Below are 72,089 nucleotides of genomic sequence, written 5' to 3'. Positions count from 1 at the left end.
GGACAGTTGTACTCAATATTCATTGCCATCTCCTCTTCATTACTTAGAATTAAGTCTAAAATATTCGACTCGTTTCCTGCTCTCAATCGCGTGTTTTCAGTTACATGTTGATATAAGTAATCATCTCTGAGAAGTTCAATGAAACAATCACATTGGGTGTCGCCTTTGGATATACAGGTATTTCAGTTTATTTTTGGGAAGTTAAAGTCTCCAATTATAAGCAAATGATAATATTTTTTGTTCGGCGTGATACTGTTAATGAATTTGAACATTTCTTCGTTATTCTCCTTATCGGAATTTGGACTCCTGTATACAAAGTTTTATCGCTTCCATCTGAGTTAATTGTAGCCCATATACTCTCCTTAAAATTAGATTCTATACTTACTTCAACAGGACAGAGATCCTCCTTTATATAAATACCTACACCTCGATGACGATTAGGATCATTTTCGTTTACAAAATAATGATATCCCGGTATTTGAAATTCAGCTTTGTTCGGTAAATAACGGAATTTCTTAAAGTAGAATTCAGTGATTCCTATTATATCGGTATCTAAGCTTTTCGTTCCATCACGGATCCTCGTTTTCAATTCATCAAGTTTGTTAAAGAGACTATCAGCGTTTGTATAAAAGCAGTTTAAATTTTCGCTTGCTTGTTTTCTGGAGTTTTCATTTTGATTCTCACAATTTTCCTGTTCCACGGTGGACCTTTTATTCGATGCAAGAAACCCCCCGATTCTTTATTATTATTGGCTTCTTCTTGTAAAGAGGCTTCTTCAAGTCTCTCGGATTTTGTGAGATCATTGTTAATTCTGACATTCTCAAACCTTTTGTTGCTCTGGATATTCGAGATATTTTTTAATAAATGCTTCTTGTCTTCCCGACATCCAACAGAAACTGGTATTGGCCTATTTTTGTCGTTCTGTGGTTAACTAAGTCTGACAATTTTCGCTATTCAAGTTAGTGCTTCGTTGGTTGCCTTACATGTTTTAAGCATTTCAGTTATAGCCTCGTTCCATTATTTTCCTCCACGCCAAAAACTATGATGTTATTTTCTCTCCTCTTTTTGTCCTGAATTTCCTGTAATACAGCAGCGGTTGTTTCTTGGTTGCTATGAGCATGAGTCTGTATGGCAGGGTTAAAACTTGTTAGTTCCTCCTATACAATATGCCTCACATCGTCCGCGCTATATTTTGCTTTCAGTTCCGCTAAACTGGTTTCTAAATTCCTGATCCTCTCTTCATAGCCTGTCATCATCTCCGCGCATTTCTTCTCCACTATTTTTTCCGTTTGGAAGTTCTTCTCAACGGAAACTTTACACGGGGCGCAGAACCACATAGAGTCGCATCGTTTCAGGAACTCGTATTCCTTCTCTCCCTTTCCGAGACAAGCGATGCAGAAGTGTTTCTGACACCGGTCGCACTCCATTATCTTGGTGTTGGGGTTCCCATCGTTCTTGTTACACATCTCACAGGTCTGTAGTTTAATCAAGAAAGGGTTTGACTGCTCGGTTGAACTCCCTGTATGTCCCCAAAAACGAGTGGCCATTGGTTCGATATCCATCGTTTTGTTGGCTTTGTTAATGTTGCTACCTTGGCCATTTCCGGTAGGCATGACGAGAAAAAACGGTCGTAACTGTAATCCCAGCGGAAAAGTAGGTACAAGTAGCGCCAACTCTTATGGCACTCACCCTAAACTTACTCACTGACACTTGTCTGCTATCGTAAACTATGTTTTGTATTCGTCTGTAATGTGCTGATGTAAATATGTGTTTTACGGGGGAGTGAAAATGGCTGTCATGCTAGTTAGACCACACTGACATAGCTCTGTGATCTTTGGCTAATTTTCCTGGGTAAATGTACATGGATCATGGAACGTTTTACATCCTCATGTGCATAAGACTTCATGAGATCATTATTTTAATAATGGCTGCCAAAATTAGTTTTTTGGATCGTTAACAATTTTGTCTTTGGAAGAGTTGTATTCACTCACCTGTAGTATAGTCAGTGTATACCTTGGATTTACCTGTATTTTCACCTGGACACCTGGTTTGGATTACCTGTGTACATGTATTATAGTGAGTTTCAGTGTGTCATTGTTACTGTATTGGACTTGGCAGTATTGGAGATATACCGGTGAACATAAATCACAATGAGTTACCAGAAACAAAGACTTACCACTAACAGCAATAAGGAGAAAGATTAGAGGACCTCAGATGCTGATAAGGATGTTGCTCTTACATTAAGAGCAGTTAAAAAGCAGATGAATCAGGTGGAAGAAAATCTGGGTCATTTGGCAAGGAAAGCTGATATTGAAAAGATAGTGGAAAATGTGGAAAATGTCATGGTGAAGTTTAAGAAAGAACTTTTAGAAGAAACAAGGAAGATGGTGAAGAAGAGAACAACTGAGCTTGAGGAGAAAATGGAAGGTTGTGAAATGGAAATAGAAACCATGAAGACACAGCTACGCGAAAAAGATGAGGAGATTGACAGATTAAGGTATGGTGCAGAGGCAGCCCAGTGTGCTGCACATTACAATGACCAATATAGCAGAAAGTGTAATATAAGAGTGACAGGATTTAAAGAGACAGATGGAGAGAATTTGAGAGAAGAATTCAGAGTGCAGGGATACAATAGGAGTAGAAGTAGACAAAAGAGATATTGTGGCGATCCACCGCCTTCCTTCCAAATCTACGCCAAGGCCAATATTAGTGATTTTTTTCAATAGTGAGGCAGATCAACGGATCAAGGTACATGATGATATTACAGAACTGAACATACATCTTATCAACAGACTGAATGACCATAAGTACATAGACTATGGTTGGTATTATAATTGTGGAATCTTTGGTAAATGTAGGAGCTCTGGAGAACGAATTCGATTTGATCTGTTTGATGACATTAATTATGCGGTACGGGAACATCTCAAGGAAGTAAATCAAAAGAAGGGAAAGGTAAACTGGAATCACAAGTAAGTGAGGTCTTTTGAACATTTGTTTTGGACATTAACTGCAATTATGCTGACTTGTTTGGGTTTACATTTTTTTCTTACATATCTGTGGGCACAGATCAATACTTTGATGTGAAAATATAAAACTCAGTTTGATTTCTAAAGACATCATTTACTGTCACCTCTAACTTAATATGAAAACTGGCTTAATAAGATTGAGTCCCAAAGCAGTCTCTAACAAGGAACAGAACTTTCTCTATATAAGAGTACCATTGGAATGTGGTTAAAACCATTGTGTGCTTTAATAATTACATCATTTATATACAGGTGTAACTATAAATACTTACCGTAGTTGGGGTTAATCTAGAATCAACCGTATGGGAGGGATGGGAGGCATTGTTTCAGAGGTCCCATCGTCCAAGTAATGTAACACTAATTTTTTATTTATAGGGAAAACAACCCGATCTTAATCCAAAATATGGGTGCCTCCCCATTTCCCCTCCCCATATTACTGGCTATGGGACTCAGCTCGTAATATAATCTTTTTTCAGTTATACAAACAATAGCTGCTGCATATCTTTTATAATGTGTTTTATATAGTATTACTACATAGATTATACACAAATGTAGTCCATGTACAACATTTATACTTTAAATATAACATATATATAGAGCCAAAATCGGCAATGGATATCATTCGTGACACAAAGAGCAGATATCATTTGCTTTATTGTTTCACCACTCTATGAATTGTATGTGTTTTGTGTGTTGTTAATAACTTTCAGTGTGAACTTTTTACTATGGGTAAGCATTGTAATGATCAAGCTTAAAGGAAGTGGACATTTCTGTGGAAGGGCTGTCAGAGGTAAATGTTATTCCTGGGTAATTTACTTTTTTTTCTCAGTAAAGGATTATGGATAATTTACAGATGGTGTCCCTTAATGTCAGGGGTTATATTCTTGTGATAGAAAAAGATTTATTTAATTGGATAAGAGAAGAAGGGAAATCAGTGATTTTTTTACAGGAAACTCACAGCTGTCCAGAAATAGAATCATACTGAGAGTCTCAATGGGGCGGTAAATCATTATAGCTGGGGTTGCTATACTTTTTGGCAAAAATGTTGATTTAAAAATTCATAGTAAATTTTTGGATCAGAATGGCATATTTATTATCCTAGATATTTCAATAAATGACACAAGACTAAATTTTATGGTCCAAATGGCAGAAATTTATACACTTATTTGACAAAGTGAAAACTATAGGTAATACTAAAATAGTTATTGGAGGTGACTGGAATGTAGTTCAAGATACAATAAAAGATACATGTAACATTCTACATGATAAACACAAACAGGCACGGGAAAACATAATGGAAATTATGGATGACCTTGATCTTGTTGATATTTGGAGAGTTTTCAACCCAGATTTAAACGTTTTTACTTGGCGCAGAAAAAAATCCAATAAAACAGAGTAGGTTATTTTTTAGTTTCACAGGAATTTTCAAATTTTGTTTCAGAAGCACAGATTACACCCGGTTATAAAACTGATCATTCTTGCATAATGTTATCCTGTATTGCAGAAAATAAAAGGGGTAGTGGGTACTGGAAATTTAACGTATCCTTGCTAAAAGACATAAATTGGGTTAATATGGTAAATCGGTGTATTGATGATACTTTACGTGACTTTATTTTATATGGAGATTTAAATGATCCTGAAAATATACAACTGAGAATAAATGATCAATTATTGTCTGAAATAATTAAAATGAAAATCAGAAGTCTTACAATAGAATACTCGGTAAGTTGTGCCAAAGAGAAGAAAAAAAGGACAAAACATTAACGGAAAATATCATTAAATTAGAGCAACAAATCAACAGGGAACCATCAAATGAACTTTTTTTTTAAATCAGAGGAAGAAAATAAAGCCCTAGAAGATATCAGAAAAAGTAAGGTTGAATGTTTAATAATCAGATCTATGGCTGTGTGGTATGAAAAGGGTGAAAAAAAGGTACAAACTACATCTGCAACCTAGAGAAACAAAATTATACTAATAAAACAATTTTGGAACTTATTAATAAATATAGTGATCTAGTAACTGATCCTAGGTCAATATTTGAAGAGGAAATGAAGTTCTTTGAAAATTTATACAAAACTAGAAATTCTGAAAATCAATTTGATAACTCACCAATGTTACAGCATGATGTTAAACTATCAAACATTGAAAAAAATAACTGTGAAGGCCAAATTACTCTTGAAGAATGCAGTAAATCTCTATCAACAATGAGAAATGGGAAAAGTCCGGGGTCAGATGGCTACACATGCGAGTTTTATAAATTTTTTCTGGAATAAACTTAAATATATTGTTAGAAACTCCATAAATTTTGCTTATAATCATGAATTGTTCTCAGATTTCCAACGCCAAGGAATTATCACATGTATACCAATATAAAAATATAAAAAAAAAATTGGCGTCCTATAACACTACTTAACACTGATTATAAAATAGCATATTCTTCTATAGCAAACAGAATTAAACAAGTACTGCCATCAATCATTAGTGACACTCAATAAGGTTTTATGAAAGGAAGGTTTATTGGTGAACATACACGCCTTGTCTATGATGAACTAGAGGAACGAAATATGTATGGATTGCTGTTTCTTGCTGATTTTGAAAAAGCTTTCGATTCTATAGAATGGAACTTCCTACACAAATCTTTACAATCCTTTAACTTTGTAGAATCAATAATAAACTGGATAAAAATTCTATACAACAACACTAGAAGTAGAATAATAAATAATGGTAACTTTTCAGATTTCTTTAAGATTGAAGGGGCTGTCGACAAGGTGACCCAGTCTCACCATACCTTTTCCTGATAGGTGTGGAAATCTTATCAATTAGTCTTAAGAAAAATAAAGATATTAAGGGTATAAAAATGGATGGAAAAGAACACATGTTAGGGCAATACGCGGACGATGCATTTTTATTCTTAGATGGCTCTGTCAGTTCATTGCCCAATTCAATGAAAGTATTTGAATCATTTGCAAGGCTCTCAGGACTTAAACTCAATATAAGAACATGCAAATTGCTATGGATTGGAATAAAAAAAATACTCTGATGAAATAATCTGTCCAGAGTACAATTTCCAATGGTCAGTCGATCAATATAAATTACTTGTTATAAACTTCTCACTTGATCTTTCAAACATGACGTTAACAAACTTCAAAGAAAAACTTGTGAAATTAAAAAAAATTGCTAGGAATGTGGTCTAGAAGAAGACTAACTTTGATAGAAAAATCACAGTAGTGAAAACTTTAGCACTTCCTTTACTCACTCATTTATTTTACTCATTACCTAGTCCTTCTGCAGACTTGATACAAAATATAAATTCAATCTTGCATAGATTTATTTGGGATTACAAACCTAAAATAAAGCGAAATACACTTATTATGGGATATGAGGAAGGGGGGCTTAAAATTATTTATATAGAAAGTTTCCTGAAATATCTAAAGATTAAATGGGTTAAATGATTACATGAGGGCAATGGAGACAGGCAAACATTAGCAAAATCAAAATTTAAATCACTTGTAGGAGATAGGCTTTGGAATTTAAATAAACAGAAAACAAAGGAAATAGCAACTGTAATTACAAATACATTTTGGAAAGATGTTCTTCTATCCTGGAGTGAATTGAAAAGTGATGATAATCAGTCTGATATTTTAAATTATGTCACCATCAAATCCTTTAAAAAATATTAAGATTATGACGAAAAGGGATTTAAAACAATTAGAGATTTTCTAGATGAAAATTTACTATTTTTACCATTTAATCAAATAAAAGAAGTCTGTCATAATCTAAACTTTCTGCAATATTTTGCTTTCACAAATAAAATACCAAAAGAAACAATTGAATCCATACGAAGCACAGATAACAGACCAGGCAATGATGGAGATCTAGAGACACATCTACACAAGCTACTAACTAGAACAAATCATAAATACATTTACCACTCCCTGTTACAAAAGCAAAAATATTACCCTGCATCTAAACAAGAGAAATGGAATAGAGATCTGGGCATAAAAAATGAAAATACCTTAAACTTGGACAAAATATATAGTGCTTGTTTTAAAACATGTCCAGATACAAAACTGCAAAATTTTCAATTTAAACTCTTACATAGAATTTTAACCACAAATAAATTTCTATACAGAATTAAAATTGTAAGAGGTGAAAATTGTACTTTCTGTGAAAAAGAACAAGAATCTTTAACACACCTCTTTTATCAATGTGAAAACGTGTATACATTATGGGAAGATTTAAAACAGTGGTTAAACAACATGCAAAACAATATCGTAATTAACGAATGGGATATAAAGGAAATTTTAATTAATTATAATGATTCTATTTCAATTAATCACTTGATATTAATAACAAAATATTATATCTACACTTGTCTTTTAGGAATGTAAAACCATCCTTCCCACCAGGGCTTACATCTGTAATCTCAGAAGGAAGTTGAACGGAAAATTGCCTTTGAAAACAAATCTTTTATCAATTTTGAGGTTAAGTGGTCTCCCCTTGACATTTAAGTCCATACAGAAGAATCCCCCCTGACAACGTTTTCATAGTCTCATGAGTCTTATACATATACCCTGTTTCAAACTTACTAAGATTTCTTTATGCATATAATATTAGTAAAAAAACTTATATATAACACTGAGTTTTTTTCTTTTTCTTTATTATTCTTGTCATGTATTTATCTGTGTCATGTATAAACATGTACATGTAGTGTAGAAAAAGAAGACCTATGTATGTTAGGTTGTATATGCATAATATGTATAAAGCAATAAAGTTTATATATATATGACTATATATGTTTGTAAATCACACCTACATATGAGTTATTGTCAATATTTCGTGTGACTATCAGTAGGTAATTTGCCAGTAATTATAATAATATAATATTCAACATGAATTGATACCTGATATTGAGCTTAAGATTTTTTGCAGACCGTGTAAACCAATCTGTACTTGTTACTTTGATATATTTAATGTAATATTTGTCTCTGTCTAAAACCTAGCAGGGAGGCTGGACCTGTTGGGTGTTTATGTATACAGGTATGTTTTATTTTGTGGTGTCAAAAAAAATGTGTTTTACAGGGCCATATTGTAAACTAGACGCGAGCCTAAATATGCTACCCTGTTTGAATAAAAGAATTTGTTGTTATCTTTATTATTTATAATTATTATTATATGGTGGGATGGATAGTGTCTCTTCTTAGGAAGGGATGTTTAATGTACAGGAGGTCTTTATAGAACACTATTGTTCCATAGCAAACACTATCTACAGGAGTTTACGCAGCGTAAGGAAAAATAACAGAGAATATGTATAAGAAAGATAGGTTAAACAGATATTTGTAAATGCAGTATAAAAAACAAATTTCAAAGTGTGTCACTTTTCACGAGTGTGTCACATGCAACGACGGACCTATATAACTGATATCCCGTTTACCGTGGTCTCTCATGACGAGTGTTGATAAGAGTTACTTAAAAACGCCTACCAAGAATTTTGTGTCGCTTTGTTTATTAGTTTGACAAAGAAACGCAACTTCCATCGTTGCTTTGAATCGAATATACATGTACTTGTCATTCAACCTCCAATGAATTCAATATTAAGCATGTATATTTTGTGTGACAAGACCTTGTCGGTGGTATGTAAACTTGAGAGGGACCTACATTTGACAGAAAAAAAATCACAACCAGCGAGACGAAGTTGCCCTTGCCCGTCTTCGGATGGGTCATACATACCTTACACATTCATATATGTTGAAAGGCGGAGATAATCCTTGGTGCATAGGATGTGATGAACTATTCACCGTTAAACATTTTTATTGGACTGCAATGACCTTCTGTCTACTCGAGAACATTTTTATCGTAACATTACATGTCTAAAATCCTTTTTAAATGTTGAGATTTGTAAAATTCTACATTACCTGAAAGATGTTGGTCTGTATAATAGTCTATGACGCACCATTTTAATCTTTTGTGTTAACATACCCATTTCAGATTCTTAACATTTGTCTGTTACCTTTTGGTTTGTTTAATTTAATTTCCTTTTGGATACGCTGTGTGTTTTATCGCTTGATGGCCCTAATGACCTTTTATGAGTTAATACAGACATAACTTTTTCTCAAAATGTGCTTGCAATTAGCATATGCTGTACACAGTACTTTTTAATGCCCCACTTCAGAATTTTGTTGCAAGTGAGGATATAGTGTTTCAAAAACGCTTCTTTTCTGGTTTTTTGTTTGTTTGTTTGTTTGTTTGTTTGTTTGTTTGTTTGTTTGTTTGTTCATATATATTCCCCATAGCTGGCCATGGATATATATATGCTTTCGTTATAGTCAACACTTTACCACGTGTTCGCAATATATAATATAAACCATGAATAAGACTAGCAGTACATGCTTTGTCATTAATGTAAATAACCTCGTTCTGTTTGTCACGTCAACAGTTTTTTCATGACACATGACACATTCATTTCATTACATAATATTCAATGTTTTAGGACGGACTTACACGGATATCACCTAAACCAAAACATACGGTGAGTTAAATAATGAATGGCCAAGATTATCCTAAAGAGTGTGCTAATGTTGATTATGCTGCTTAAACAAAAACGATATGTTAGCGTTTTAATAATTAGATAAAATTAATGTTGATCGCACCCACCGTGGAATGAAATGAATGAGGTGTCTGAGGACAAGCAGGCTAAAATACTTTAATTAAACACGCATATACCAGTCATCTATCGCAACTTTTACTTAACTGACATTTGTCGTTAGCCATTTAGATTAGAAACAAGTTAGGCTAACTAATGTTCCATGTACATATGTAGCCTTCTTGTGCAAAAATGCAGTGGTATGTAATTTGTAGGGCTGACAAGTACACGTAATAATGACGAGCAAAGTCTAACGACAAATCTTTTCTACACACGTTCTTCTTCAACATTTTTTAAAACTATGCATGAAAATGATAACGTTAACGTGCTGTAAACATTGCACTTATGACTACGTTGATCAAATTATTTGTTTATCGTTTTCTTCTACTTTAAAATTCACGACAATGAATTGCTGCAAAAACAACTTTAGATTCCAAAGGCCTTTTCAAATTAATGTATTGTTCTTCAGCAATCCTCTGTTACCTCTAAAAAAGCAAATGGCGAATTTTGACGAACACGATGAGGTACGAGAGGAAGCGATGTCATTGGCGAACACGACGTAGCAACACGCTGCTATTGATTTATCAGCTGGTTTATGTGCAAATCATCGGGGCCTTTTTAGATATTACTTTCACTTAAAGATACATTACGCTACATAAGCAACAGTCAAAAACTTTTTTTATTGTAATGAATGAAGGTATTCAAATACTGCAGTCACTGTTGCCTAAACTCTAACTGGCGCGAATGGCAAACCCATGTGTATTTCGTCAATACAGTGCAGGAGTCAGTTGATAGCATGAACTGACGTCTGCCAATCAGGAATGACGTCTGCCAATCAGGAATGACGTCTGCCTATCAGGAATGACGTCTGCCAATCAGAAAACCACTAATCAGAGGATAGTGGCTGATTATCATTGTATTATTACAACAGTGACTACCCCTGATTCATATCCGAAAATGTAATCAATATCATGTTCAAATTTTGATGATTAGTTTATCCACGATTCATTTATTGATTTTAATTTATCAATTTTTGGATTGATTTATTTATTGATTCACTTTGGATAAACTCGTTAAATTTACTAATGTGTGGTTTGCTTACTTAATAAAGATGAACGTCTACGTTGTCGCCATTGGTACTCTGCTATCAACCTTATGCATATGGAAACTTATAGGATTGGTACGCAGATACAAGGTCAACATCGATTTATATAATGAAAAAAACATACTGCCCATCGGAAAGTTTCATCCAATATGGGGACATCTGAACCAGGTAAGACGGGATGTTATCAATCTTTCTCCAAATGTTTATATGAATGTACTACAGGTATGATAGGTATAATATAGTGTTTAAATTTTATCGAGTGTTTGATATTCTTCATCTACTGTATTTATTAATTCTATCTATTTATTTATCTAAATCTGTTGATAATCACCAGAATATCAAACTGTCATAACGACATAGGTCACTATCATTGAAGCCGCGTATCTTCATCAAAACAAAATGAAATTCATAAAAAGTGTATCCATTGTCGTAGGCGAGGATGTCTTCTTTGTCTTATCCTTTCAAAATCCTAGTTACATGTGTTTATTTCGATTCATTTTCACCACGATACGAAAAGGCTCTTGGTATTTTTTTTGAAGTGTTATCATTACGATGGGAAAAACAGAGCAGCAGTTTATTGTGTTTCAGTTTTTTATTTTATTATTTTTTTTCTTTGTAACCAGTCAAAATCAATGTACAGTGGAGAAGACAGATGTTGCTGGGTTTCAATTAGTTTCCGGATTTAGAGTTGTTTTATTGATTCGCATGCCCCTTATGGCTAGCTCTTCTGTGGGTATAATGATTGAATTTATTTCCCTGTAAAAGCACAACTAACAGACGTATGTCGACATTTCAACAGAATGAAATTAATTTTCAAATCAAAGAGACCGTTTAAAAAGGAGAAAAAGTCCATAGGTTCCGATAGGGTAACCGTTTCTTTTTCTTATCGAAAACACTCGCCATATAAATGTTGATCAATCTATAAAAGTAATATCACGTTCTACCATGAGAACACACCGAAGTCACCAAGCATACCAACGTGAATCGAACACATCTAGCTTGATATCAATCAAGAAGAGGATTGTTGTCCCATGTGATTATGATATATCCTAATGGTAACGTTATAACGACCAACAAGTATTCTCGTAGTCATCATCAAACTACATCTTACGAAACGCAATGTAATATATTGGTCTGTCAGCTGCTTAATCTGGTAAAGCCTTTGAAAACCAAGTAAGTAAGCAAGATTTTTATATCAAGATATGACAACATTTCAGCAAGGAAATCGCTTTCGCTGTTGGTTGCAAAACAATCAGGACACTGCAAACGTGTCATCATAATTCAATAAAACTAGAGCAAAATACTAAAAAAAAAGAAATTTTTTATAGGAAGACCCTTGTAAACATACAAGGAGAAAAAGACAAAGTGTTTAGGAAGAGTGTACGTCTTCTGTATTATCGTCGACACATCGAAGTTAGCGATATATGTACAAGAGTGTGGCATATCCCTGGTTTCAACATTATGGTAGATGAAAGACATCAACAATATATCTTAAGTGAATATAAAGAATCTGGTCCGTGTACGTGAAGTTCATCCGGAACATATGCCATTTACATGCAGCAGTTGATAAGCTATTCAAGGAATGGTTCTCAGTACCGCGATTTTCGTCAGCAAGCACAGAAAAAGAATCTAACGACATATAGTTTCGAGAGATGCAGGCTGGTGAGGATTATAGGGAATTTTACCGGTAATCATTATGTTTTCATTTTCCTTGTGCGATATATAAGTTGGACGTGTCTAATGTTTGTTAATTTGCCTTGTGGTTCCATTGTTGTTTACATTGTTCTCATTTAGGAACGTACCATTACTAAGTTATATTTACAAAGATTTAAAAAGACCTGGCAAAATAACACACAACCACGAGTGTCTATAATCGCTGCTCTGTTTTTCCCGTAGTTGCGGGTAAAGTCCTTGCGACTTACCCTTTACTTTCTGTGTACGCTTGATGTTCGATGTTATCTAGTCAGACTTTCGATTTGAACGCTCTGCCTGTGTCCTTATATGCTCAAGAGACACTATATACTCTCTACCTGACCTGCAGACCGAGACTCAATCTCGGCCGATCTAACTACGCATGAGTTGCAACGTACCCTCAGTCAAAACGGTTAAGATGCCATCTTAACTTTCTAGCATCGCTCTGTACACACAGTCACCCGGATATCCGTGTGACCCACTGCGACCGTATAAAGAGGCCTGGTGATCAGTTGCCGTCCATCAGTTTTTGACCATCCTCCGAATGGACAACAATGACCCAATCGCTCCGCCTCATGCTGTTTTTTAAGGCAGAATGCCCTGAATTGCATCAAGACTCTCTGGTTATGTTTATCATGCTGAAGTTGAGGAGAAAGAGGAATACCAAAAAGAAATAGTCGGTTGCTCCTTGGCTGTGTGAACTCCAGAGGGAACATTATGGTCAGTACACATCCCTCATGAAGGAACTGAGGATTGGAGATGAAGCTACCTAATTGACAGTCGTGTCCATGAGAAAAATACGGCAGCATTTACCTTACATAGGTTGCATCTTAATCCTCTTTCCTTAATACAATCGTGCTCATGGGAAGAATTGGGAACGCAAGGATCTAAGGGACTAGGACATGTCGCGCGGAGTGTGGCTATATCTTAAAAGAGCGAATATTGATCACATTGATCGACCGAGTGTGGAGGACGGGTCGGGCGGCACGACCATGCACGCAATCAGTTCTCGCTTTAGAAGACTTAGCTCTTACTCTGAATGTCGCACGACCAATACTTCCTTTCCTCGACCTTGTTCGCTCTTTCGACATTCTCTGTTCGAGTTATTGGTCGAGACTCGTTTACTTTACATGTGAAAACATGGAGCTACGATCTCTTTTTCGGGGAGACCATCCCTCAACCATGTGCAACCACGGGAGACCAAGCCCTGACCAGCTCTCGGTCAATCGTCGAGTAGTCTTACGGGAAGATTACCCGGTAAAATTACACCTTTATCCTTTCGGAACAACTGGTCTTATTCACTGTGTACTATTCCATGAACCATCGTGTAAAACTTTCTTTTGTTTAAATTTCCCCCCATTTATTTTTATTGCTTTTGTTGATCTATGCGATAAAGCGAAACAACTGAGCTGAAATGGACGACACCGTCTACTCCGAGCGGTATGACAAACAATTGTAAGCCTAGCATAGAGTGAATTCAAGAAAGTCCAACCTACCTTAATAGTTTAATGCCATCATTATCCCTGATGATAGTGTACTTCAGTATTCATTTGAGTGTATGCCAAAATTATCCGGTGATATCCCCGGGTAGTCGGGTAGATAATTCGAAAGTGCATTAAATAGCTCTTAAGTAATCTATATATATTTATATCAATGTTGAAAAATAAAAAAATATATATCATTGTAAAACAAGTGTTTGCTTAGTTTGCAGACTTTAACGAAGTCATCGAGATTTGTCATCAAATAGTTGGAAAAACAAAAAGTCGCATACTTTCCCATTGGATAATGTTCTTTTTCCCTGTGATTTCTGTTTGTCATCCGGAGACGGCGAAAGTGATTTTGAAGACTTCCGAGCCAAAGCCCAAACAGGTTGGAGGGGGTTACTTTACCCTCAAAGACTGGATAGGTATGTACGTTTATTCCAACATCATATTTATCCTTTGTTATAAACACATGTTGAACGTAATGTTGTTTTGTGTGATTATGAAAAAAGAGGAAATATTATCCAAGATAAATCCTGTATTAGATTTTTTTAATTATTTGTTTCGTCTGTTTGCCACGAATCAATTACAACCTTATTATTAATATCATTATTATTATTATTAATATTGTTATTATTATTATATGTTATCTGATTATAAGTATTCATTTAAGCTTTGATAGGAATATTTTTAGTTTCATGCTGGCATGAAAAGATAAAAAAAAAACTTTTTTCGCAAACTGAATGAATTCGCGTGTCCATGATAAGTTTACAAAAAGTGTTTTTTTTTCTTCTCATACAGTCTCTTACCATTTCGTTAGGCTGTTTATACTAGAGTTGACTTTCCTGAAGTACAATGCAAATAGTGTGATCTGATTGGTCTGAGTGACAATATCACAACTTATGATTTTTATTCACCATGAAGCTTAACATTTCACTTCGAAAATTCAATAGATATACATACATGAATCTGTTGTATGTTTAAAAGGAAATTTTACTGGTATGATTTTATTCTCTAGTTTAGAATTGTTTAGTTAAGGATCTGCTCTTGTGAAAAGTCTTCTGTTCTAGTAATGAACATTTTACAAGCCTTACCTCATTTTAAGGGATAATATAAAGATATCAAAATTGAAAAAAAAAACGATATTTCAGTTTGCTAGTATTTTCATGGCATGCTCCTGAACTTCATCTTTTGTAAAGTGTTCATACTTTGTGGTATTTCATAGCATGTATCGTCATGTGTTCCTTTCTGATTTAATACCTGATATTGTTTTCTCAAAACAAATAAGCAAACACAACCTTCCAGCTTCAAATGATGTAGTTTTGTCACAGTCAATATCATATATGGCAAATAAAATTATTACAAAGAAACCATTATTTCATTTAACTTCAAATGTGAATTAGTTTACCATATTTCTGCTGACGAACATTTGTCTTTCTCAACACTATTGGATATTATACATAACTGCATATTAATATGAAATAGAAACAAAGGATCAGTGAACTGCTTATTACACAATATTGGTTTTTGATAATGATCATTTGTGATATCTTGAATTTTAACTGCCTAAAAATGAAACAAGCCATGATATCTACATAAACAAAAGTAAAATTAAAAGAAACAAAACATTAGAAAATATATGTATAAATAAGCAAAAAATAAATCAACTTCATTTTTTAATATGTATGAAATTCTGCAACTTTCAAAGGGCAATAACTCTTTCGATGATTAAAAATTATAAAAGCTTCAAATAGAGCAAGTGCCATGATAAAAATCAAGTGCATCAAAACGCAACACTATATATCTTTATTATAATGCTAAAATACTATCATAATGCTCCTGTTATGTGACAAATGATATCAAAATGAAATATGAACAAGGTATGGAAATTAAACAATGAAAATCCATGCCGATGACACAGAATGTAGAGACTTTAACAAACAATATTTCTTTAAACAAAAAATTTGATGTTTTGTCCAGTTATGATAAAAGCATGGTTGACTTTTAATTAGTTCTCCAATCAATTTGAAAAAAGTCCTCTTTTGCAGTGAATACATAGTAGGCCTAGAGGGGTTGCACCACTATTAGTTTGCACCAACATATTTTGCCTTATAATCTATGGTGATACTGGTAACATCTTTGATCTGGTGCACCAGTCAAAATCACTATCTTTCGAATAACCCAATTATTCTATCTTTTGTTCCTGCAAAGAGCTGCCATTTTTGTGATGTCTGAGCTGAACGTAGCAAGAGTTGGGGAAATACTGATAATAAAATGATTATTTAAATGTTGTAGCAGAAGAGAAATACAAATCACTGGATTAATTACGAGCAAATTGCAATGTTTTCAATGAGGTTTTGTTTCCCCTGTATCTTCATTCTATCTTAATTGCTTAATGACTGAGGACACATGATGGTTTTCAGCTATGTATAAACTCTTCACAATTTGTCACTTTGCATTATGGGCAAAAGTTTGAGATGTTGAAGCTGTTGTCATTTATTAAAACTCGATTATATTTTTGTATACCCAATTCTTGTGGACATGCCTTGATCTTGTCACGTTGCCCTGTTGTCTGATAGTGTTAGCGCGGTTGTGTTTACGTTCCTCGTCTGGCGGTCAAAGGGAGGCTCATGTCGTAAATATTCGTATTTGTGATTGAAACAAAACAAATCATTTTCAAGGTAAAGTGACGATTTTAAATATAAAAGAAACTATAAGTTAACATAATATGTACTGAACTTTATTATTAATTTCCCTGAGACCAAAAGACTTTACAACACCGAAAACATCACCAGAGCAGATCCTTATAGCAAAGACCCGCCTTGCATATACAGTGTTATTCATGTATTCATTTTGTTACGATAACGTTCTCAAGGTGATGGACTTTTAATGAGTGATGGTAAAAAATGGGAACGAAATCGTCGACTCTTGACACCGGCCTTCCATTTCGATGTATTGAAACCCTATGTTGGAGTTTTTAACGACGTCTGCAATATCTTTCTGGTAAAGTAACACAAAAACCTTGAGTTTATCAGTTACAGGTAATATCAAGTAAGTAAAACAAAAACAACAAAAATATGTCAGTATAATCGTTATTCAAACTCATATTCAATAAACCCTGAGCAAAATATGACCAAATGAAAATTTCACACGAAACCTCCTTAAAAAGTACAAAGAGAATAAGCTTGGGTGTTCCGGGAGATTAAGCGTCTCCTCCTTCATCGACGTCGATCGTCATGTAAATCTTGATCAATCCACGTAAGCTATGCCATGTCCTCTAAATGAGAATAAGGTACAGAACAACGGAACTAACCAGTATAATGAGATCACTATGGCGACCATAGATCTTCCTCATACTTCCATCAACCTGCATCTATCAGAACCTGTTTTATAAGTCTGTCCTTCTGTTTGTCGACTTCTTGCTCAAAAATCGTGATAGTGGGATCATGGCCTTGAATACCGAATCAACTGCGGCATGTAAATACCATAGACTGAGGATGCATGGAAGGTGCCTTCAAGAAATAGGAAATTCACAAAAGGGAAATTGAAACCAACACGTTTTCAAACAGCTTGGTGGAAAGCTGTCCGTATAAGTTTCGTTGTTGGAAAATATCGAGATAAGCAGCTTATGAAGAAAAGTCTGTCTAAATCAAATCATCTTCTAATTACACACATAAAACGAGGGTTATTGTGAAATAGTTGAAACACATTTGATGAATACTGCAGTAACTCTTTTAAGCAGGGAGAAGGTTGTCATGTTTTTTACACTATCTACCTACCTTTTAAACTACAATTTTATGAATATCAATACATTTTATATTATGTCATTCATTACTAACTCGAATTTGATATATATGCATGCATATCCTGACAAAAATCATCACTGGATTTAACCATGGTTAAATACGATGGATATGAATTTTTAACTACTTTTTACCTCGTTTTTATATTTGACGTTGGAACGGTAACCTTCACTGTTCTGCAAAATGACGTTATAATAGTGACCTTCACTTGAATTAGTTAAGAAACATAAACATTGCTGTCATGTTTTAAATAGTATGTACAATAAACTTCAAATTTTCTTTTCTCTCTCTCTTTGAAAAGGAAAAAGCAGAAAAAGCGACATCTGGTGGGAAAAGCGTGGAGATGTATGAATTAGTAGGACTAGCAACGCTAGATATTATAATGCGCTGTTCAGTTTCATACGACGGGAAGGTCCAGGATCAAGGGTATCTAATCTGTCTCTTCCATCCTGAAATAAAAATCAAATTATTTGTAATAGACTTATCGATCTATGTCTTAACGGTACTCCAGTTTCCTCCCACAATAACACCCCTCGCGCGCTTACATCCGGGCCAACGAGTTATCAGTGTAAGTTTACATAACTTGTTTCGCAATTGTTGTAAAATAAATAAAGTTTATATTTATATTTAACGGTAAATTGTTTATCTGTTTTATTACAGCTTTAAACACCCGTATGTGAATGCTATTCGAAGGCTTACTATCTTATCCCAGGAGAGGTTAATGTGAGTTGTCTTACCTATTTTAAAGCTAATCTACACGGTTTTATTTTTCAAAAGCGTATATACCTTTTAATAATTCTGGTGGTTCTTATTAATTCATTGCAACATTATTTGTTTTTTATTATTAAATGTATTTTGGTTTATCAAGAATTTATCCTCAAGAGCTGTTATTCGCTTCATGATAGTTAGAGACAAAAAGTGAATGGCATGTTTCTATACAGATTTAGAACAAGGTACGGTTTATATTAATTAGGAACTAAACTGCATCAGATAAATATTATGTCCTTCAAATTTTCATTTTTATGAAAGGAACACTGACACGCCATTTGTTTGATAAACTTGAACACACTAAGTTACTCACTACTTTAAATATTTTTATTTGTGTTATTTTATTTTTGTAAGGTCACCGCTGTTGTGGTATAGTGTACCGTTCTATCTATCACCGACTGGAAGGGAGTATGCCAAACTTACACAATACGTACATGATTTCGATGAAAAAATTATCAGCGAACGAAGGAAATCACTGGTGAGCGGAACAATTTGGGAATTAAATCTGACTTTTAAAATCTATTAAAAATAGATAAGATTATAGGATATAGCACATGGTATAGAGTGGTGAATGTGTACACTTTTATATAATATAGGTTTTAATGCTGTTCTGAGTGGGTATTATAGAAACGAACTGGCGTTGTACTGACTTTGCACTTACATATATTTTACATATACGATAAATGTATTATTATATAACTGAAACCAAATTTTCAAAGCCTGATTAACTAATTAATTTATTTCTGGAAAGTATTGTTATTACTGTACCCTCCATAGGCATCAAGACACTTTCATTTTGACTTCACGGTAATGAATTGGATTGAGTGACAGATCGCGGTTATAAATTCCTATCAGGGACCCTTAAAATAGTGTCACCGCGGCTTCCGATGTGTCAGGTGACCTTGTCACGAAAATACGCATTGACAAATTCACCACGGATCGTCAGGGGGCTTGGTGACCATGCCCCGACGTATTTGTGCTGACTCGGCGAATTACGCTGAATTAATCTATATACTTGAGTTACTTCCCTTTATCTACCTTCAATGCTTTATCATTGATGGGTATATGCTAATTGTTGTAATCAGGCTGCAGACTCGTCTGTTCTAAAGAAGCGCCATCTGGATTTATTGGATATCATGCTTACCGCCAAAGACGAGCATGGTATTGGACTGACAGACCGTGAGGTCAGGGACGAGGTCGACACCTTCCTGTTTGAGGGTGGGTATTGTAAAAAACGTATTTGCTTTAACATAATTAGAATTAACCTGAATATTCTAATTGACTCTGTAATAATGTAGATAAATAAGCATAGAGTTGACTCATGGTTCTAGGATATGGATATTCAATCCCGGAATCTGCTACGCATTTAGCCCAAGGTGTGGTGGTTACCACATGTACAGCGGCCAGTTCTTCATTAGATGTAAAGGTGGAAATTGTATTAAAGCAATAGGAATGTTTCAAGTTTTTTTTTTCTGAATGACTTATATCTGATATTACAATTTTTTTTCTTTATAGGACAAGAAACTCCCAACTCAGCCGTCAGCTGGGCAATCTACGCGCTCGCTAAATATCCTAAGGAACAAGAGAAGGTGTATGAAGAAGTAACGCGAGTTCTTGGGGACAGACAAAACGTAGAATGGTATACAACCTTACTTGACATTTTTAGATAGTGATTGCAAAATTACGTGCCATCGCTCACCTGATTTCGATAGCAGCTGAGAGTTTAAGAGGTGTTAGGTGATAAAAGCAACATCCTTTAATTCACTGCTAATCGTTTGATCCATTTTATTTATTTATTTATTTTTAATAGGGATGACACCAAGGAATTCACTCGAATGTCTCTGTTTATAAAAGAAACATTAAGGATGTTCCCGCCAGTTCCGTTCCTTGTCAGAGTGACTACGGCTGAAATGGATATCGATGGAGTGACCATCCCGGTAAACACTGAGATCAATGTTATGATCTTTGTCATGAACCATCTGGAGGAAGTTTGGGACCAGCCTTTGGTAAATAGAAGATTAAGCTTAATTCAATGAACTAATTGCCCATAGATATGTCCTGAACCTTTCAAAAGAACAGGACAAATTCATTCTTTTTACATATATTCCAAAACAAAACAACTTTAAAATTGATATTTTCTCAAATATTTTCTTATGTCAGATTTTTTATTAACAGCGTCAACCACACATGTGTAAACTCTGAACTGTGACACTATTCTAATAAAGTAAAACGTAGCATGCAGGTTACGGCAAACCTCGAGGACTTAAAGTTGACCAGCAGTGTCTACCACCTATTATCTTGAAGATTTCTGCTATCTCAATCATTAATATCCTAAATTAGCTGCATTACCTTACAAGTAATATGCCTTAATCAATGTTGTTGATACTGCTAATTATGTAAATTTGAAACCAAATAACCTTCCACATATAGCAGTGCAACAATAATGTAAATTATGTTTCATTCAGGAGAAACATTTGTTTTCTTCAAGCAGAAAATTTCAAACCTCAAGCAAAAATTGAATTGATGGACAGCTATCTTTGAAAAAGATATGAAGTAATATCCTCCTAATTATGAATACAAATAATTACGAATAAAAATACCATATATTATAGGTATAATAATTGTAATATAGCTTGAAATTTCCTGAAACGATTACACAACAACCATGAATTATTATGTTTTCTCGGGTAAATCCAAATACTTCAATAAATAATTAAAAAACGCAAAATAAAACCAAATAATATATGCTGCATATAATGAACTTTTCTATATGTATATCACGACGTTATGCACGCGTTGTTCACGCGCTTGTTTAAGAGGTTATGTAGAGAAGACCATATACGGTACACGCACGAGATTTTTCTTATTTTCATTAAATTTTAAACAATGAGTTTCCGATAGAGATGATTAAGATACAAGTTGGATTTACAGTGGATTTGTTTTATTGAAATTAAAATACATGAAATTTATTATGAAAATAAAGGTTATTGAATATATGCCTAACTTACTGGTCAACTTTATCGTTACTTAAAACCTTAAGTGTTCGCTTATTGAAGCACGCGAACCTATATTTGTATATGAAGGTAAATTTAACCGAATAAAAAGTAGCATGTTATCTTAAAACATAACTATACGATGGCGCTCATATGGTTACCATCTCTACTAGGAATTTCGACCTGACCGTTTTGCTGGGGAATCGAACCGGGATCCGTACAGCTACGTACCTTTTGCAGCAGGACCCAGGTATGAAAATTCTATTTAAACTAATATATCTGTAAATAGTGAATATTGTATGGAATCCGTATCAGCATGAGAGTAAATCACTTTTATGGCAGTTTTATTGGAATGCTGAAAATAAAAAAGTACATCAAAATAAACAGAGACGATAGTAATTTATTGTGTTCAATAACAAATGTATCCAGTTGTACAGTAAAATTGTATGGCGGTACATTTACAGTGTGGTATATTTAGGACAATGTTATTTTTGTATATCAATTATATTGAGTGCTCGACGTATTATTTCGTTTACCATGTTGGTCTGTATTATAGACTATGACGTACCATTTTAATCTTTTGTGATAATATACCCATTTAAGATTTTTAAACATTTGTCTTTTACCTTTTGGTTCGCTTGATGTTATTTCCTTTGGGGGTCGCTGTGGTTTATTGGTTGATGGCCTTAATGACATTTTATGTGTTGACGGGTGGTTGAGAATGTCAATAATAATAAATACCAACGTATATATAAGTACATTATATTACTCACTTACCGTCCTAACAAGGCGAGAGTAAGAGTTATAATGAAATAAACCAGAGATAATTTGTCGAGCGCTCGAGATCATACGTCAAAATGATATTGTATGAATTATCGGTCATCTTCTCTACAGATAAGTGTTTGTTTTCGTGATTTTTTGTCCCTGTCTGTTAATTTAGTTGATACATTACTAATTAGTATAACTCCAAGATATGCTCGAAGGAAGCAAAGAAGTACATGAAGTGTGATCGATGCCAGGACTTTTTCTGCATCAGATATCTGGATTTTGATTCAAAGAAATATGACATCCTATCAAAATCAGATACAATGTGGTTTTGTCCACCATGCAGATTGACAGTCGAAAAGAATATTCTCATGGACAGAAAAATAGAAGAGAGGTGTAGGCAAATCACGCAAAAAATTGAAGATAGAATTGCGGAATTTGAAAGAGAGGTAAAAGGGTTAATTGCTAAACTGGAAATGAACTTGAAATCTGAGAAATCTGCACCAAACAAAGACGAAATAGCTGTTGAAATTAAAGAGCGAGCAGAGAGGGAAAACAACATAATTCTATTTGGAGTTCCGGAACAGCCCCATCGCGACGGAAAGAAACGTATGGAAGAAGATGCTAAAGTTGTAGGAGATGTATTAGAAGTCTGTGGAGTATTAAACAAAGATAGGCCCAGAAAAATTATACGATTGGGAAAGAGACAAGAGTATAGTTACATAACCAATAACAGCCGGCCTATTCTAGTTTGTTTTGAGTCACAACAACCAAAGAATGAAATCTTCAAAAATATCAGAAAAATAAGAAATCATTGTCAACTTTCCTCAATACCACTAAGAAACGACTAAACACAATGTGAAAGAGAAGCAGAGAAGGCATTATACGAGGAAGCGAAGCAGAAAGAAAACAAAAAAACGGAGGATTATATATACCGTGTCCGTGGCCGCCTTGGAGTAGAAAAAATTGTGCGCCTTCCCAGAAACAATATATAAAGAGGAAACTTTTAATGTCATTTCAACTTGAAAATAGTGAAATGTTTTTGCTATTTAGCATTTAATTGGCTATACATATGTAATAACTGAGCATATTAGAATCTTTAAAGGAAACATCTGATCATCATATAATTTAGATATGGATATAGAGGCATTTGTTTTGCCTGCGTCCATTATTTGCTCCTAGTGTACTAGTACACGCGTATTCAACGTCAGATTAATTTTTCCACAGAAACTGTATCGGCCAGGTCTTTGCTTTAACCGAAATGAAAGTAATGCTAGCAAGAATAGTTCAACGGTAAGTCGTATGTTGTGGGAAAATGTGTTATTTATAAAATAAAGGTATTTAAGTCATTGATACTAAGAGGAAATAACATTTTCAAACTTAATTAGGGAAACATGATCAATTACGTTGTGACCAGAAGTTCTATTTTTTAAGTTTTTCACTTTATAAACATGAAAAATGACCCCTAATGACGTTTTGCACAGTACATACATCAATAAGAAATCTCGGGCAATTTTTCTTCAAATGTTCTGCATTGCAATTGTCTCTAGTTTGTTCTTTTCTGGAACCATAGTCAATTATAAAATGATTTGCGTAAACAAAGAAAATTTTGAGAGTAATGGCATTCTTAAGCATCCTTGTTATTTGCAATAACTCATGTTGTCTGTCACAACATAAAATCAAATATTGATACAAATTGTATCGTTTTCAATAAAAATGCCAAGCATACTACAGTAGGATTTACTGTTTGTATAATCTGACCACAGTGGGCTTTTTATATTGTAAATGCTATGACATTTTAATGTGACTGTATTTTTAAAACAACATTTTTTTTATATTATTAGAAGATAAATATGTAATAAAAATGCTCTTAAAGACTACTTGCGTGAAACTACAACCAAAGAAATGTCCAATAGCTGTACTTTTGGTGTAAACGAAGTCGAAGTACTGTAGAAGTCTTTTTCGATGGTTCAAATTTTGGCCTTTTTGAAAGAATCTCTGAATCAAAGAGAATGCATTTATACACAAGTTATTTTATGAACTACAATTTTCTCATCTGATCTTATTTTAAATATACATTCCCAATTTGAAAAATATCTTTTTTTTCTAGGTTTCGGATACTGCCAGAGCCAAATCATGTTCCACGCACACAAAAGGAATTTGTAACACGTGCTCAAAATGGCATCTACATTAAACTAGAAAAACGATGATGTCGTTGGAAGGAAAAGTATCAAATGGGTCTTGTCCGTTCAGCTACGTTACAGGATCATACTAACCAGAAACAGCACTACTTTATTAATGAATGATAAATGTCAATCTCAAGGAGGGAGACAAAATAGTCATTAATGAATTAATCAAATAATGATTATAATTATTTTTACAAACTTACCAGTGATAAGTATTTATATATTACTCTAAATATCATCGTGTCCCAATTCCAGAGTCCTGTGACACATGATAGAGTAGTCGTGGTGAAACAAAAACTCAAACTTGTGCCAGAAAATGCTTTTGGTAAATGATTTGGTATTCACCAGTTTCATAGTAAAAGCGTTAGACTCGCTAAAATAAATAAATAGTGTCTCGGTTGAGCTGCGAACCCACCAGCAATAATCGAGAGGTTGCCGTGGTTCCGTGTTTAAAACCTATACAGCTAAGGCACCGTTAATCTATCGAATATTTGCTCCACACTACAGGAAGCCAGTACCCTATAAATAATCCGCTAGGTGTCTGCTGCTTAGAGGAAAAGTAACCGATAACTTTCTGGTGTTATTAAAGCAGTGAACTTCAGATTAATACTTCTGATGTTTTCGATCTCTTTAACAAAATGGCAGACATTGAGGAACAGGCGTCTTTGAATTGGATTTCAATTGCACATCTTTCGGCAAGTAAACCTTGTAGCATGTCAACCTGTAGTCCGATCATCTAATGTTATCAAGACTTACCGACAGCAGTTTTATAATCACTACGGTTATTAACATAAAAATTAGGACTTTTTACAAATATCTATTTGATTATAATTGATAATCAGAAAGGACCCATTCATGTAACCGATAATTTCTATTTTAAATAAGACAGAATTATCTGAAATTTGAGTCTCAAAAGACAATTAATTTTGCTTTGCTTTACTATCCTGAGTTTTAAAACATTAGGCCCTTACCTCCACCTACAAGAACGAAACAGCTGTACGATGCAGTTAAGTCATGTTTCGGCTCCACTCTCGAACTCTAAATTTGATTGGAGGGTGCTATACACTAGTGAGTCTTTAGCACGGCCTACTCATGAATTCTTTTGGAAATAGCGTCCTTTACGCATACTTGTGGCAAGGATACCATCCAAATAAAATAAAACAAAATTTGGTAGAACGTCAAACAGTATTCATGGTGGATCCTTGACATGTGTACAACGGAGTAGGCATTTGAAATGTTCTATATAAAACGTAAATTCATACATTTTATACATCTATTTTCAAATACATATTTCGTCAAAAGAATCGTCAAGAAAGACATCATATAAAGTTGAATGACAAATATTGTTAGTTTTTTGTTTGTTTCATGTTCTAATCGAAATAATAAGGTCTCATAAAAACAATATGGCACATTCCACTCTACTATGAGATACTGTATGTTTTCCAGTAAATTTACAACTGAATTTCTGAAAAACATGATAAAAGGTTTTTTCATATCTGTTTTATTCAACAAATCCAGAATACAAGGATACAAGACATCTGTCAAAATAATAAAAGGAATATATGTTGTTGCTTTACAATCATCTAATTTGTCTAATGTAAATGAGAACAAACCAAAGTATCAAGTTTCAGAGAAGATACTTATAGTTGAACATCTTGATATATATATAAGATTTCTCCAACTAGTTTGAAACCGATTTAACGTGCTCGTAGCCTGAGAAATTTATTTTCGAATGTAGGTGATGAAATATTACGTCTCCAATTAACTGGTGTATAGCAACACGTATGCTATTGATGTCATGTACCAGACCATTGTATCGTTCTCTAACTATACCAAGAATACATTTTTTATCCGTCCTACCATTTGTCGTTTTCAGTTTTCTAAACAATAATTTGTGTTCACTCGTTGTTCCTGAATCAGTTGAATATTCTTTATCGCCTATTAAACTCCAATAAGAATAATTACAAAACTAATGAGAAAGTATGCAAAAATTAACAAAAAGTGAATATATAAAATAAATAGTTTGTTCAACAAATTCATTCGACTCTCAGTGGAAGATATACGGATACAATGAGAAATGATATCTTGGAACTTTTTTAATAGTATCACGAAAAAATAAAGCAAAATCGGTTATCTAGACTCGATCTGATACCCAATGTATTCTAGACTCGATCTGATACCCAATGTATTCTAGACTCGATCTGATACCCAATGTATTCTAGACTCGATCTGATACTCAATGTATTCTAGACTCGATCTGATACCCTATGTATTCTATACTAGATCTGATACTCAATGTATTCTAGACTCGATCTGATACCCAATGTATTCTAGACTCGATCTGATACCATATATATTCTAGACTCGATCTGATACCCAATGTATTCTAGACTCGATCTGATACTCAATGTATTCTAGACTCGATCTGATACCCAATGTATTCTAGACTCGATCTGATACCATATATATTCTAGACTCGATCTGATACCCAATGTATTCTAGACTCGATCTGATACTCAATGTATTCTAGACTCGATCTGATACTCAATGTATTCTAGACTCGATCTGATACCCAATGTATTCTAGACTCGATCTGATACCATATATATTCTAGACTCGATCTGATACCATATATATTCTAGACTCGATCTGATACCCAATGTATTCTAGACTCGATCTGATACTCAATGTATTCTAGACTCGATCTGATACCATATATATTCTAGACTCGATCTGATACCCAATGTATTCTAGACTCGTATTCTAGACTCGATCTGATACCCAATGTATTCTAGACTCGATCTGATACCCAATGTATTCTAGACTCGATCTGATACCCAATGTTTTCTACACTCGATCTGATACTCAATGTAATCTAGACTCGATCTGATACTCAATGTATTCTAGACTCGATCTGATACCATATATATTCTAGACTCGATCTGATACTCAATGTAATCTAGACTCGATCTGATACCCTATGTATTCTAGACTCGATCTGATACTCAATGTATTCTAGACTCGATTTGATACCCTATGTATTCTAGACTCGATCTGATACCATATATATTCTAGACTCGATCTGATACATTATGTATTCTAGACTCGATCTGATACCCAATGTATTCTAGACTCGATCTGATACCCTATGTATTCTAGACTCGATCTGATACCCAGTGTATTCTAAACTCGATCTGATACCATATATATTCTAGACTCGATCTGATACATTATGTATTCTAGACTCGATCTGATACCCTATGTATTCTAGACTCGATCTGATACCCAGTGTATTCTAGACTGATACCCTATGTATTCTGGACTCGACTGATACCCAGTGTATTCTGGACTCGATCCTGATACCCTATGTATACTCTATGTATTCTAGACTCGACCTTATACCCTATGTATTCTGAACTCGATCTGATACCATATATATTCTGGATCTCATTATGTATTCCTGATACCCTATGTATTCTGGACTCGACCTGATACCCTATGTATTCTAGACTCGATCTGAAACCCTATGTATTCTAGACTCGATCTGATACCCAGTGTATTCTAGACTCGATCTGATACCCAATGTATTCTAGACTCGATCTGATACTCTATGTATTCTGGACTCGACCTGATACCCTATGTATTCTGGACTCGACCTGATACCCTATGTATTCTGGACTCGACCTGATACCCTATGTATTCTGGACTCGACCTTATACCCTATGTATTCTGAACTCGACCTGATACCCTATGTATTCTGGACTCGACCTGATACCCTATGTATTCTGGACTCGACCTGATACCCTATGTATTCTAGACTCGATCTGATACCCAATGTATTCTAGACTCGATCTGACGAGTCTGATACCCTATGTATTCTAGACTCGATCTGATACCCAATGTATTCTAGACTCGATCTGATACCCTATGTATTCTAGACTCGATCTGATACCCAATGTATTCTAGACTCGATCTGATACCCAATGTATTCTAGACTCGATCTGATACCCTATGTATTCTAGACTTGATCTGATACCCAATATATTCTAGACTCGATCTGATACCCTATGTATTCTAGACTCGATCTGATACCCTATGTATTCTAGACTCGATCTCATACCCTATGTATTCTAGACTCGATCTGATACCCAATGTATTCTAGACTCGATCTGATACCCAATGTATTCTAGACTCGATCTGATACCCAATGTATTCTAGACTCGATCTGATACCCAATTTATTCTAGACTCCATCTGATACCCAATGTATTCTAGACTCGATCTGATACCCAATGCATTCTGGACTCGATCTGATACCCTATGCATTCTAGACTCGATCTGATACCCTATGTATTCTAGACTCGATCTGATACCCAATGTATTCTAGACTCGATCTGATACCCTATGTATTCTAGACTCGATCTGATAACCTATGTATTCTGGACTCGATCTGATACCCTATGTATTCTGGACTCGACCTGATACCCTATGTATTCTGGACTCGACCTGATACCCTATGTATTCTGGACTCGACCTGATACCCTATGTATTCTATAAATCTCCTCTACTGACATACTGACATTCATATCTCTATATATTAAGCGATCAACAGTGTTTTATTCGTCCTAATTAACAAGCACGCGATATACACACGTCGTATACTGTATATACATGCACACCTCTCAATAAAACAAATTTCTGAATGACCAGTGGTCAGCTTTGCTCTATTTTGTCGGTGTAATGTACATCTCTCGTTACATGTTCTGCTCTGGACATTAGATGTGTATTGCGTTGCACGTGTTGACGAAAGCGTCGATCTTAATGGATATTCATGACAACAACGGTCACGGCTTTTGACGTAAAATACATAAACTGCACATGAACAGTTACGCTTATTGGTCATTTATGGGAATACGTACATTGGAATAGAATCACGCGACAATCTATTTCTAACTCTGTGTTTGGGACATATCGACCATTCAAATGATAAAGACATGTTTACTGTTTTACGTATATGTAGGTCTACCAATTTACGTACTTAGGAGGAAGTTAGAATTGATCACACGCAATATACCACTAGAAGTAGGTTGACGATGGAATGCTTGTATGATTAGGTCAGCTACGCGTAGATGTTTTGTCAGAAGAACCGTTGAGTTTCAATACAGTAAACGCCTGCAATACGTATTTCTTGTTCTGAAAACATTTTAATTGTGGAAAGTCTCTTTCCTTATATGTTAAATTTTGCTGATGTGAAGTTCGACATGGGGAGAGAAATGTTTAGTGTGTTTCTGGTATTGATCGTCGCTGACTACACGACAGGAAGAGGTGAGTATTCTGGGTACACATTAAATATATTACGGAATAGAAACGGTTTAATAAGGTATGCTATTGTGATAATGTCTTTTATCAACTCCTCGCAGACAGAAACAAAAAGAAGAAGACTATCAAACAAAAATGATATCTTTTTTTACGCGTGATTTTATTTGTGATACGGGTGATAATTTGATGTAAATGTAGATTTTAATAGTACATGTCACCACTTACTGTAAAATACAGTTGAATACATAACGTGACTTGAAACAAAATCATGCGTATCCGAATGAAGCTAGAATTTTCATTACCTCAAATCAAATCCATTCTATTGCCTGAATTTCACATTATTTCATAAATTTATTTTAGTGTTTTAAAGCTTATTAGTTTTATGGTATATAACACAAGATTTTATATATAATGCGAGATTTTATACATAACACTAGATTTTACATATAACGCGAGATTTTATATATAATACAAGATTTTATGAAAATATAATATTAAGCCTTCTGTTGACAAAATTGCTTACCGAAAGGTCAAACACGTGTTTTACTTACCCTTGACAAGAAGTTTTTTACAACACAGCCACCTATCGACTAAGGTCGACATGTTCTCTGTTCAACATCGTTAAATTATATTGTTCTATTTCATAATCCGAATTATTAATTAAAAGAAACAATTTTTTTCAACATTTCCTACAAATGTCACGATGATATGCAAGGTGTACAATGATAAATAATTTAAATATCTTTTATTTCTATGTTTATATAGATATGATACCAATCTGATTTCGATGTTGATCATGTGAATTGGTTTACGGAATAACAATTACAGCAAATAACATTTAGTATATGATGTATGTAACTTTCATCTTTCCAAACAATTCAATATTAGAATAAGATCAATATTTACGCGCTTGCGTGTCCTTATAAATTATTTCATAAAAATAGTGCTAGTCTCTAACTGAAATAACAAATTAAGGTGCTAAATGAAAGATACAACATAAACTAAATATTTGATTTGCCTTTCTCTTTTCCAGTTATCAATACCAAGGACAGGTGTAGTGCAAAGGCTGATGTGGTTTTCCTTATTCCGAGGACTGCCAACAATGGTACAACAGCTGATTTCGAAGAGTTCACTCCCCTTGAAGAGTTCGTTATCAAAGTTATGAATTATTTAGATATTCGAGAGTCTGCTTACAATGTTGGTCTTGTGATGTATCGCAGAATGAGTGTTGTGATGACGCATCTTCGTCCGTACCGGAACCGGAAGTTGCTGAACACGGCAGTTTCACTTATGTCAAATACAAGAAGATTTAAGAAAGAACTTACCGGTGACGTGAATGTTACAAATGTTCTGGAAACAATGACGGATATGTTTACCAAAAAATTACAGCGACCAAACTTTGATCCATTGTACACTGTTCCAAAAATCGGTGTTTTGATTTTAAAAAATGACAGCTTGATAAATGATACAGAAACTGTAAATATGGCGGCGGAATTGCGACAAAGAGGGATAACTCTGTACGTTGTCTTTGAGGGAATGTTTGGAGCTGAATTTGCATTAACAGTTGGAACGGATGTGTGTAAGGTGTACAACGTAGACGACTTGGGCGCAGACCTAGACCGGATATTGCCTTATTTGGGTAACAGTCTTTGTGGAGGTAAATTTTATTAATCATTTCAAGGATTTAGCATCAGATTCCCCTTTGAGTTGTTAGGTAAGTTTTCTAGTCACCAGTAAAATGATGTTCAGATATTTGCCTGAGACTTGAACAGCTCCAAGGAAATAACAATGACTCGGCGCCTAGTATAAGAGAGGGGCTCACATAGTAGGTCCTAAGGGTACAAGACCTATTGTTGGAATACAGAGCACCCATCGAATTGTCCTGAGGGACATTACTAGCTTTACACTAATCGCTGACAGTAATTGAACTACGAAACTTATGACTCTGCAACACAACTACAACCGTGCAAACTTACGTGCGTAACAATAAAGCAAAACTCGCAATAGTCTAATTACTGAAAAGAAATTCTCGGTTCCCAGACTAATTATTTCTAAACAGAAATACTCTGATAATTTCCAACAGCCTTTCAGTTACAAACGCTCAACAACTGGATATAGATCACCTAAGAACTAGTCCTCTGTCAACTTGGTCTTGTTCTACCTCTACTTATCAGTATGGTCCAGCTAGGAACATAGTTAGTGATGATTTTAGAATTATTCAAAATATTTAGCTACGTGAGCTTCTGAACCGTTCCTCGCCCCTGATGTTTAACTCAAACTTCCATATTTAAATTACAGGTATGTTATTGTGTCTGAAGATAAGGTGTCTGGTAACTTGGTCCTTGTCTATAGACATCATTTCATTTCCTGTAGACAAAATCAACCAGGTTTGCTTGATAACGAAGAAACCGACCGGTGCATTATGCAATTTTTCCAAAGAAAAAATACTGGCTAATCACGCTTCGTTATCACAATAATTTAGACTATCTATTAATGATAAGGATACGGACCATCCCCGTTTATATTGGATTCCAAACCTTCATAAGAATCCATATAAACAACGCTGGCTTGGCTTGACTTAATCTTAATCATAACTACTTACCACCATTCTTAGAAATATCAAGCATGTTTACTCAAGAAGTGGAATTAATATCATGTGAACTTGAAAGAACTTTAAACAAATCTTCAAAACCCTCTTCTAAAACACGGCTTCTACAGGAACATTTGATTTTTTTCCAATCTGTTTACCACCAAACTCTATTCTAACCTGAAAGAGCGCTTTCTTTATTTCTTATGATAACTTTTCCAAGTAAGGTGAACGCCGGTACAAATATATGGATGTGAACTATGTGAACTATACTGAATCGTTTATCGTGAAAAATATGTCCAAATCAAACAAGAAATATACGGAGGACCAAATCATAAGAATGATTGAATTTCTGGCTGACAACATCCCCGTTGGGTTTGGTGGTATGATCTTACTTGGATTGACTCAAGATTTACATGGCGGGTGTAGTCGATGACGCAAAGACGCTTATTTTTCACGGAACACGTGGTCTGACTAGCATTGTCTTCCTTTTGTTCATATTTTTATATAAGTTTTATTGAATTTGGGTTTGGATTTTTGTTTATGTTGAAATGTTGGTACTTTCCTGTTATTTCCCGTACATGTACATTAAAAAATTAATTTATAAAATCAATGTGGAAAGTGATTATTTGTTGAACTTCAATAACCTCTGTCGGGGCTCGCGAAAACCATAGACTAGCTCATGAATGTAAATAAACGAGCTCAAGAATACCCATAGACGAATTTACGCATTTTCCATAGAAGGGTTCACAAAGACACATTAATGGGAAATTGGAAACATTTGCTTTTTGGGCTTCGGCGAGTGACAACCCATGTGATATTCTGGCACTTTCGCTTGAATATTCTCTTTTATAACTTTTAATAACTGATTTCAATATTGTTTTGACAAAACACACCATTAGTCATGATGAGCCATACCGTCCCTAGATGATATATTATGGTGTTTGTATCACACATTTTCAACATAGTATCTTCGAAACTCATTTATGAAAAACATTATTATATGAGATAAAGTGTGTAATTTGTTGAATATATATGGATACGATTCTTTTCTAGTTACTGACAACGATATGTCCAATGTCACGGGGCCAGACACAGCAGGTAACTGTAGATCAGGTAAGTGATCATCATCATTTTTTTCTTTTTGTGGGTGGGATGGGGTGGGGTGAGGGAGTTGTTTTGCGTTAAAAAGGAAATTAAGTAGAAAGTTCAAGACGACTCATTGCCGCCATTACTAACGTCATAAGTTCAGTTGCGGAAAAATCTACGCATAAATATATTTATCAATATTTTCACGATGTGATAGCGGATGATAATTTCCACATACGTATTCTGTTGTATTGAAGATAAATTGACTTGCTAATGTTATTTGTTTTAAACTCCAACGTATCTGTAAACAAAGAGTCAAGGGATGCGATACATTCAATACAAAATGTTTTTCAGTATATACAGGTTGTCTCCCTTGGAACATTAAAATAAGCGCAAAAAAGCAAACCCTTGAATAACAATATATAACTTATCGTGAACTCGCCGTATATAATTTGATATATCAAGCGATTGATTTTCCCATTTTTTATTTATCTTCATGATTTGAGTAAAACAAAATATCCTAGCAAATTGATGACCGTAGTTTTTTTTTCCGTTGAAATGAAACTTTTAATAAATAACAACATTTTTCAATGTGTGTTTGGTCATCAAATTTATTGTTTTATTTCAGAAATTTTCTACAAGCCATCCGAACGTCAACAGAATATTACATGTGACGAAATCTATATCAACGAGTTGAAAGCAGATGAGGACAATTGTGCCTATTTCTTTCGATGTAATGGAATTGTTCCGGAAAGACTGCGTTGCTATGCCGGTGACGTATTCGACGGGTCAACGCAGACTTGTAACCATAGAAACTCAGTGACATGTTATTCTCAGCTGATATGTCCCCGGCCGACGGGTTTATTCCCGTACCCAGGGGAATGTCACCGTTTCCTCAACTGTTACGAGGGTATGCCGTACGTACAGAGATGCCCGCTTGGACTTGTCTTTGATCCGAACAAAAAACGATGTTTGCATCCGAGTGAAACGTCTTGTCAATATTAGATTCTTGGGAAAAGGGGGGAGTTTCTGCTATATATAGATACGTTTAAACTAATCCCAGTGTTCACAATGAATGGATGACTTTTCAACCACTGTTCGTTGGAGCTTTCCGGGCTTTTGCCACAACGAAAACCATTCCTCGAACATGAGACGTGGCAATTTGATCTTGTGCATTCTTCTGTCTCGTGCGATCAGTCTGGTACAACACTTCAGTTGACAATAGACAATATCTAATAAGAAGGTTGTCACATCAAATTGTCGGTCTGCCGTATAATAAAAGAGAGGTAACTAAGTTGAATAAAAATGGGAAAAGATATAAAAAAGGGGGGGGGGGAACAAGAAAGATGTACGTCTTCATGCAATTACGCTGAAATAAAATTTACAAGAAAATAGAATATATTTATCGAATTTGCAGGTGATATTTTTTACATAATATCAGCACGTGACGAAGATACGTCGATCTAGTGCAGGTAACCTATTACATGGACGTGATCTACCGATGACTTGGTTAAACCCCACTCACTTACTCGTTTATCCTTAAAACGTCACTTTTTATCATAACCTTGCAGAACATCCTAAAGACAGCCATCGATGTTGCCAGCATGAGTCATTGAAGACATAACAGCGTTCAAGGCGTTGAAGTAGAAATATTGCGTTGTATAAAGGGGCGGGTCGGTGTGGCTTGTACTATAGGTCTCTGACTCTCAGCATGCTTCTTTGGCTCAGTTGGTAGAGTCGGTCAATTGTCACGCTGGCGCCCGGTTCGAATCCTAATTGGGGCACTTGACATGGATAAGTATCTTTCCTGTTTATCACATAGGCAAGAAATCACCTACCGGAACAACGCATCCTCGTCCTTCCTAAAATAGGGCACAGGCCTCCTCAATATAACATTGTAATATCTTGTTTGTCCTTCAATAGGATTCTCGTCTGCCCTACAGAAGGATCATTGTCATACCTAGCTATTCTAAAAACACTGTCTCTTCTGTATTTTAATGTAAAACTATACTTACCTTACTCAATAGCTGATTCCTTGCCTCTACAATAATGGGAGTGTTGTCTTCTCTATATAAAGGTTACTGTCTCACCTACAGGAGATACATGTACTACGTGTATAATAGGACGAATCACACATAATCACTGTCTCTATGATAAGACTCTGCTTTCTCTATATTAGTATTCCTGTCTCACCTATAGAGACATCCTGTATACAGTACAAGGATTACTGTTTCACCAATAGAGACATCCTGTATACAGTTTAAGGATTTCTCTATCGCCAATAGAGAGCTTCTATACAGTACAAGGATTACTGTCTCACCAAAAGAGAGATCATTGTATACAGTTTAAGGATTCCTATCTCACCTATAGAGAGATCATGTATACAGTATAAGGATTTCTGTATCACCAATAGAGAGCTTCTATACAGTACAAGGACTCCTGTCTCACCAATAGAGAGATCCTGTATACATTTTAAGGATTCCCGTCTCAACAATAGAGAGATCATGTTTACAATTTAAGGATTCCTGCCTCACCAATAGAGAGATTCTGTATACAATTTAAGGATTCCTGTAACACCAATAGTGTGATCCTGTTTACAATTTAAGGATTCCTGTCTCACCTTTAGAGAGATCCTTTATACAATATAAGGATTCCTGTTTCACCAATAGAGAGATCCTGTATATATTTTAAGGATTCCTGTCCCACCAATAGAGAGATCCTGTATACAATATAAGGATTCCTGTTTCACCAATAGAGAGATCCTGTATATAATTTAAGGATTCCTGTAACACCAATAGTGTGATCCTGTTTACAATTTAAGGATTCCTGTCTCACCTTTAGAGAGATCCTTTATACAATATAAGGATTCCTGTTTCACCAATAGAGAGATCCTGTATATAATTTAAGGATTCCTGTCTCACCAATAGAGAGATCCTGTATACAATATAAGGATTCCTGTTTCACCAATAGAGAGATCCTGTATATATTTTAAGGATTCCTGTCTCACCAATAGAGAGATCCTGTATACAATATAAGGATTCCTGTAACACCAATAGTGTGATCCTGTTTACAATTTAAGGATTCCTGTAACACCAATAATGTGATCCTGTATACAATTTAAGGATTCCTGTCTCACTAATAGAGAGATCCTGTATACAGTATAATTATTCCTGTCTCGCCTAAAGAGACATCCTGTATACCTTATAAGGATTCTTGTCTCACCTATAGAGAGATCCTGTATACAATTTAAGGATTCCTGTCTCACCAATAGAGAGATTCTGTATACAATATAAGGATTCCTGTTTCACCAATAGAGAGATCCTGTGTATAATTTAAGGATTCCTGTCTCACCAATAGAGAGATCCTGTATACAGTATAAGGAATCCTGCCTCACCTATAGAGAGATCCTGTATACAGTATATGGATTGTTATTGCTCGTTAACTCTTGTTTTCTCGATATAAGGAATCCTATCTTATCTATAGGGGGACCCTATTCCCATATGATAGGGTCCATTCTTTGCTATAAGAAGTTTATTTTTTCCCTAGCTATAAAGATACCTTCTCGTTTAAAGGAATACCTGTTCCCTGTACTTGATTCCTGCCTTTAAGGATTCCTGTCCAACCTTGCTTTCCTTATCTTATTATCACAATCAAATTTTTCAAGCTTGAGAGAAAGTTTTCTGTCTGAGATCTATCTGGTAGTATATAAATTTGTCTCCGCGATATTGGAGCCCCTGCCTCTATTTCAAAAGTACCTCGAGTTCGACAGTAGCTGGGTAGCTTTCTCAAGTTCCGGTCCTTTTCACAGCTGCGGTAGGATTAAAAAAAACCGTTATCAAAGAAGAATTTTATCTCAAAGGTAATTGACTTCAATCGTGATTTTGTTAATTTTATAATTTTACACGATCGTCATTCATTTCTAGAGTAAAACCGAAAGTTGCAGATGCACGTCATGATACAAAAAAAAATCACATTTACATAACGATAATGTATTTCTGCCTTCTTTAACACGTGCTTCTGGGGTTTTGGCAACGACACAAACACGCTCGCGTCTACACAAACACCAAAGGTCATTGTTAATCATTTATACTAATCTCACAAATGGAGGGCGAACATACTAAAATCAGCATAAAGAATTTCTGATGAAAAGGACGTAATTTCTTGACTCAAAATAATGTTTCTTTTTCCTATAATTCTCTATGCCTCATTCACGAAGATTTCTTTACGTATAAACAATTTCTTAACATTTAAACATTAGTGGGTAAAAATGACCTTATTTAAGGAAAATAGAGATAATACTTTATTCAAAGATAGTTCTCTCTACCATAAGATTGAGAGGAAAAAATATCAACCCACAGTGTAAGATTCTGAAACTCTCCAGTTCGAGGCTATTCCTAGCGCAGGATATTTCAGTATCTTCTCCCGAGGGTTGAGATATCTGTCTCAGCCCGTCTCAATTTGAAGAACGAATATTTCTCCTGATCCGCTTTTGTTCGGCAAAAGATTACAAAGAAGATACGCAAGTGATGATTTTTCAATTCTTTAGAATTACAGAGTGCGAAATAAGTAATTGAAAAAACATAACTTGGAAAAACGGTTCCTCGTATGACCTCTGTACATAATTCTGTCGTGGTATTCGGGAAAACTTACCTACATACAAGTGTATGTAATTACATGGAAAATATTACACGTGAATAGTTAGTAAATAATGAGCGATGAGTTAACGATGAACATGGGTGATATAGATAGGGACACTGTACAAAACCCCTTCATAATACTGTAACAATGAGTGGTTGTGAATTATCAAAAACCCTCATAATATTGTACGGAAGCGTATTCCGGCCACGTTGTGTTTTATTTTAACTCGAAATTTCGAGATAGCATCTCGAAATTTTGAGATAGTAAGTCGAAATTGTGAGATACTAACCCGAAATGTTGAGATAGTAACCCGAAATTTCGAGTTAGTAAATCGAAATTTTGAGATACTAACCCGAAATTTTGAGTTAGTAAGTCGAAATTTTGAGATACTAACCCGAAATTTTGAGATAAGTCGAAATTTCGAGTTAGTAATCCGAAATTTTCAGATAGTAACCCGAAATTTCGAGTTAGTAAGTCGAAATTTTGAGATACTAACCCGAAATTTTGAGATAATAAGTCGACATTTCGAGTTAGTAATCCGAAATTTTGAGATACTAACCCGAAATTTTGAGAAAGTAACCCGAAATTTTGAGATAGTAAGTCGAAATTTTGAGATACTAACCCGAAACTTCGAGTTAGTAAGTCGAAATTTTGAGATAGTAACCCGAAATTTTGAGATAATAAGTCGGGTTAGTATCTCAAAATTTCGACTTACGAACTCGAAATATCGACTTACTAACTCAAAATTTCGGGTTACTAACTCGAAATTTCGACTTCCTATCTCAAAATTTCGGGTTAGTATCTCGAAATTTCGGATTACTAACTCGAAATTTCGACTTCCTACCGCTATCTCGAAATTTCGAGTTAAAATAAAACACAACGTGGCCGGAATACGCTTCCGTAATATTGTAAAAATAAGTTGTTGTGAATTACGTAAGAGGCAAAGAATACTTGAATGACAAGGTGATACAAATATAAAATAGTTAATATATATAATATTATAAATAGTACATAGAAAAAAATACTGCAATAGCTTATAAATACATACACGGATACGATCAATTTCTGTTAATATCATAATAATTAATACTGAAGAAGTTTTGCCAATCGCAATACATTTAACAAGTGTACTTACAAAGGGTAAATTGTTTAATCTGTAGCAGGTAAACATCCCGTTCGGCACACCTTCACCTTGAGCATTCGGAACCTCCCACCTCTATTATGTAGATTTAAAGCTCACCTGTAGTAGGGATTCATCGTGTTATTAACGTTATAACGGCCCAACGTTCAGGTGTGTACGGGTGTGAACATGGCAGAAGAAACAACCTCTCTTGAGTGGGGGGATATTCTAGTTTTAGTGGGATATTTTGTAGCTGTCATCGGTGTTGGAATAGCGGTAAGTTATCATATCTTACTTTAATATCATTTCCACTGGACACAGATGATATAGCATTTGAAATCATTGGAAGATACTACAAAGTTACGATACCCGTGTTTAAATCATACAGTGAACAATAAATATGAGTTTACTAACACTTGTGTATGCCAGTCGGCAGGAATTCAGCTTATTTCACGAGATATAAACAATATATACACATTTACATCGTATTCAGATGAGAAATATTATCATATTTAGGAAGAACAGCAAAATGCTTTAGAAGCCTATTCGAAATAAGCTTTAAGTGTTTTCAATCGAACAGAAATCTTGAACCTGCAGGTATCAATCAATAGGTGGATCATGACACACATTTTATACCAGGAGGTCAACCTGTACATATTAATGTTTCTACATTAATTATAGTGTTTGTGTAAGTATGTACATGTGCGTATACGCACCTATGTCGTACAAATTTGCAATCATCGAACCGGAACGACTGTCTGGCTACACTTCACCTTTACGTTTCGGCGGCGCTCACCTGTTTTATCATCAAATATTTATAGCACAAACACATCTGTAAAATACCTGACAGAGTGTTAGTAGGAAATACAGCACAAAGCACGTAAGAACAACACGAGTTGAAAGTATGATGCTTGAAGTGTTTTTATTTTTTATCTAAGATCAATTTCCATGCTTTTTTTTAACATTATTTTGTGTTTCATCCTTGTTGTTTGAATTAACGATTTACAAGCAAAGGTTTTAATCAAGTTCAAATATGAAAAAAATACGAAAATTATTCAAAATCCTTTTTCTTCTGTAGGAATGTGAAGAATTTATATTCTAATTCTGAAATATAAATTTACATAAATGATGGTGTCTGCCCCCTCGGGGAATTACAAATGTATCTTGGGATAAATGTTGTGCTTCATCCCTCTGTGGTCAGAAGGGCGGGGTTCAATATGGGAAATATAGCAAATTCGTTCAAATCACTCTTCTGTACATGTGATTTAATTTAGTCCAGATTTGATCTGAAATATCCCCGGGTGATGGAGACACTCCTCCGTATAAGCTATGCATCAGAGTCTCCTAAGGGTGGAGTGTGGTGATGGGTTGTAGTTGAAAGCTTGCTAGAGGATATATATGGAACCTAAAAATACTATGCCTTTCGTGTAAATGGAGCAATTTTAGCGAACGAAACCAGGTGCGTCATACAGGCCCTATGGGACTATTGTTTTGCATGCATATATATGTAGTTGTCACAAATTCGATGATGTGCAGCAAACTGTCTATCATAGTAGTTGGCCGAACATTCGTAACGGATGAGTGTGTATAGAGATTTGTTCTGTATTCGGCATTATGTATCACCCAGGGCAAAATGGAGATCATATTGCAAGAAAAAGAAGTCATCAAATGGTTTTTAATGAGAAAATTGGTTCAGATATGCAAAACATGGGTGCAATTTCTGCCTGAATAAGCGTGTACTGTGTAAATTAAACGTTACATCGAACAATAGAGCGCGCATGACCTATGAACAGCTTACTGCGCATGACTAAACTACATCGGAATATCTCCGGTATCTCCGGAACGAATCACTAAACACTACTATGTGTTTCCTGTCACGTTTGACCCGCTATACGTTAGATTTAATTCATATTTATCTGTACAACTTTGTTCGTGTCGACACGACTTCAATTTCCCCCCTTTTTCTGTATACAATTAAAACAAACGTCGATGTATATTGTGGAATAGTAACTTCAATTTGTTAATTAAACTTGGCTGTTATTATTGCCATCTTGAGCGCGAAAGGAAAATTTCTTTATGTTACTAATCCACCCAGCTTTGTAGAATGGGTACAGGGAAGTAAATCTAGGAAAGACCGGTGTGCTGAGCGTAGCGACTTATTCATTGTTATCCTGTTGTCGGTAACAACTTTCATTAAAAGCTTTTTATCACAGAAGTCAGGAATGTATCAAGTTATACTACCGTTGAACATCAAATACAAAATCAGATTTTTTTTAACTGTATTTCGTTTTTTTTTTTTTTTTTTATGTTTGTATATTTCTTTTTTTGGGGGGGGGGTGGGGTTGTTTATTATAAACAATAAATCTCCTATCTCTCCCGGTTAATAGCAATAAATATGCTTTAACACTGATGTTGTCTGTCTGTAAATATTGACACTTTCCTCTAATGGTTTTAAATCGCTGCTACAGGAAAGCTTTTTATGTCACAGAAATATGTGCTATTTGGAACTTAGAGAGAGTTGTCACATTATTCAAACAAACAAAAAAAAACACTGTGTGATGTGTTTATGAGTTTTCATAATGACTAAACTTTAGTACACACCCATTTCATTGTATGGGAATATCTGTCGTATAGATTAATATCAAGCTTCACAAACACATTACCAAGTATTATAGGATTGTAACAGATATGTAATGCCGATGTTTATTATGTAAATGGTTGCTAAAAACGTAAATATCTGTCAAAGCGATAACACAAGTATTTCATTCTTTGTATACGGGTGTCTCATTATACAAAACTTTTTAATTATTTCGTTTCTTAGTTCGTCACAAGTTCTGTTTGCTCTGTTTCTTATGAATTCTTTTATGATAAATTGATAAAATATGCGTACCTCTTCGTTATTTTCAGTAAATTTCATTTCGCACTTCTCAAGTTTAACCCTAAACTAAGTTAAATACTGAAGTTTGTCTACGTTACGGTTAAGACTCGACTTTTTTTGTAAATGTAATAGATCTTGAAATGTTAAGTGCTGAACTTAAGTGAAAGAAAAATAATACGATGTATGATTAGGATTTACAAATAGTTATGGAACTGGTAACAAAAAATATTGTATTTCCACAATCACAAACTAAAGTCTGCCTTTTACATGTAATACAGACTTGTATATCAATTGTACTGCTACACGATGATCAGATCTTGATCAAAGCATATGAAAGCATTTTTGTTGGAAAAATCGATTTGAAACAGAAACAAATTACTCTTTAATGTAATAAATCTTAAGAAGGGCAGAAGAAAGATTACAGCGATCGAAACACTACACTTACAGTACACGTAGATTATTTGGTGTTGTCATGGAGCTTGCCTTACGTAAGTTTGTAATTTTCTTGTACCTATAAATTATACATACATTAATTCTCTTCCAACTTTTCACTCGAAGGGACTTTTATCATGATGAAATATGTTGTAATTTCCCGATTGAAACTTTATTCAAACACAAATAAATGGTTAGTGACACAATACAATCTTAGTATCATAGAGTATGATTTTTCCCTTAGTTGTCGATTTTATCCGTCACTGGCATGTATATGGAACGTTTCCAATAACAGAAATGTTTAATTCATGGTATGAAGTATCCTTCAGTTGACGAATACACATAGGTAATGATTTTTTTATATATATATATATGATGGGGCCACTGTAGCCCTGTCTGCTGGAGGTTACCTACGGGATCTGATATACAGTAAAACGGTTCGACGCTCCCTATATACGTGTACAGTGTTACTACACGTGGTGTTGTGTGTTTCATATGAGGAAAATGTGTTTCCATAGACATAATTGTGTCCTTAGGAGAGACGCTTAATCCTCATTATTTTGGATGGTATACAATGGCCCTACCGCATGATGTTCTGTAAGGTAGCAGCAGCGACTTTATAGAGACCCCGCCTGAAATTGACACTGGTTGTTCTAAGCACAGCAAACAAACATCATTTGCAAAAAATATACAAGTTGATACCACGCATTGTATAAGGAGATGAATCATAATCCTGACGTACAATACTACACCTTGTGGTCACGGGCGGTGTAGTAGGAACGTGGAGAATATACCCATGTACGATTACTAAGGAGAAGTGCAGAATCATGATTAAATTTCATTTTATTATCAAAATTGTTCAAATTCAAATAGGATGAATAAGTTAAGGTTTTTCTTAGTTATGATACTCGGCTGTTGAAAGGTTTAAAAGCCGAGATAACAAAGTAGTAAACAAGTTAAACGATTACATAGACAAGGGAATTACATGATTCACAAATACTTGTTCTTTACATAAATCTATAAACATTGAAGGAGAGAAATTAAACCTCCCACAGACTGTCAGACTGGTTGTGTGGTTGACGTTGATATGATCTACAGCAGTAGCTAAGTTTAACTGTAGAGCTTTCTGTACCTGTATCGCACCAGTAGCGCGATATACAGTACTATTTTTTATTTAGGGAATGATATAAGTAAACTTCTAAATTCTGTCAACATTATCCTAAAGAAAACATGATTAAGGTAGATATTTGTAGAGAGATCCGCTAGGGTCGTATACTAAAAAGCTACACACAATGTTAAAAAAAAACCGCAAATCAAACTAATGAACGTATGATGAATGCTCCGGAAAGACAAAATCTGCCACGTAAATCAACGCCAATCTGAGTAATGGAAATTTTCTCAAAATGAGATCAATATGAATGAGGCATTGCTTAAAAGTGAGCGAAATTCGACTAAAATATTGATACGTAATGTATATACATATTTTATCACGTTGAAATGTCTGATTTTTAAGGCTTCACTGAAGCATTAAAGTATGTAGGCGTTGCTTCACACAAGTTACAGTGTTTTCATATGTCATCCCAAAGGAAATTTCATTCAGACAGATATCGTTAGTAAACAGTCAAGTGTTAGTAGTAATAAAATTAAGAGACGGGGCCTTTCGGCACTTTCCGTGTAAGAGACCCTCATTCACGGAAAGTGACGAAAATCCCTGCGCATTATGCTTTGCGTTGGTCGATTATTTCTTTCCCAGACGAGTTTGAGGTAACATATGTCAAAGTATATGTTTGTGAATTTTTTTTAATTAATTAAGTCTTTAAGAATTAGTATGATTCTATTTCCACGTGAAACCTCGAAACGGTATTTCGTCTGTTGATATATGTATTTTTTTTATCTAAGCAGCCGTTTTGGGCGGTTCTCATTTCGTACTGTGGTAAGTAGATAAGTTCACACGACACTTCCGGTAAAGGCAGATCATATATGCAGTTTGTGGGTTTTAAATTTCCACACAGAACACCATAACGCGTTCGCTAATTATCAGCGTTATTTCGCAACGAGATCGTGATGACGCATAGACATTTCCAATGACCTTCTTTACACCTCATCACTCGAAACTATTTGCTGGTCAGCTGTCGAGATCTTTCATGAAAAATGTGATACTGAGAACAAATCCAATGAAGGCGGGGACTTCGAGTAATCGTTGATGACCACTTCATTGAAAAAAATGCGGAAGGCCCGTCGCATGCCATCAATTGCAAGAAGGATAAAGAGTCTTGCTCGAGGAAACAACCGCACCTTCCTGAGAATTATAAACACCACGGGAATGGTGTCCGAGGTTGCGAAACAAATGTTCTAATTGGCAGAGCTATCGTGTTGGTGTTCCTGAACTAATGACGGAAAAAAGTACAAAACATAAAGTTCCGAAAGCAAATGATGACAGAGCTTTGCAAGCAAATATCTCTAGGGCACATGGTATATTGTTCTGTAAAGCTTTGTCATTAACATCAGCCATTAATGCCATAATTAGACATTGCTATTCTTGGATTTATATTTCCTTATTGGTGATTTATGCTGTAATGATGTGATTTCAAGCGAGATAAGTTGTTCATTATCGACAGTGTAATCCGTCATCTTTTTTTAAGCTTAGTATTCATTTCGACGGTGAGCCGTCATCCTTTTTAGCGGATTATCTATTTCCACGGTGACGTTAAAAGTCCGATATTGGTTATGTGGTTAATTCATGTATACACGTATCATGGTTTAGCCATGTATCGAAATAAATACACTCTTTAATATCATAGCTACGAGAAAGTTTGATCTATCGGATCAAGTCATTTACACAATCAACTTCACCGTTACCAATTTGCACGTTCACTCAGTGCAAAACGCTTCTTGAAGGTACTGTAGTACTATGCATGTCACGTCTCTTCTTCTATCCATTTAGGCATTGCGATTTTTTCCTGAAAGTTCAATTGGTTTTAGATGTGAACGGGTCTTACAGAAATGAACATGGATATATATATATACGCTTACATTATACACTTAGGTCGTTTATAATTCAACGCTAGCGATTCCGTTTTGTTGGAACTGTCATAGAAACTATGAAATTTCGCAAGCCGTTATTTACATTCTCAGTCAATTATTACATATGTAATTGACATTCCAAAATTACTAGATAAATGATCTTTACGAATTACGTGTAACGTTGTGCGATCCAACAACAGTGATGTTGTTTTTAAAAATTCAAAAGAAAGGTTTAATGTATAATAAATATGTTGCATTTTTTATTGTGAAGTTGAATCTGTTATGATTAAGACATGTTCCCTGGCAATGATCGATGTCTTTATTTAGTGAATGAAATCAGCCATTGACAATACATATACCTGTACGTGTGGCCTTCACTTTCACGGTTTCTATGTAGGTCGCCAACCTCCCGCCTAACCCATGCAATGTTCCAGGTCAGGACATCCTCACAAAGAACTCATTATTGGTTGTTGTGGAAACACGGTATTTTGTGGCGTCGAACTATCGCTTCTTGAAAAAAAACAAAAAACATAAATACGATATCAAAGCTTACTTTTCGTAATAATTTTTTCTGGTAACTTAAATTATTGACATTTAAAAATTCAATCGAGCACTTGTTATTCCATATTTTTCATATTATGATGAAGTTAAAATATGCATAGTTTACCTGGAGATAAGATATTATTTTCAGTTAAACATTTAGCGACAGTGTTGACGTTTACGAAACTGAAGAAAGGTTGATCCCTGTCCCACAAAACAGGTTTTTCCAGTTGAAGTATATTAAAGTAAAACACACAAATCTGTTGACAGCATTCATATCCTAAACACATTCCTTTCGTGAATGTATAGAACGACTGCACGATGTGTTCACAAAAAGGCCGATAGTTTGATTTGTATACGATTTCAAATCACCAACCAGACGAAGGAAAAGAAAGGTATTAAACATTTGTCACATGATACATAATCCCTGTCTGGACACTTTTCTTAATGTATCATATAATTAACTCAGTACACTCTAACTGGAAAGTTACTGCCTTAATGATACCAACACAACATTGTCCTGATTCTGGAATAAAATTTCCTCAACAGGTAAAAGTTCCTGTTGTCGACCTACCTGTATAATAATGTACATGTCACATTGGAAGTTTAGAAATATGGTGTTATTTTCAACCTTTTTCAGTATAATATGAGCTGATATATTGTCAAAACGAGCATTCCTTTAGTTTAATGGCCATCACAGTTTGTCTCCTGTTTGTCTCCCCTTTTTGTCCTTTTCATTTTTCGTCGGAAACGAGTGTAGCAATCAATCAAATTCACCAATGATCAGGGATTATAGGTATCAAATTGAGGTCAAGGCCGTTTCTATATTTAGGTATTTAATCATACAAAATTACAGTTTTGATTTCTATGCATTTAGATATTAATACAAGACGTTAATTTTAAGTAAAGCATACTAAAATATATTCAGAAAAAATAGAGCCTTTTTTAAAGATAAGGACTTGGTAAGGATTTTAAACAAATCGAGTAACTATCATATCGAGAACATATATCGAAATTCTTGTAGTTCCGGTTTTCCAGGTTTCCTATGGTCATACCTGTTATCTCGACACAAAAAGTACCTGTATGTTTTACAAACTTGTTCCCAAGGATTTACGATGACCTATGTTTTAAAGTATTGAGGACATATTCAAGGTGACCTACAGTGAACACACGAGGTAGTGTCTGTAAATAATTCTCCCGAAAAAATAAATATTACAGCTGGTTAGTTTGCATTTTACAGTATAAACATAATCTTCTTTACAATTGTGTAACAAGTTGCATAAACTTATACCAATTAGAGAGAGATCTTACATTTGGCTGAAACCGGAGGAACTTACCACGTTTACTACCATTTGAAACAACTTTATAATAATTTTATATGCTGGAAAACACACATCAAGTTAAAAAATAAATAAATAAAACTTAGCAGTTAAACATTGTGAAATACGTATGTGATAATGATTACAAGTGAATAACACATGTGATTTCGTTACATTTACAGTTTGATGAAAAACATACATTTGTGTACCATATGTGGAACGGAAACAATATCAAGTATTGTATAATTAGTATTCATAATAATTCAATTATTATCGTACATAAAAAGGGATAACTAGCTTTTTCACATACAAATATGATTAATTGAAAACTGTTGTATTCATCGCAATTCGGACAAGTTAAAATTTCAGGAAATAAACTACATTGTGCATCTAACAGAACACAAACTTAGTTCAAAATGTTGTGTTTCGAAAGGTTATGGTCTCCTGCACCACATGCATCCATCCCGAATACTTTGATATCACAGGACATAAGTCATACACTTTTCGATGTTCGGTAGTTTGTTTTTGAATAGAACCTTAGAAGAATAAAGATTTCTGTTTTTCCCCGGAATTTGCGTATGATATGATCGGGAGTACAGTGTAGGAAATGTCGGACCGGTAGAGATCAATGACGTGAACACTAGTCACCATTCAGGTTTCATTTTACACATTACATTTAACATTTATACGTCTTTCGGCCTGTCAGTCTGGCTTCATACTCTACATCTGTTGGAACAACATTCACGATGATGACCGAAACTGCACATCACTGTTGATGTAAACCTTCAAGTAGTATAACAGTAACCGGGGTGCACTTATCGTAAACAAAATTCTGAAAAAAATTGTTTACAGCGTGCCCTAGAATACGATTGGGTACGTCAGTTGTTTTGCAGCTGTAATAGTTAAGAAAGGTCATAGCGTCCGCCATTACGTTCTAGACATATATCATAAAAGGTGCTGATAGCTGACAATCTCAGCGGCGATACAATCGAATGTGCTGGATTTGGGTCAACGATTTTGTCTAAATGTGAATCACACATGAAATTGTCATTACCATATTAAATGTCTCGAATTCTGTTTATTTGGCTCAGTCGGGGAGAGTACCATTGTCCATGGATACAAAACGATACGCCTTATTTCTTCTTAAGAAGCATTCCATATCGGACACATTCTTAAGTTTAATTCGAAATCGGTGAAATTGACCAAAATAAGAACAAAAAGAATTATACACTGGAGACCCTTTAAAAGTACAGGAAAAATAAATCCGGGTATTGCGGAATTTCATCTCTGCCTCATTTGTCAAAATAGAGTGCCGAGAAAAATAGACACATATTAAAGCAAACAGGAAGGTATTGCGATCGTCATATCTCAATAAAAAAATTAATATTTCTGATATTTTTTTAACCGTTTTGAAGTTGTATTGTGCTTTGTTAAATGAAATAAATCATGACGTAAATTACCAAAAACATGATGATCAAATGTAGTTTGATTGTTAGGATGACAATAACAGAAAAAATATTATATTTGTAGATCAAATATTATGCATTTTTCACCTGAAAGATAATATTTCATGAACGCTAAATCAGATCACACTACCAATTGGCAGTACTGAAACGTTTTGCAGAAAAAATACCATCATTTATATATAACCTTACTTTATTAATAGTTAATTTGAAATACTAAATATAAACTTGTTATTCCCTATTTCTCATTTCATTTTGATATCGAAAACAATATAAAAGTTCAAAGTTGAAGACGCAAAACCTATCGCCATAAACATATACAATACAAAAATACAGCAAATATCATTATAAACACGATAATTTGATTTCATTAAGTTTTCTTAGTTTTAAACTAACATAGATATTTCTCAACAGGTAAGCAATAAGATTACATTTGTTTCGGATATACAGTTCGGTTCTATGGTTCTATTGACATATATAATACGGTGACAATAATATCACCCATTAGGGTACAGGACTTAGCCCCCCTACAGACGTGTTGACAATAGATACACAATACCGTGGTCTCCCTCCATTAAGTTTTATAGTTTATAAACAGGGATTTCGCATACATCCAAGGCCATTTGTTGTCCTCCTCCATTAAGAGCTGTTTGGAATGAAAAAAGAAAATTCCACATGAAGCGAGACAGTTGAACTTTTGATCGGGATTCCGCTCTATAATTACACATCTATGGTTTATAGGGACGGAACTTAAACAGTCTATTACCTTCACCCTGTCTTTTATATCCCAGTCTCATTTATCGTAGAATAGTTGCATTGGATGTTTTATGTTTTAAGTACCAATAAAGGATGGCATTATAAATTTTTTAATTAAACATTTAACTACATTCTATTTATCACTGAAATTTAAACAATACAGGAGGTAGCGAACGACGGATCTCTTGACTTACACAAGCCATCAAAAAGGTGGTAAAATGGAATGATTTTGAATGCTTAATCAATTTATATAGTAGATTTTGTATCACAGCTAGCTATCATAATTTTAGAAAGCATTTCTTGAATCCGCTTCAAACACAATCTGAAAAGCCATTGTACCCCTCTAAATAGTCCAGTATCATCTGAATGAATTGTATTGATTATATTGATACAGAAACAACTAACCAAAACCTTCGTAGGAACATCAAAGATGAAAAATTACAGAAAGTAACTCATTGTCTGTTGACATACTTATCTTTCAACTCTCCTATTATCTGTATAATTACGTTGATGACATGAACTGGACAGTTAAATGATCACAAGTGCATAAATACCTGTTGTAGTTGTCTTTGGCTCAGTGTTGTTGCAATTGCAATGTCATAACCTCATGGCGTTATTTGCATTGTGACATCAGCAAAAAACGGATATGTCGTTAGAATATCGTTATTATATAGATTTTGTTAACAGCCAGATGAAAATGTCTTAATTGAGAGATGAGTATACTTTTCATTTCGTTTTTAATGTAACTGGTTGTGAATTCATCATTACACATTAAAATTATTTTCGAGACGCCTTCATAAGCTTCATTGGAAATTGAATCCCACGTAAGCCCTTACAGGTATATTTCGTGTTACTTTCCTAAAATGCCGTCTTCAAGTTTCTTACTCTCTGATCCTGTGATAACCGGAATTAATTCATAAGGATTTAAATATAGAGACATTATCTAACCAGGGTATACGTTTGCAAACACTGTAATGGTGTACGCAAGGTCCTAATGACCTTGTGTATGACTTAACTGTCATCAAGGTGTATGCTCTATAGATAAGATGTTTGTAGCAGACTTTAGTGTATTTTAAGAAACGACGCATTTACTGGATATAGTTACTGCATATTACAGTCCCGTGATCACGTTCGTGATTAGCAAGTATGATCACTTATGACTGCCGCATGCAATTGTACAAACCGAGAATTAAAAAAAAACCGCCTCAACATGCTTAATTTTATATCTGTTAATAAAACATTTTCTTACCTCAAATATTGTTTAATTATAATTTACTCATTTTAATTAATATAAATAACATATTTATATTTTAATTTATTAATTTGATTAACCAAAACTCCCCAGTAGACATGCATGTTCATAAGATGGCTCAATAACGAAGGACTACAGATTTGTAGAAATGCGATTTATTTGCATCTAATTCAATTGTCAAAAGTACAAGTATGATGACACATGCATTAATTATGAATTTTGTCGTGCATGACATATATAGATAAAATATACACTACACATACATTGTAGTCTACTTCAGTTCATCGTGAACGTCGAAGTAAACCGTACAAGATATATTTAAGATGTTTGAATATAAATTAGGTGAAGATAGAGTTCACGGTCGTCAATGTTGGGAGAAGACTTGGTTTAGTGTTTCTGAAGTACAAAAGCGACCGTAGTGACAACAAAGATCTCAATTTACTTACATAGGACACGTTCGAGTTCTGGGAGGCTCCGACGGGATTTAAAGTAAAATTGTTGCAACAGACATTTATCTTGTACTCCGAAGGAATAATTAAGTAGATAAATAACTTGTTTGTGACAATTAATGTGTTTGTTTTTTGGCGTATTGATTTTCAAAGTTAATGTAACTCACACAGATGATATATATTACGAATCTATCAATAATGTAGATCTTAAATCTAACTTGTGCACAGTCATTTCAAATACACGTTTATGTGTGTGTGTGTGTGTGTGTGTGTGTGTGTATATATGTGTGTGTGTGTGTGTGTGTGTGTGTGTGTGTATATACTCAACGTAAATAACATAAGTTTCCTCGTCAAATAAACTTCTGTAATATTATACAGATTTAGGTAATTATGATACACAATTATGTTAAGTTTAGTGTCATTTGCACATGGTTTCCTTGGTAACAGCAGAAATAATTTTCATGAAATTCATATGAAATTCTGTATGGTATTTTAAACATCTGTCTTACAGGATCCGACATTGTTTCTATCAATAAATAATAAAACAATACGAGCTTCAGATCCATTTCTTGATATTTCCGAAACAGTCAAAGGCCTTGGAGAAAAACCGTATCGTAAATATTAATGTATTATCAATTTTTGGCAGATTAACTCAATGCTGAATTCGTTTTCAGCAATAATTTTTAAATATATTTTTAATAGTATGCAGAAGTACAGGTGTTTACACCCCCTTAGGAACCTCTAGTCATACACCTGGGTACACGGATGTGTGCTTACCTGGGAAATTGCCCCGGCCAGGTACAGGGTCTTCTTATTTAGATTATTCAACAAAACGATGTTATTTGATACAGTAGTACGAGACTATTTTGAATGCGAAGACTGGTACAGAGTAGAGTTTAATCTTAACTATGCTTGGTAGACAAGTTAACGAATATTGACTAAACTTAGAACAAATCCTACTTGGTGAATGACTCACTGGTAAAGAGGCTTTACCTGTCACTGAACATGTACAGAAGAAAAATTGTGGAAAATTAAAACGATGTCTATATCAGAAAGTTCATTTTACGGTGGATTTTGATAGCGATTTTGGGAGCCCACATTTCTTCCGGTTGTTCAAAAACGTGTTTACCCTGAGTTTGTTAGGCTTAATTGTTGTATTGTTCCTTAAATGGATACACCTCAAAGAACAAAGTACATAATCCCATTCAAAACATTTAAAAAAGAAAAAAAAAGAAAAAAAATAACAAAAAATCAAACCCGATAAAAGAATAAAACACAAATTCATATTCATAAAAATTCTCTGCCGACATAACTATTTTATACACGTCTTGAGTATTTTGTTTCTTATTTATTTAAGGATACATGTGATATAATCTGACATGTGATATAATCATGCTCTGAACGTACGACAGAGTCCTATTCATAGGGGTGTTATATTAATAGCATCCAGTCAATGTATGTCTGTGTAATACAGGAAGAAATTACCTACTGAATTGTCATTACAATACACGCACAATGCTTATGTATGAGTATAATTTATATCGTGTACATGTACTTTTCAAACAGGTTACAAACCGCATTCCTATGGTGTTTACGTCTAGTAAATACTTTGGAGATCTTTTTTTTCATATCTCTTTTGATAAGATTCAATATTCTTAAAATTTCATCTCACTTTATCCTCACCCTTATTAATTACGAGTACAGTATGCGATGGAATAGTTTTTGTTGTATTTTTCTCACATGTTTTTCGATTTAAATCAACAATATAACAGATATATTTAGATTTTTTGCCTAAAGATCCTCATAGTATGTATACTCCAGCTTTAATACTTGACAATGTAGTCTACTTATTCTTTTCATTCTATTTGCAAAAGAGGAAACCGAACGCTAGAAACCGTACCTTGTGTTTGGTTTTGTCTGAACCTTGTCCCTCATTCATGGTCTGAGTACTGGTTAACGTGAACATGCTGTGAGAAGTAAGCCAGCGAATTGTTCTTATCTATATAACACCTATATAGCCTATCTACATAGACCTCAGACTAGATTTTTATGAAATTCATCGATATATATATATAGATATATGATTCGATATATATCAGATTCACAAATTCAGGCTTGGGACGTGTGTAGTTCTATCTATTCTCTCTATGACCTGACATACGCTGTTATAATATGCATTCTTTTACAGTAAAACCTAAACCATTTTAGCAATTAAGAACAAGAAGATGATCTCATGACTAAATATCTGATCCTGTGTGTTGTCCTGAACAAATTATAATTTGTACGAGTAATTTGTCCATGTGCCCTATCACGATGTAAACGACTAGATATTCTAAAGTTGAAAATTGACAGCTACAATATTTGAACATTTTCACTGCAATTTTTGCCTCAGCTGAGCCCAAACCATACGAACATGGCACAGCTAAGCAATGAAACCATATATATAGATAATATATATAATTATTTTATCTTTGCAGTCGTCATGTCGCAACAGAGGAAGTGTCAGCGGTTACTTCTTGGCAGGAAGAACCATGAACTGGATTCCGGTAGGATATTTCTGTATCTTATTTTCTTGTTGTGTCCAAAACATAAATATGTTACCAAGACCCAATGAACTTTTATTTAGTTATCATTTTAATTGCTTATTATCTTGATATTATGTGTATTATCAGAAGAAGAAATACTTTAATGTTGCCCCTGACAAGAAAAAAAACAGCTCGCCGGTACTTGCAACTTTATTTACAAATCCTTTTAAAAGTCTAGTACTATAACCAGTATGAATTATGTTGATGTTAGGCGGGTCCAGTATTGTGTTATTGTTACACATTTAACTCTGAACAAAAATGTATAATATTTTGAAGAGGCAATGTTTTCACTGAGAAAACGAAAACCCTTCGGGTTGAATAATCTATACTACATGTACATGTTAATGAGCTTTATTTTCTTGTAATATTTTAAGGTCGGAGCTTCACTTTTCGCTAGTAATATCGGAAGTGGCCATTTTGTTGGTCTGGCTGGGTCCGGAGCAGCTTCCGGTATCGGAATAGCTGTATTTGAGCTAAACGTAAGTGTCTTTAAATTATTTTTACAGGATACATATATAACTAATACACTTTGCATTTTGTGGAGAGTGTATAGGATGCAGGTTTTCATCTTAGTCAAGAATAGCGACAACAAGTATAAAAAAATACAAAATTAATATGCTATTGATCTTCATAGGGGTATATTTACAGTTTATAGAAACTTTGTATTACTATGTAATATTTATGATTCTGTGGATATATTGACGTACTACATCACATAGTTCCGCTGTAAACGCCCCGAAGTCTATAAACGCCACTTTAGTGTTGTAACATGATATAAATCCTTGAACGTTAACCTTTAACCTCTACTGTATATGAAGTTAAAATGCATATATAAAGCATTTTTCTCTCAACTTTGTAAGGAATTACAGAACAATTTTAATGTATATTTAATGAGATAATGTTCATAATTTCTAATTATAAATGATATTTATGACAGATATCAATATTTAATTTTTAGTATATTTAATATATTAGAGATATATTCATGTTCATAATTTGCTATATTTATGATTTATTCGCTGTATTTGTAATCTGTTATATATATACATCGTAATTCATATATACGTTGATAACTTATAGCTATATTTATTAATCTTATTTCCTCTTTATAGACCATATTTATAGTTTGTAGCTTTATTTATAATACATAGTGTATATTTATAATGTGTATGTCGTGTTTATAATTATACACTATGTTTATTCTTTATATTTATTATTTATAGGCTATCTTTATCCTGATGATGCTGGGTTGGTTGTTTGTTCCTGTGTACATTGCTTCTGGTGTGAGTATAAAGAAAAAAAACAAACATTTTTATCTTAGATATGCTATATTTTTCATTTCAACGATTTTATCCTACCGTCTAAGCTACATTATAAGAAAGTTAACAGTAATGGACCATGTGAACTACTTTTAGTGAAAAATAATGACTTTATAAATAAGTAATAATACTTTTGAAACTTTAATAGTATCTTCATTGATTAATTCTTATTCATCATATTATCCTAAGTAAAGGCGAGGTAAGATCAAATTTGTGTAAAATGGAGAGAGGTCAGGACAATGTTAACAACTTAGTAATTAGTCAATGGTCTAGGAAATGTACTGATATGAAATCCCTGACAGAAAACTTACAACTGTCAAGCGATGTATATTTCAAAATGCGCAATTCTTAAGCTTAATCATAAAGAATTTTGTGTCGTTCATAATTTGAAAAAAAGTATTGTTTTGTATGCAGGTATTTACCATGCCAGAGTACTTACAGAAGAGATTTGGCGGTCAGAGGATCAGAATATATCTGTCTGTTCTCGCTCTTATCCTCTACGTGTTCACGAAAATTTCCGTAAGTTTTAAGATCGTAATCGTGAAGAACATCATTTTATATTATACATATATACAGATATGAGATCCAGGTATAAAAGGGTTAATGGTTGTAATAAGTTCACTCCCCTTCTTTCAAAGTGGACGAAAGTGCTAACAAGATACTCTTAAAAGAACTCTTTGAACAACATTCTACTTGATATTACATATACGCATTTTTATTTATATCGATATTAATTTTATTAATATGAGTTGTGGTGTTTCAGTCCTGTCACTTATTTTTTCCGACTAAAATCATTTTTGCATAAAAGGTCTTACATAATATGTTTAATACCTACATCAATAAACACATCTAAACTGTATCGCTATTGATATCAACTCAGGCTGATCTGTTCTCTGGAGCGCTCTTCATCACTCAAACCTTCAAGGGATTCAATCTGTACCTCGCCGTTATCATATTACTAGCCATAGCAGCTCTGTTCACCATAACAGGTACGTATTTCTGTAAATCTTGTATCCTTGGTTAAGGTCAATATTAAATACACCAACCTTTCCGGAAAACATAGTCTTAATCTCCTTTTCTATTTTCCATTTCTGCAGTCTCCTTGTACCTTTTTTCTTTGATTTATCGAACCTGAGTTTAAATTAAAATTTTGTTGACAAGTCGATGTATAAATATATTTATTCGTGGACAAATATACAATTTTAGTTAATCAAACACGCATACATGTGTTTTGTACTGGTTTGTGGCATGTACCTGCAGTTTGACATTTAATCTGTAATGAACAAAAAATCGTGATTGATGAATATAAGAATATGCTTGTGACATTGCATGGAAATAATTATGGAATTATATACACAGAACCTGGTAAAAAGTTTGTATAAAAATGACGTGCTATGATTTGGTAACTGTTCCAACTTTAGGTGGCTTGACTGCTGTAATTTGGACTGATTTCGCACAAGTGGTCATCATGGTGATTGGAGCATTCATTCTTATGATCATGAGTAAGTTTGATTTAACTCTAGGTTATTCACTTCCATTTTTACAAGACATCTATCAGTACAATGGATTTCTCTGTAACACACCATCTTCACTGCTTCACAATTATAAAGAGAAAGTTATTGAAATGGAATATTTCGTATTTGAAATATTTGGAATACCTTCATGTTGTCAACTTTGTCAAATTACAATTTTACAAAATGTACCTTCTTTATGCATAACTCTCTTTAGACTTAACTTTTTAAAGTGCTTCAAGAGATATCACTTTCTGTTCAGATAAAGATTTAATATTTAGAACAATTAGTATTTTTTCTAAGAAAAAGAAACCGCTCTTGATTTTTATTTCCCTGCCATGTCCTGGCCTGTCATAATATCGTTTCCGCTTATTAATATTTAACAGATACAGGTGTAGAACTGTCATTTGGTGTGCGGTTGTGCAAACTTCAGAGTCTTAAAGACCACCAGCGGTGTCTTCCACCTGCTATCTTAAAGCTTGTACAAAAGACACACAAATGAATAGCATCTTTTTCATAACTTAGAGTGAGATACAGTCGACCCAACAAATGGATCACACTGCATCATACAGCTGTTTCGTCCTTCTAGGACTCGTCAGTGATGTTACATCATACAGCTGTTTCGTCCTTTAGGACTCGTCAGAGATGTTACATCATACAGCTGTTTCGTCCTTCTAGGGCTCGTCAGAGATGTTACATCATACAGCTGGTTCGTCCTTCTAGGACTCGTCAGTGATGTTACATCATATAGCTGTTTCGTCCTTCTAGGACTCCTCAGTGATGCAAACATATCCCAAACTACTATATCAGTAACTGGGTATATATGTAAATAAATTAACCATGTCCACTTTATTCTTGGTTGGTGATGCGCTAGCTTCATAACGTGTAACATGCAAATAGATATCGCAAATTGGCATATTGTCTTCATTAACTTTCATTTCCCTCGAATCTTTTTAATCAGGTTTCATCGAAGTAGGTGGATACGAACAAGTGGTTAAAAAGTATTTTGATGCGTGGCCAAATACGACTCGTTTGCATTACGCCAACATTCACAGCAACTATAGCTATGCCAAATGTGGAATCCCACCAGGAAATGCCATGCATCTGATGAGAGCAGCGGATGATGGTGGTCTGCCATGGCCAGGAATCATATTTGGTCTCACCATCTCCTCTGTATGGTATTGGTGTTCAGATCAGGTAAGTATGGGATAACTCGCCTTATTTCTCAATGACATCCTTGCTGAAATTATCCGCTCTTCAACAAGAAAATCACTTGCGATTTTAATGATTCTATGTAAAGCATAAGAGTGATGCATGATGTTACATACGTTACGGCTACGACTGTAAAGCACCAAAATATTTATTATGTTGATATATAATATCCGTAAGGTAGTGCTTTCAAACAAGGACAATTGCTTACTGCACTGTAAGACATTATTTGTTCCACACTTCACATGAACATTTGTGGGTGAGTGGATGGAAGGGTGGGGGGGGGTGTGTGGTTGGATGTGTGTGTATGTGTAAGTGTGAATTTGATTGGACCTAATCAGACGTAAAATATTTGTTTTTAAGGTTATTGTACAGAGGGCTCTAGCCGCTAAGAACTTATCACACGCCAAAGCTGGAACCATTCTTGCCGGATATTTGAAATTTTTACCTCTTTGGCTTCTCGTATTCCCAGGAATGATTGCCAGGATTTTGTTTCCAAGTGGGTTGCTATAATAATTTGAAACTATTAAATAACACTGCGTATACATAATTTCAACGTTTTGCTTTTCTTCAGAAGTTTTGCGTCTTACTAGTTTTCACTTTTTGCTTCATTAAAACGAAAGATTTTCACATTTTGCATGATTAGAATAAAAAAAGAAAAAAAAAACCTTTTTAAAGTCGAGATGTGTGTTTAATATTTTGTATACATTTTTGATATAAAGTTCACGTACATATAATGTCGTTTAAGGGTACATAAGACAAGTAATATTTCTTTAATGTTAAACTGGGAAACATTACCAAACTATTTATCTATCACCTTGGTTTTCATACCTTTGCCTTATCTACATTGCCTGAATGATATATATATGTATATGTTTTAACTAAGGTTATTTTTATAAATGATGCCATATTATTATGTATGCCATCTGAGGTTTGATATAGATCAAACTTGTCTACAAATATTTCATTGTTTTACAGATGAGGTGGGCTGCGCCGATCCTGATGTTTGTATGAAAGTATGTGGCAGTCGAGCGGGTTGCACAAATATTGCTTTCCCTAAACTCGTTCTCAAAATTATGCCTGTCGGTCTCAGGGGTTTGATGTTGGCTGTGATGATGTCTGCTCTCATTTCTTCGTTGACTTCCATATTTAACAGCAGCAGTACCATTTTCACTATGGACATCTGGCGGCGGATAAGGAAGAATGCCGGCGACGTAGAGCTGATGATAGTGGGACGGTAAGTTATGTTATAAGTTATATCTATAACTTATACATCTGATTTCTTGATGGAATGTGTTAAAAACTATGCATTTTGTTAACCTTATCATGTCTCTGTCTATATATCATTAATGCCAGTTACATTGTGTATGAAATAATCGTGTGGCTAGGTATCTTGTTCAGCTTGTTTGCTAATTTCCTTGATAAACGCCAACTTAAGTCATATTTACCGATACGAAATCACGTCTTGTATTCAAGTTACTTAAATGTATTAAGTAAACACTCACTGACTTATCTCCCTTTACTCATATTTATAAGCATTGCGTCGTAAAATTTATTATGGTTTTAGTTTTTAAAAATGGTACACTTTACAAACATAACATATGTGCTAACATTTTTTGTTTGGCTATCATTACCTATATACCAATATCTTTGACTAATTCAATCCATGTTTATACAATTATTTTTCCTAATTTTACCAAACAAAGTTCATGTGCTACCATAGCTTACCTTCCCTCTATTGCCTCGCAGGGTGTGTGTTGTGATTTTGGTTGTGATATCTGTAGTGTGGATACCTATTGTTCAGAATGTCTCTGAGCTGTTCCACTACATCCAGGCTATCACCAGCTTCCTGGCTCCACCTGTTTGTGCTGTATATGTTCTAGCGGTCTTCTGGAAACGAACCAATGAGAAGGTCATTGTTTATACAGTTTACACATTAGACATTTTATTTTTTGCAAGTGTTTCTGTGTTAAAACAATAATGTGTTACTTGTGTTTACAACGACATTATAAAATTGAGTTATGTTCTTTGTCAACCCATAAATGCTACTTAATCTTTCCAGTTATTATACCAAGCGGGAAATCGAAGGTTTGTAACATAAATGAAATATCGCCATTTTGTATACTTGTCGTTGCTGAAATTGAACTATAGAGAGTAGCTTCTTAACTGGAAACAATAAAAAAATGTCCATACAGAATATGCTTCTTTTTCCCACCAACAGGGGGCGTTTTTCGGACTGATGGTTGGTCTCTTGACTGGAATGATACGTTTTATATGGGAATATACATACAGTGTACCTCCGTGTGGCGAGGAAGCAGATGATACTCGACCAGCTATAATTTCCAAAGTCCACTATCTTCACTTTGGAATCCTTCTCTTCGGGATCGTCTTTATCTGCACTATCATCATGAGTCTTTTGACAAAACCCATCGAAGATAAGCATGTAGGTTTATGTTTCTGATATCTTTCCAACACTGTACGTATAGTTTAAAAAACAGTTGCGACCTGTGATTACACATGTAGGTCTAATACTTTTGAGATATCTTTTGAATGGGTATTCGGCCAACGTAATTATAATGCAGTTATGCCTATTTTTTCGGTTCGAAATCCTTCGATCGCGATTCATATATTTATTATTGTCAATGACGTGTAGAAACTTTTTAGATTGTACAAAAGGCACACAAGTAAGTAACACTTTTAAATACAAATTAAGAGTTGGATACCGTAGAGGAAAACAAAGATTTAAAATGCATCATACAGCTGTTTCGTCCTTCTAGGACTGGTCAGTGATGCTACATCATACAGCTGTTTCGTCCTTCTAGGACTCGTCAGTGATGCCAAGAGCCTATATTTTGATGACCAAATTGATCGAAAGAAAAGTCGAAATTTCGACGAGGAGGTGCACTAGTCCAGTTTTGGAAATTGTCATATATTTGATCATTTTATATAAATATATATTACTTTCTGCGATATTCCTTTCCCTTTACATTTTTTATTTTAGACGATACAAAAGACGAAACTAGTTAATTTAAACAATGCACATCATTATGACGTTTGTGTTCTCAACAAATAATTTAGCAATACGTTTTTCGTTTGAATTACCAATTGTGTTCTCTTTCGTTCCTAGTTACATCGACTGACGTTCTGGAATAGGTTCAGTACGGCTGAAAGAGTCGATATTGATGAAGAGGAGACCCAAGCCGAGCAAGAATCAAATTCAAAAACGCTCAATATAGAGGACGTCCGTAAGTCTTCAATGTTTATTTTCTCAATCATTGATATCTTTTTTTTTCCCAATTAATATACATCCATTTAAATTTACATTCCATGCTAGTGCGATGGTATATTTGAAAAAATATCTGTAATGTATTTTTTATTTTTATTTTTTTTCGAGGGGGGGGGGGGAAGGGATGTGGGTTAAGGGGTATTGGGATTTTATCAGACAAAATCATACCTCCAGGAAGAAATAACGCTGATGCGCTTAAGTTAAGGAAACGCCTTTTTATATTCAGAACCTGAGGTAGACATACCTTGCTACAAGAGAGCATTCCAGTGGATATGCGGCATTGAGAAGATGGTAAACCAGCCGAAAATGACGGACGAAGAACGACAAGCCATCGCCAAGAAACACGAATCAATTGTTGAAAAAGGCACATGGAAAACTGTTCTCAATATCAACGCCGTTCTGTTGATGACAATTGCGGTTTTCATTTGGGGATTTTATGCATAATTACATGCTGATAGAGTTGTCAAGAAACCTTTACAAGCATAATCTCTTAGCATCTTATTTTATACATATCATTCATATGTAAATGTAGAAAATTATTTTATACCTATCATTCATATGTAAATGTAGAAAACTAGTTTTGATATACGTTACGTTGTTTTCTTATCAGATACAATACATATCACGAATTACGCGTGAGGATTCTTTATATATATTGGTTTATATATATATATATCATAAAATCCATCGTATTTCACTGTTAGAACATGTAAAAGTTAACGAATATTTCAATTTCATTCTGTTACTGTATAGTTGTTTTTTTTATTTCGCGGGCTAATATTTTGTGGGTGACCATGTTACTTACGTTGAGTTCATTTCGACGAGATTGAAGTGATAATACCAATAATGAACTGGATTGATAGAAACGGTTACGTTGTAAGTGAAAGTGTATGAAGCTACAGTGTTGTAAATGTAATTATCCTATTACTTCAAACATTCATTCTACGGCCTATTTAACGTATTTACTGCTTTACTTACTTGGATTAACCAATATCTGCATACCGATTGCCTTCAAGGAAAAATACGACGCTTACCGTTTTGGAACACCTGGTCTTGTTTTCCGTGTATTTTTTCATGAATCTCTCTTTTGTTAATATTTTGCTTTAATTTCATCGAAATAGAGTTTGAATTGAGGTACTTGAGACTGATATGTTTTTTTTTTTTTCTCTCTTTTTGTCAGATCATTTATGAAAACGCAATATCAAATTGGTCGTAGTTTCGCACAGTACACTGTTAAGGTGCATTGTAACATTCATTCATACATTACATTCGGTAAAACACCTTAGTTTTCACTGCCGTCATAGATAGCCATAAAGTTGAAAATGCTTTCATTTTTGTCAGTCGTCATAGATTCTCATAAGGGTGAAAATGTGATTCTTAATTACTTGATAATATATATATGATTGCTGATTGTTATGGTGCTAACTTAGTTAACTTTGAATAGCGTTACCGTTTCCTGTACTGAAGGTTTTTTTGTCCTTTCTTTAGTGACATACAGTCATCCAGAGTGTATAGGGTTATTTTCTGAGACCGTATCCCATATAATGAAATTATTTCATAGATATTGTGAATTTGGTTTGGAGATTGAATGCCTGACTATCACAATCTTATTCAACACTCCTATTTTGTACAAGAAGTAAAAAAGAAATCCGTACTTTATGTGAAACCGGTTATGGACGATTTTTATAAATAATCTTCATCATTAATTGTCAATGTATTGCTTCGGTTGCGATACAAATCCACTGGTGTTTTTTCATTTTCTATCCTGTATTATTTGTTAGATGTCAATAGATCGTGCATGTAAGTGACTGGATGTATACCTTCAACACATACAATAAGGTTGTATATGATTATATGATTATCTAGAAAAAACAGATTATATATATTGTGTATATGTATTTGAGTATATTTTCATACATAAATGACAACAAAATAAATAAAAAGAAAGTCAATTCACAACCATGTTTTTTTTTATTTGAAAATCTATCTTCCCTTTCCATTGGGAGTAAGTTTTAATTAACAGAGAAACACGATATTATAAATGCCAGCCTCACATTAGAATAATTAAAGACTGTCATCGAAGACACAATCCGATCTAAGTCATTCAAATACGTTAATTGTTGTCAGAAAGCTGTATTATCAAATTTATCCTGAAGCGTCCTTAGGTAAGGCAAACACTATTTAAACAACGAATATGGCTCCTGCGGGCCCTGGCAAAAACGAGACACTCACTCACTGTCCGAAATACTTGTGCATAGTTCAAGCTTAAACAAACAAAAACAAATTGAATAGTGAAGGCAGTTCAAGTGAGCTATTTGAACCCTTGGGAAGGGACTTCGCTGAAGAAAATGCGATTGTAGCAAAGCTGTTAAGGAGACTCGACTCTGTGTAATATAGTTTTTATAAAGTATTTCTATACCGGGCATATTGCAATTGCATGTAAATTTCTTGTTGCGCGAAAGAGAACTCTCCTGTATATAGAGGACTAAAAGTACATCGCGATGTCAACAATGGAGAAAAGAGTTGAAGGAGGGCGGTTTACGCCTTTTGAAAGCGATTGTAACGGAAGTAGTAGCTTTCATGACCAGTAGTATTCAAAACCAACGAAGTCAGTTAACGTAAAAGATATCGACACATAGTAAGACTCTAGTAGTTACTGTAGTGACGATAGTAAGACGGGATTTGACCAAAAAGCCCGTACGTGATTCTCGGAATAGAATAAGGCGATGCGTTATGGAGTTGTCTATGTTGGTTTATGCAACGGAATGATATTAGGAAAGAATAGGAAAGAGCTTATCACAGTTTGTATTATATGAGAGGACAATAACAAAACAACGTCAAACAACCGTATGTGCAGAAAGGATTCAAGACATTCGATTTGAAAAAAAATAATGTCTTGTATGACATTAAAGCCCCAATATACGTAAAAATCACTATAAAAAAAACAAACTTTATCTTATTTTCCCCGTAATATATGCAACAAAACAAATACTTTCCTTTAATTAAAGATAATAAAACTGACTGTTTTCAATTTAAATAAAAATTGAAAAAATCGGAAAATAAACAATGTGGGACCCACAATAATTCATACATTACCGCTCGTAGCGATAACATTGCGCATGCGCATATTCCGCGTGTGTAAACATGGCAGTCACAGTACAGACGTTCACCAGTCGCTTCCTTTTTTTCCAATCATACATCAGGCCAGTTCTGAATTCTTACGTTATAATTGCGCGTCGTATCGTTTCTAAACTAAATATTCCTTCTAATAATTTCCCAAAAACTGAATGTTTATCACATGAATACCTCAAGTCTACGACAAGACTTCGCAAACAATGTTTGTAAACAAAAACTTACCGTAGACACATCTGCATGTGCTTCCTCTATAAGTAGAAACCTCAACTCTCGCGAGATCAGGTCACGAACTTTCCGACGTCGTTCGGCAACAATCGTAATTTCGATGGTGGCGTGTTTAAAATGGAGGTGTGTTTACAAATAGCGAGTTTCAACTGCTCATATATCAATACTTTATGCAGAAAGTCATGGCAACTATTGTTTGAATATCTCAATAATTATGTGTGATTCTACACTAAAGCTTTGGTGAATGTTACGTATATTGGGGCTTTAAGTGACGTAACTTAACTTAATTGCCAAACTTTCCAAACGACGATGGTTTGTAGTATGACACTAAGCGATATCAATTTATTTAATTACCAAACCTTAAAAAACGATGATGATTTGTATTGTGACATTAAGCGACATAACTTTACTTAATTTCCAAACCTTCCAAACGATGCTGGTTTGTTTTTATGAACGGTCATTCAACTCGAAATAATTTATTTCAAACTCATATTATTAAGGACATGTGTCCAATAGATAATGCTTTTATCTTTATAGCCCTTCATTTGTTTCATCAACCAAAAAAAACAATTCTGGCAGTAATAGAATTGGTGGACAATGATAGTCGTTATATCATTTCCAACAGGACTTGTATGATTGGTATTTCAGAAGATCCATCGCACTGATTTTAAATATTTGAAGCTAAAAACAAGTGTCCAAAAGTGTAATTGTAACTCAAAAAGGTTTTTAAAAGGGAACATGACAAGGGTAGGGAGAACCCAAAGTAGCATAGGTAATGATCAACGGTTGTCAAAAAGCCAGACCGGGGCAGTGATTACTATACATATAAAGAAAGTGAGAGAAGTTTTTTAAAAAATGCCATATTTTTTCAGTCTCAGTGGGCCAGTAGTGCAAATGCCATGCAAGAAAAGGAAAACAATCAGCGCGAAATTTTGTGAAGACAGACTGTTTGTTTAAAAATGCTAAAATATGTATATATGGAAAAACATCCAACTTAGGGAGTGAGTGGTATACAGCTTACTAATAACACTATTTCATCGATCAAAAGTAATATTGTACAGCCGGTGTTTTAGAATGGATAGGAGAATATATTTACAATACTGCCCCTCCTCCTTTTCGAGACCTATATAACTTTTGTGTTTGTCTGTTTTTATTTAGAATACTCTATGATGAGCTATTATATCCCAATGTCTCGTCAGTATATCAAAGGGAGACTACTGCGCCGTGTTACTTTATCGATGTGGTATTACTTTTAAATGTTGTTGTTTACATAAAGACCACATGGTCAGTGTCTTAAACTATAAGCTGTATTTTGGCGAGGGTGAAGAAACAAAAAATGGCCCCACTATTCCATTTCTGTTCCGAACCAAAATGCAGGTTACATTTCAAGACGATAACCATGTATTCAATTTATTTTGCAACGTTGCTTGAAAATCAGACCATCAAGATTTCAACAGTTTTGTTGTTTACTCTTTGTTTACATGACGTTGGTTTTACGGTGAATTGTGCATGATGACATACGCCAAATTATTTTTCCGCGCAGAAATAAAGTTCCAAACTTCAACTAAGATGACAGCGATTTCTTGAATTTTCGTAAAAAAAAACTTATCCTTTAAAACTTATAAAATCGCTTATTTCAACAGTTATTTATGTTGTTCAACGTCATTTTAAAGTAAATTCCAAAATTAATTCTAACAAAATACAAAATGAGCTAAAAGCAGCTGTTTCCTTTCTCTGCTGAATACAGTCAAATATAAATGTGACAGGTGTAATCCGACAAGGGCAGAGCAGTTCAGGATAAACAAACATACTCATTAGGTTTTCTTCTGTTATCGATCTAGTCAATTGTTCTATGTTTTATGATTTGATCACTTTAGAAAGATTCTATCTCATTCAAAAATATAAGTGTGCATCAACATCACCTTTTATTTCATTACAAGTTTTTATCGTTCCCTTTAGAGTTGTTTCACTAAATTACCTTGGTGATAGACAGTTCGAATTCTATTTTCATTTGAATGTTCAGGGCTTGCCCAAGCCAGACGGATTCGACGATGTAATAAATCAATCATTAAAGGCACCATATTTAAATAACGAATCTTATAATATATTTCGTAACACAAATACAATTACCGCTATGCCAAAATCTTCCGTGTCTGTTTTTTTTTTTTTTTTTTTAAGAATTTTTGAAATTTTAAAAACACATCCGATGTCCAGTGGAAGTTTTCATGGAAAAGCCAACAAGCACATGTCAACATGTCAACTTTATCATAATCCAAATTCAATTAAACTAGAGCAAAGTGTGAACAAAGGAAAGATTTTCACGGAGAATCCTGAAACAGTGTAGAGGGAATAAGACCAGGGAGATATTGTTCAACGTCGTTAAAATGATACGAATTTCTATATTCCAAACGCAAGCGGTGATCAGCTTACTTACATATATAAAAGACACGACTGATCAGACTAAGATAACATGTAAATTAGTATACATGTCTTTTTTCAATTCTGATTACGGAAAAGATGTACACGTAATTATAGAATTCGTTTAGAGCCATGCTATGTATGAAGTGTTATTTTCTTAACACATTGATTTGGAATTATTTCACTTACATTTTATTTTCCAAAAAAGACTCATAAAAATTTAAGTTTTACTTTTGATAATTGCTATCATCAACGCTGACTGATCTTTAAAGGATAATAATACAAATTGCTGCATCATCATTTTATGAAATTGTACCACACCATTAACATTTACGATGGTCATTCAATGTTAGCATTATATTTAAGGTTAAAATTAATGAATCGATTGAATTGTTGATTGTCATGGCACGAACCTGTTCGGTACAGTAAGGTTCTGGTCTGACATTTCTTGATTTCATTTCATTTACTAACATATGTATTCATTGTTTTAATTCATCGATACGTAGATGTGATATTAACGTCGTTCACACCGTTAGTTTTTTCTGGTTTTGAAATTCGTTACTGGTTGTTGATGGGATGTAAATTTTTTTCAATAATTAGATAATTCAAAAATAGATCAGACTTTCTCTTCATTACAATTTATTTACTGTTACAAGCTCCTATAAAGAGACCTAAAATTAATAGTTTATTTGTTTGTTCGTTTCAATGTTATTTATGCGAAGCTGTAACGGAAGCAGCGGTAAGATCGTGAAACAACTATAATCCCCGCCCCTTATCTACATTTATTTACATTTGTTAGTAACGTGGAAAGATAATCCCTGCAGTCATTTTGTTATATGTATGGTCTATTTTTACCTCAGTGGTATATATTATCATCTCATACAATTGTCAAAAGTATGCAAGAGTCGCTCAAACATTTGCGTGGATACCCACGATGTTCGTGTATCCTATTTCACAATTCAATGGGGGCCAGCAATACGTTTTATAATAATTTGAAAGTGACTTGATATTCGGAAAAGTGAGCAAGAGCTATGCCGAATACGTCAGAATCTTAATGATAGTTCCTCGTGTGAATATTTAAAATTAGTATGGGATACGTGCACTGTTTTAGTATTATATGCTTTTTGAATGATATATAGGGCGCATACGATGAACATTTGTGTATTATCTGATTTGCAGACTTGAGAAATATAAGTGTTGATGATATAACAAGTTGGTCGGTATGGTCCTTATGATTTTCCTGGTGATGGGTTACATTATTAGTTATGTAGTTTGCTAGTGACCCCCTACAGGAATATAGGGGTTCAGTCAGATTGGTAGGGGGTGAGGGCAAAGCCAACACTATATTTCTCTCAGATAATACACAAATGTTCATCGTATGCGCCCTATATATCATTCAAAAAGCATATAATACTAAAACAGTGCTTTGCCCTCACCCCCTACCAATCTGACTGAACCCCTATATTCCTGTACTACATACATAACGAATTTATTGCACCAAGGACCCATTTAAATATATATATAATACGTCCCATCACATTTCCTGACATCCATGTAAAAATGGCCAAGACATTCGTCCAGTCGGACTACATCGTAATCTTCAAAATCTGGGTTTTGCTGCTTTTCCAGCAAATAATCTTTGAACACTTTAGCGGCCAACTTATTACCTTTTAACGTCTTATCAGCGTTAAGTGCCAGGCGTTTTTTTCCTTGTCTGCAGCTGTCGTCTGCCCGTACATGGCCACAACCGTCCACACGTACATGGCCACACCCGTCCACACGTACATGGCCACACCCGTCTACACGTACATGACCACACCCGTCCGCACGTTCATGGCCGCACCCGCCAGCAGGTTCATGACCACACCCGTCCACACGTGCATGACCACACCCGCCAGCAGGTTCATGACCACACCCGTCCACACGTGCATGACCACACCCGCCAGCAGGTTCATGACCACACCCGTCCACACGTTCATGGCCGCACCTGCCAGCAGGTTCATGACCACACCCGTCCGCACGTTCATGGCCGCACCCGCCAGCAGGTTCATGACCACACCCGTCCGCACGTTCATGGCCGCACCCGCCAGCAGGTTCATGTCCACACCCACCACAACTTTTGCTCAAGAATTACCTTGTCTCAAGTCACTGGGTTTCGACAGGTTGATGTGTATCCATCGACCAGGATGTCAGAACAGAGCAATTATAACTATGAACATTTTAAATGGAAGTCGATCCTGTCAGTAAGTGACGACATTTTATTTATAATGGATTCTACATTTATAATTCGGACTGCCAAATCGACGTCTTCTGTAGCAGACGAAGTTGACGAACTTGATAATCAAATAGGTGATGGCGATAATTATGATTTTGCGCCAAAATTACAAGTTTGTCAATAAATTTGTTATAATTTGATAGCTTTGTAAAGTTACTTATTTATTGTGGTGGTCTTACTGAAGTCCAACAACAACAAATATGTCAGTACGATGTATATTGATATAGAAGTGAAAGTGTCCAAAGACGAGTTAATTTTTTACCAAGGAGACATCTAGATGTATTGATATCAACACCGACCGAATCACTGTTAATTTTAGTATACTCATATATACTACAGTTTGGCGTAGTAATGATATATAGGCGAATACAACAAAGAATGTATTACATTTATATGTACCAGGACTACTTTTTGGTGGACGTCTCACCTTGACCACCAAATGTGTATTCATACGCTTGACCAGATGGGTGCATAGCCTTAAATACTTCCATCTGGTTTTCAAAGAATCAAACGGGGAACTGGTGATAGAATTGAAATAAAGTGCAAATCCAAACGTATATAATATTGTCGGCACGTGCGGATTTACACCTCTCTATCATGGTATACAAGCAGCACTTACTTTTATGTTAATTTCGCAAGCCGATAATTTCGATGGTATATTTCATTGGCCATTGACTAGTATAGTTTGTTTCAATAAGCACGCCTTGTATACAATTCAGTGATATTAAATATCTAAACACTATTTCAAAGTTTTAGAACGTGTATCACTAATTTCGTAAAATGCGATGTTCATGTTTGCTTATCTTCATTAAGTTGTAACTCTGTAATAGTATTGTCTTATTTGGTATTCTCGAGCTTATATCAACCTTTCTTTCCAGGTTAAAAGCCATTAGGGAGAAAAGCACGACAGGATGCGATCTTGATTAAGAATAGAAATATTTTAATGCTAATCAAAAGACTTTTCCATGAGTCAGATGAAATAGCTTTACTCAAGGTGTCGTCTATCCTTATACAAATTACGAGTTCGATGGCTGAAATATGACAAAAAAAAGAAGTATTGAAATTTTCGTCAATTACCAAAGTAATTATTTCGTTTTACAACGTCTCGCTTAAAAACTACATTTTACATGTACGAATCTTAATTGGTAAACTTACATGTATTCTAAAAAAATTATATCACTTTTCTAGAAAAAAATCTAAGAATTGGAACGGATTGCATTTAAAATCATTCTACTGGAATTAAAGGGCCGTGCCCATCTTTTGGCTTTGTTTTGTCGTCAGACGAGGCAGAAGTTATCGAAAGCATTATCAGGACAGGAAACAGGATATGTCCACGCACCCGATAAAAGAAAATAACGACAGACTATACAGCATCTACCGCTAATCTCGAACCAAAACCAATTTATCTACGTCTCAAAATGATAAATGTACATATCAATTTCCGCTGTTATGATTTTTTTTAGATAGTAAGTTTTCTGTTATAAAAACCCAATGGTACTTATATATGGCCATCGAAGTTATATTCCAAATATTAAAACAATCAGAAATACTAATATGGAAACAGAATCATAATTCAAATGCAATTAAAAAAATTGGGCAAAGTAGGAACAAACCAATAACAAACAGGCAAAAATACACAGGCTCCTGAAAAAGTGTCAAGATAATTATACTAGATGTTGTTCCGAAAGAGTAAATTTCTTCTGTTCTTCTGCTTAATCGACAACATCTTTTGTGTAATTTTTGGTCAGCCCAAATAATTTATGTCTCGTTCTCAAACGAGACCAAAGTATAATACAACGGAACCAACAAGCTAACTGTACAATATTGTGAAATATGTTGACGGGTATTTAATACAAGTACAACAAATGATCTTGAGAGAAGACTATGAAGAGGTTTTATAGACCATGGCCTCGAGGGGAAAAATAATTTCTCTCGGCAGTATAAATATGCTAAACGACCGCAATGATATAGGGATTTTCTCAGTTTTGACTACATATTGTAGTAATTTTGAATCTTTGTATGCAGTGTGTTCGATACTCGTTGGTTCAGGTTTTGATACCTTTGTTTTATTTGTTAACGATCTATTTATCTATTTAATGTTGACCAGGGTATTATGATAAATGTGGTGTCCCCCCTCCCCCCTCCCTCCAGTCATAAAATTTATGAAAAATCAGACTTACCTCCCTTCTACTGTCAATCATTTACAAACTATGTATTTCTAGCCACATTCATGGACCAGTAGCTTTATCAAACCTCCCTGAATAACACCAGCTTCACGAAGTCAGTTTATGTATATCATGGGCGTCTTGAATCTGGTGTTTTCCTTCGTAATATAATGTAAAAGTGACGCGTGACGATATCAAATATGTTTATCTTCTAAATTCTATTATTGTTGTTTTTCCCCTTGGCTTTTTGTCCGAAGAATGCCAACAAATTTGATATTCTTTGACAAAGTAAAACGTATTGACAATAAGAAGAGAGCCTGTGAAAAAGCCCTATCAGGTATATGTTGATTCATTTAGCAACAAAACAATAAAAGACAATGTCTATGCCTCGCATGCAAATTGATAAACTGGAAAAAATCAACAAGAGCAGCTATTTGTACCTTTGTTCAAAATATTTCCGTTGACACTTAATCACGTTGTCGTCGTTTTACTGAATCTGGTGTTATGTTGTTATTCCTAAACAACGATCATAACGGCCATACATTTTGTATATTCCTTACTGTTGTGTTAATTTTGAAAAATACTACTTTTCCTTTTGCTCTTTTCTTCCAACACAAGAAGGAAGCTGGGACAGTCA

At 34.5% G+C, this 72,089-nt stretch overlaps 3 protein-coding genes across 3 annotated transcripts; all 3 read left to right on the top strand.

The window, feature by feature from the left end:
* Positions 1 to 13,603: 13,603 nt before the first annotated feature.
* On the top strand, positions 13,604 to 24,483 carry LOC132550938 (cytochrome P450 4F1-like). The gene is made up of 12 exons (XM_060215040.1): positions 13,604 to 13,720; positions 14,168 to 14,369; positions 16,820 to 16,947; positions 18,049 to 18,173; positions 18,408 to 18,470; positions 18,870 to 18,993; positions 19,601 to 19,733; positions 20,031 to 20,154; positions 20,326 to 20,521; positions 21,682 to 21,758; positions 23,501 to 23,566; positions 24,384 to 24,483. Exons 1-12 carry the CDS (start codon positions 13,604 to 13,606, stop codon positions 24,481 to 24,483), a joined length of 1,455 nt encoding a protein of 484 aa, XP_060071023.1.
* Positions 24,484 to 29,719: 5,236 nt separating this feature from the next.
* LOC132550907 (uncharacterized) lies at positions 29,720 to 34,458 on the top strand. Its single transcript, XM_060215007.1, has 4 exons — positions 29,720 to 29,783; positions 30,811 to 31,434; positions 33,421 to 33,480; positions 34,082 to 34,458. The coding sequence occupies exons 1-4, from the start codon at positions 29,720 to 29,722 to the stop codon at positions 34,456 to 34,458; spliced, it is 1,125 nt and encodes a 374-aa protein (XP_060070990.1).
* A 4,942-nt stretch (positions 34,459 to 39,400) lies between these two features.
* LOC132550937 (sodium/glucose cotransporter 4-like) lies at positions 39,401 to 61,722 on the top strand. Its single transcript, XM_060215038.1, has 14 exons — positions 39,401 to 39,487; positions 53,772 to 53,870; positions 54,284 to 54,388; positions 55,133 to 55,192; positions 55,643 to 55,747; positions 56,109 to 56,217; positions 56,650 to 56,730; positions 57,701 to 57,936; positions 58,312 to 58,447; positions 58,927 to 59,185; positions 59,698 to 59,860; positions 60,170 to 60,391; positions 61,076 to 61,193; positions 61,461 to 61,722. The coding sequence occupies exons 1-14, from the start codon at positions 39,401 to 39,403 to the stop codon at positions 61,676 to 61,678; spliced, it is 1,998 nt and encodes a 665-aa protein (XP_060071021.1). The 3' UTR covers positions 61,679 to 61,722.
* Positions 61,723 to 72,089: the final 10,367 nt, after the last annotated feature.

Source organism: Ylistrum balloti, unplaced genomic scaffold (genome assembly GCF_031769215.1).
Source record: "Ylistrum balloti isolate Yb309-2 unplaced genomic scaffold, AGI_CSIRO_Ybal_v1 Utg370158, whole genome shotgun sequence".
NCBI lineage: Eukaryota > Metazoa > Mollusca > Bivalvia > Pectinida > Pectinidae > Ylistrum > Ylistrum balloti.
Note: the sequence above shows the minus strand (reverse complement) of the source record. Positions and strands in the feature narration are given on the sequence as shown.

Coding starts and splice junctions, on each gene's coding strand:
- LOC132550938 (XM_060215040.1), top strand. CDS start 13,604: ATGGAGCTACGATCTCTTTTTCGGGGAGACCATCCCTCAACCATGTGC. Junction 14,370..16,819: donor TACCCTCAAAGACTGGATAG/GTATGTACGTTT, acceptor AACGTTCTCAAG/GTGATGGACTTTTAATGAGT. Junction 20,522..21,681: donor AAGTTTGGGACCAGCCTTTG/GTAAATAGAAGA, acceptor CATCTCTACTAG/GAATTTCGACCTGACCGTTT.
- LOC132550907 (XM_060215007.1), top strand. CDS start 29,720: ATGGGGAGAGAAATGTTTAGTGTGTTTCTGGTATTGATCGTCGCTGAC. Junction 29,784..30,810: donor TGACTACACGACAGGAAGAG/GTGAGTATTCTG, acceptor TCTCTTTTCCAG/TTATCAATACCAAGGACAGG. Junction 31,435..33,420: donor GGGTAACAGTCTTTGTGGAG/GTAAATTTTATT, acceptor ATTCTTTTCTAG/TTACTGACAACGATATGTCC.
- LOC132550937 (XM_060215038.1), top strand. CDS start 39,401: ATGGCAGAAGAAACAACCTCTCTTGAGTGGGGGGATATTCTAGTTTTA. Junction 54,389..55,132: donor TAGCTGTATTTGAGCTAAAC/GTAAGTGTCTTT, acceptor TATTATTTATAG/GCTATCTTTATCCTGATGAT. Junction 55,193..55,642: donor CTGTGTACATTGCTTCTGGT/GTGAGTATAAAG, acceptor TTTTGTATGCAG/GTATTTACCATGCCAGAGTA.